At 44.6% G+C, this 72,089-nt stretch overlaps 3 protein-coding genes and 1 long non-coding RNA gene across 5 annotated transcripts in view; 3 read left to right on the forward strand and 1 right to left on the reverse strand.

Moving 5' to 3' along the window:
• The window catches only part of LOC141049265 (unconventional myosin-X-like), a 105,982-nt gene extending 102,523 nt beyond the window's left edge, over window positions 1–3,459 (forward strand). The window contains exons 40-41 of the mRNA XM_073545519.1: window positions 1,362–1,553; window positions 1,834–3,459. Coding sequence (XP_073401620.1) covers window positions 1,362–1,553; window positions 1,834–1,947 — 306 coding nt within the window. The 3' untranslated portion in view covers window positions 1,948–3,459. The remainder of the gene's footprint in view (window positions 1–1,361; window positions 1,554–1,833) is intronic.
• A 10,616-nt stretch (window positions 3,460–14,075) lies between these two features.
• LOC141049268 (uncharacterized) lies at window positions 14,076–19,116 on the reverse strand. Its single transcript, XR_012220306.1, has 2 exons — window positions 18,518–19,116; window positions 14,076–15,737 (listed from the first exon to the last, which is right to left on the reverse strand). It is a non-coding gene; the product is annotated as an uncharacterized lncRNA (long non-coding RNA).
• Window positions 19,117–22,708: 3,592 nt separating this feature from the next.
• LOC141049266 (uncharacterized) lies at window positions 22,709–27,781 on the forward strand. 2 transcript variants are annotated; one of them, XM_073545520.1, is made up of 2 exons: window positions 22,709–22,860; window positions 26,620–27,781. In XM_073545520.1, the coding sequence occupies exons 1-2, from the start codon at window positions 22,724–22,726 to the stop codon at window positions 27,641–27,643; spliced, it is 1,161 nt and encodes a 386-aa protein (XP_073401621.1). In that variant the 5' UTR covers window positions 22,709–22,723; the 3' UTR covers window positions 27,644–27,781. The 2 variants fall into 2 exon arrangements, with proteins under 2 accessions (XP_073401621.1, XP_073401622.1); XM_073545521.1 differs by lacking the exon at window positions 22,709–22,860 and adding an exon at window positions 24,394–24,488.
• Window positions 27,782–31,659: 3,878 nt separating this feature from the next.
• LOC141049267 (uncharacterized) lies at window positions 31,660–38,024 on the forward strand. Its single transcript, XM_073545522.1, has 2 exons — window positions 31,660–31,812; window positions 36,844–38,024. The coding sequence occupies exon 2, from the start codon at window positions 36,854–36,856 to the stop codon at window positions 37,886–37,888; it is 1,035 nt and encodes a 344-aa protein (XP_073401623.1). The 5' UTR covers window positions 31,660–31,812; window positions 36,844–36,853; the 3' UTR covers window positions 37,889–38,024.
• The last annotated feature ends 34,065 nt before the right edge of the window (window positions 38,025–72,089 follow it).

The following is a 72,089-nucleotide window of genomic DNA, read 5'->3' on the forward strand; positions in this document are numbered from 1 at the left end:
TGCTATATACAAGAATATAACTATTATAATACTGCTCCTATGTACAAGTCTATAACTACTATAATACTGCTCCTATATACAAGAATATAACTACTATAATACTGCTCCTATATACAAGAATATAACTACTATAATACTGCTCCTATGTACAAGAATATAACTACTATAATACTGCTCCTATGTACAAGAATATAACTACTATAATACTGCCCCTATGTACAAGAATATAACTACTATAATACTGCCCCCTATGTACAAGAATATAACTACTATAATACTGCCCCCTATGTACAAGAATATAACTACTGTAATACTGCCTCCTATGTACAAGAATATAACTACTATAATACTGCTGCTATATACAAGAATATAACTACTATAATACTGCCCCCTATGTACAAGAATATAACTACTATAATACTGCTCCTATGTACAAGAATATAACTACTATAATACTGCCCCTATGTACAAGAATATAACTACTATAATACTGCTGCTATATACAAGAATATAACTACTATAATACTGCTGCTATATACAAGAATATAACTACTATAATACTGCTGCTATATACAAGAATATAACTATTATAATACTGCTCCTATGTACAAGTCTATAACTACTATAATACTGCTCCTATATACAAGAATATAACTACTATAATACTGCTCCTATATACAAGAATATAACTACTATAATACTGCTCCTATGTACAAGAATATAACTACTATAATACTGCTCCTATGTACAAGAATATAACTACTATAATACTGCCCCTATGTACAAGAATATAACTACTATAATACTGCCCCCTATGTACAAGAATATAACTACTATAATACTGCCCCCTATGTACAAGAATATAACTACTGTAATACTGCCTCCTATGTACAAGAATATAACTACTATAATACTGCTGCTATATACAAGAATATAACTACTATAATACTGCCCCCTATGTACAAGAATATAACTACTATAATACTGCTCCTATGTACAAGAATATAACTACTATAATACTGCCCCTATGTACAAGAATATAACTACTATAATACTGCTGCTATATACAAGAATATAACTACTATAATACTGCTGCTATATACAAGAATATAACTACTATAATACTGCTGCTATATACAAGAATATAACTACTATAATACTGCTGCTATATACAAGAATATAACTATTATAATACTGCCCCTATGTACAAGTCTATAACTACTATAATACTGCTCCTATATACAAGAATATAACTACTATAATACTGCTCCTATATACAAGAATATAACTACTATAATACTGCCCCCTATGTACAAGAATATAACTACTATAATACTGGTGCCTCTGTCCTTGCTTTTCAGTATAAAGAAGGAGGATTTCCTAATGATTTGTGGCTCGGGGTCAGTGCAGAAAATGTGTCCGTTTACAAACGAGGAGAATCAAAGCCACTGGAGACATTTCAGTATGAACACATCATTTTCTTCGGAGCTCCGCAGCCCAACACCTTCAAGATTACAGTAGACGACCGAGAAATGTTCTTTGAAACTACCCAGGTCAGACCGTCCGTGTCTTCACCGATGCAAACATGGTCCTTCGTGTCATGAAAGAAAGTTTATTAGAAAAGTAAAGCAAAGTATAAATGAGTAGTAGTATTGTGCTAGTAGTATAGGACTCGCTGTAGTATAGCAGTACTTTCTTGTTTCTTCTTCGCTCTCTCTTTACTCCTTCTGGGGACTTGGATAGAGAGGAAACTGTGAGACTTGGCCTTTCTGTTTGCATTAGCCACTATTCTATGCGCTTAGTAAAACTCTTGTCTTGTCCTTATTCCTTCAGGTCGGAGAGATCACAAAGATCATGAGAGCCTATATCAACATGATCGTCAAGAAACGCTGCAGCGTCAAGTCAGTAACCAGTCAAGACAGTCAATTCAACAGCTGGGCCAGGTGACCAAGAGGCGCGCCCCCTAGTGGTGGGATTCCCGGACATCCCCTCCCCCCATGATGGTCCATTTCTATATGGAGACTTTTTAGTTCACGCGACGTCACCTGCACAAAACACGGAAACAATATGACCGAACCCTCGGAAGAACCACTGAAGTGAACTTTTTGTAGTTTTGCATCCACACTGGGAATAAGACGATAATCCGTCACAACCTCCTTGCGCCTCAGACTGGAGCTTTGGATCATCCAGGTCCAATTTTATTTCTGCAAAATTTAATGTGAAAAAAATATCAAACTTTCAATTTTTCTATAAATAAATCTGTCTTCCTGCTGAGGATTGTGCCGCCTCGGCCCCAGTTTAACTTCTGAATCCTTCTCAGGGATTTTCAAGATTTCCAGTGAGTGCATTTCTCCTGTCTGGAGACATTGATGGGGGCCCGGGACCATGACTGTATTAATATTCCCCCATTCTGGATGATCCTGGTGGGATAGGGTCCTTCCCCATGATCCAGTGTTGTGTGCTATGTAGCATTAGGTGGCAGGGGCTTCCTCAGGTACGACCCTCTTTATCAGGAGGGCACGTAATGTGACTGAGGCCCCCGTTCATCCTTGTATTATAGTTTCTGGATTGATTGACCGGTGCTAGACCATAGACTACTGATGTCATGGCATCAAATCTGGCATCTGTGATCTCCCGACAATCGAGCACAAGGATCGGAGCTGCCACATCATCTCCAGGGTCCTGCGTCTTACAGAATTAACCCTTTTATTAAAAAAAAAAACAAAAAACAAAAACAATAAAAACCTCCCTCTTTTAATTGACTCAAGCTATTTCTAAAGCTCTATAAAAAAAAAAAAAAAAAAAAAAAAAAAAAATGGCTCCTTGCTTCCAAACAGTGCCACACCTGTCTGCAGGTTGTGTCTGGTATTACAGGTATGAGCTGCAATACCAGACACGACTTATGTGCACATGGCACTCTTGAGGAAAGAAAGCAGCCATATTTTTCTAATTCTGGAGAACCCCTTTAAATTCCTTCAAAAGGGGAGCTGTTCTTTTAATTGTGCTCATCAGGACTGTAATATGACAACAGTGGGAGTCTAAATTCTGCCCCCCCCCCCCCCCAATAGACTTTAATTGAAGGAATGATGGTGCTCACTGACTTTCTTAGTGATGGCTTTCAGCATTGTAGTCCTAGAAGACCCCTTTAAGACCGACGTTCCTGGCCTCCATAGATGGTGGCAGTGCCAATCCCAACTCCCATCGCTGAGATGAATGCAGGATCCAGAGAACCAAACTGGGGGAAGTTTCTCTTAATGTTGTTTTTTTATTTTGCTGCTTTGCGCGTGGAGGCCGTGGGGTTGTCTGTCCGGCCTCCGCGGCCTCAGTGTTGGGCCGTGCTCCTGGGCTGCTGCAGGCGGCGGTGCCCAGGGCTGAATGTATCTAGCTGATGATAGATGGTGGAATTGACTGTTACCGCATTTACATTATATTGCTAATAAATTATTGAGTTTAAACACATCTCCGGGTATCTGTGTCATCTGAGGATCTCCTGTTCTTCACAGCTCAGGCTGCTACTCTCTGACCATGCTTTACACTGAAGCTTTGGTCGTGTCTAATTCCTACCTAAGGGGCCTTTGCTGCCTAAACATTAAACTGTCTTTGCTGGGAATTTGGTGGTGATCCTCCTAGGACTACGCTCCTGACTTCCCCACACAAATTGGACGACTGAAGTGTCAAATGTTTGCATTCGGAGAATAGAGAATATAAAACATGGTCTCTTTCTTGCAAAATCAGCGCCACTACTGCAAAGACGCTGAAAAACCAGACACAGCCCTTGTTCAAGGGTGGTGCTGGTGGTGTTTTTTTTTTTTTTTTTTTATTAAGCAACCATACAGAACCAGGAACATGATCAGTACATGTACACTGCCATTATTGGATGACCAGTTCACATTATGTCACTATGGACAGGTCACTAATAACTCAGTTCTGGACAATCCATTTAAGAGTGTGAACTCTCGTTATGTTTCCGTCTTAAATCGCAGATTAAAAATTTAATAGACAAAAAGAGCCTGGTCTTCACTAAATATCCTCCTGCTTCTTCTTTGCTGCTCTTACTTTTGGCTTCTATTTGTTTGTTTTTTACTCTCTTCTGTTTTTGAGCCGGTGGAATAATCTGAGGAAAGTGAGATTATTCCTATGAATGATACACCCATCGTGATAATTTAAAAATTCCTTCCCCGACTTGTAGACAGCAGAGGACAGAGACTGCAGGATCAGACTGCACACAGGCGAGAAGTTGAGGTCTGGTCAAGATTAGACTGCTGAGACCAAACACCTTTTAAGCAAACATGTGCCTCCCTCCCATTATAACCAATAACACTCCTTTAATGGACGGGGTCATCCACAGCTTTTTATTCCTTTTTTTTTCTCACAAATAACCATTCTTTTAAAACGTGTAACATCCAGGATCTGACACTGTGTATGCATCACCGGCACGTACGTCTCTGGCTCCATACTCTCCAAATCCATAATTTTTACCACCATGAAGGGGCTCCTGTAAACCTCTTGGATGAGACCGATGGTGAATCTAAAGGAGCTTCTTTATATGTACAAAATGGAAACATCCTCAGGTTAGTAAAATGAGGGGTCGAGAAAGGGCTCAAGGACACGGCTTTCGACATTATTTTTCTTTATGATGGCTGGGTTCTCGCCAGCTGATTTTTAAAGTGCCGGCAAAGAATGACTCGCTGGAATAAAAGAAAGGAATGAAATAAAACTAATGTTAAACTGATGCATAATTCTGCCGCTGCTGACATATTGGGGTACTGGCCTAGCCATGGAGAAATCTCAACTGCACTCACCAAAGTCTTTCCTTTTCGGGGAATGGAGGTCAGCTGGCTAGCTGGCTGCCTTACCCGGCTAGCTGGCTGCCTTACTTAGCTTGCTGGCTGCCTTACCTGGCTTGTTGGCTGCCTTACCTGGCTTGCTTCATCAAACTGCTGGGTTGTGACCTCCGCAGGCGACGCATTCGTGCTTGGACTTGCACAAGTTGTAGAACTTCAGATAAACCACAAAGAAATAAGTTTAAATTGCCAAAAGTATACAAATGTTATTAATTGCAATTGCTTACACAAAATATTCAACCATTACAAATAGTTCACAGATAAAACAGGGATACTGCAATCCAAACAGAGAGCCATATTGCACATTTCCCATCAATAGCGTACTGATTATATAATTCAAAACAGCTAAAATCTGTATACAATTGTAGAGATTAATCAGTATGCCACTAATGAGTACAAACACCACCCTTATTAACTAGCTCTATATTTACTAAGTAAGCACATTCAAATTAGAGAATTTCCATAGTTAAAGCAGGCATAGCCTAATTTCAAATACAGAGACTCTATTCTCAAATTTGTGCCACCTAACTGTGTATACCTAAGCGGTGATATAATAGAGTGCACTCAATTTACATGTGTGAAACAACGGGAAACTCCCGGAGAGGGCACTTACATGATTCAAGTATATGGCGCTGGCTTCCCCGTCGCCCCAACGCGCGTTTCGCTTATTCGTCAGGAGGCGTCTCTACAATTGTATACAGATTTTAGCTGTTTTGAATTATATAATCAGTACGCTATTTATGGGCAAATGTGCAATATGGCTCTGTTTGGATTGCAGTATCCCTGTTTTATCTGTGAACTATTTGTAATGGTTGGATATCTGGCTGCTTCCATGTTAAGCGCCTACGGAACTCATCATACTTGGTCCAAGTGGTACTATTGTGTGATTTTATAGGGTTCAGGGTGCTGCAGACCCATAACACAACCCAGCACTGCGAAGGCTTGGATCCAGTTACCAATAGTCCTTGGCACCTTAGGCCGCCTGCCAAAAGTTCTGTCTATATCTGGTCTCTGCTCTTTAGCAATCCTATGCTGGTCAACGGAGATAAAAGACCAAATATCTGCACATTGGTTAGACCAGTTTTTGCTTTGTCTCATCATCTAAGTGAGGCCCTAGAGGGCTGATACTGCAGGTTGAACCGATTGGGATGAGGGTTTCAATGGTTCTAGTTTTAACAGCAAAGTCCTAATGGCTGACGCTAATTCCCCTTCCTTACAACCGGAACCCCAAGAATTCCCCTTCCTTACAGCCATAATTTAAACTTGCGATAACGGAACTTGCGATGACCCTTGCAGCGATTTCAAGCTTAATTTTCCCCGTGACATAACCAACCGGCCAGAAGTAAAGGCTCTTGCCTCGTACGTTGGCTTCACCTGCCCGAACTGCAGGATCTGTCACACGATGAGAATGGCGAACACCAACAGGATGATCTGGAGTTGTGCGACGTCCGGCTGCTCCTGGAGGAATGTCTGTGTCCAACGGTTCTGCTGGGCCCACGCCCAGCAGAGCTTTGGAAACTGGATCGGGAGCGTGACTGTGAGGGAGCTGCCTGCATTACACGGCATCAGGAGTGACAGTACATGGAACTGTTTCTACTAGTGAGCTGTTAAGATTCATCAAAGAAACAGTTCTCAACTTCCTCACTAGCCTGGGGTTGTAGGAGAGATGCTGTAACCTTAATTAACCTGTGTAGCAGAAGGGGTTAAAGCTTCCTCAGCAGATGACGTGCTCCACTGATTGCTGGATGGCAGTAGAATGCTAGTGGTGTGTGAGCTGGAGAGTTCTTCAGTGTTCAGCAGCCTCCCTGCTGTTCCTGGACTCCACAAGCAGTGCACCCAGATTCCATCACCTCCTGCCTTTGAGCGTTTGAATCTGTTTTGCAGCTCCGCAGGCTTAGTGCGTCCAAGGGACCCGACAACCATCTCAAGGGTTCTATGGAAATCCACTGCCCCATGTAACAGGCTCATGTTGTCCCTAGCAGCCTATTGCCTATGACCACCGCTGTCACTTCACCACTAACTGAACTCACTTCTTCATGTTCCTGAAACGACCCAGAGATTCCCAAAGAGCCCTCCCACTATGGGCTGTCCTTACACTTAGCTCTCGCATATCGGTCTCTGTTCCACCGCTGCTTGCAAAAATTAACCTTTCACCTAGTTCTAGATAGTGACTTATTATGACTGTGAATTATTACTATAGCTTACAGGAAATGTTACAATTGTTATCACAAGTAAATATAACAGGAACAAAACGTTATTCACAGTCTATACCACAGCAGCGTTGATGTCATCAGGGGGGACACGGCAGCTGGTCCTTACAGACTAAAGGTACTGTCACACTTGGCGATCCCGACCAGCGATATGACCCGGTCAGGATCGCTGGTACATCGCTAAGTGGTCGCTAGTGAGCTGCCGCACAGGCAGATCTCACCAGCGACATCGCTGGGGTCGGGTGTCGCTACTTACCTGTCACACTAGGCGATCTTGACATCCTCCTGCCCGCGTCCACGCTCTTCGCGCGTCTCTCCACAGGAAGCCCAGCAGGAAGCTGACGACGAGAAACGGTCCAGCACGTTCTCGCGCGATCAGCGATAACCAGCGGGGGAGCGGTCGGAGGTAAGTATCAGACATTTAAGGGCCTGTCACACTAAGCGATATCGTAAGCTATATCGCTATAGCGTCACAAAAACCAGTGACGTTATAGCGATATTGCTAGCGATATCGCTTAGTGTGACAGGCCCATAAATGAATAGTCAGCTTCTGGGTAAAAGGGGCAGGTGAAGTCCAGAAGGTTGTCTAGGCCAAGGGAAAGTCTGGTGCTGATGGATACAATGGGGAAAAAAATATTTAGTCAGCCACCATTTGTGCAAGTTCTGCCACTTACAAAGATGAGATACCTGTAATTGACATCATAGGTAGACCACAACTATGAGAGTCAAAATGAGAAAACAAATCCAGAAAATCACCTTGTCTGATTTGGCAAGATTTATTTTTCAAACTATGGTAGAAAATAAGTATTTGGTCACCTAAAAACATGCAAGATTTCTGTCTCTCACAGACCTGTAACGTCTTTAAGAGGCTCCTCTGTAGTAATGGCACCTGTTTGAACTTGCATAAAAGACACCTGTCCACAACCTCAATCAGTCACACTCCAAACTCCACTATGGTAAAGACCAAAGAGCTGTCGAAGGAGACCAGAAACAAAATTAGCCCTGCACCAGGCTGGGAAGACTGAATCTGCAGTACGCAAGCAGCTAGGTGTGATGAAATCAACTGTGGGAGCAATAATAAGAAAATGGAAGACATGCAAGACCACTGATAATCTCCCTCGATCTGGGGCTCAGCGCAAAATCTCACCCCATGGGGTCAAAATGATCACAAGAACGTTGAGCAAAAATCCCAGAACTACACGGGGAACCTAGTGAATGACTACATAGAGCTGGGATCACCGTAACAAAGGCTACCATCAGTAACAGTACGCTGCCAGGGACTCAGATCCTGCAGTGCCAGACGTGTGCCCTTGATAAAGCCAGTACATGACCAGTCTCGTCTGAAGTTTGCTAGAGAGCATTTGGATTTTCCAGAAGAGTATTGAGAGAATGTCATATGGTCTGATGAAACCAAAGTAGAACTGTTTGGTAGAAACAAAACTCGTGTTTGGAGGAGACAATGTTGAGTTGCATCCAAAAAACACTATACCTACTGTGAAGCATGGGGGTGGCATCATCATGCTTTGAGGCTTTCTCTGCAAAAGGAACAGGATGACTGATCCATGTACATGAAAGAATGGGGCCATGTATCGTGAGATTTTGAGTGCAAACCTCCTTCCGTCAGCAAGGGCATTGAAGATGAAACATGGATGGGTCTTTCAGCATGATAATGATCCCAAGCACACTGCCAGGGCAACAAAGGAGTGGCTTCATAAGAAGCATATGAAGGTCCTGAAGTAGCCTAGCCAGTCTCCAGATCTCAACCCCATAGAAAACCTTTGGAGGGATTTGAAAGTCCATGTTGCCCAGCGACAGACCCAAAACATCAGTGCTCTAGAGGAGATCTGCATGGAGGAATGGGCCAACATACCACCAACAGTGTGTGCCAACCTTGTGAAGACTTACAGAAAGCGTTTCATAGAATAGAATCGTAGAGTTGGAAGGGACCTCCTGGGCCATCTGGTCCAACCCCCTGCTCAAAGCAGGATTCGCTAAATCATCCCAGTCAGATGTCTGTCCAGCCTCTGTTTGAAGACTTCCATTGAAGGAGAACTCACAACTTCTCGTGGAAGCCTGTTCCACTCATTGATCACTCTAACAGTCAAAAAGTTTTTTCTAATATCTAATCTGTGTCTCCTCCCATTCAGTTTCATCCCATTGCTTCATCTTTCCTTGTGCAAATGAGAATAAAGTTGATCCTTCTACAATGTGACAGCCCTTTAGATATTTGTAGACAGCTATTAAGTCTCCTCTCAGTCTTCTCTTTTGCAAACTAAACATTCCCAAATCCTGCAACCTTTCCTCATAAGACAGGGTTTGCAGACCGGTCACCATTCTGGTCGCTCTTTTCTGAACTTGCTCCAGTTTGTTGATGTCTTTTTTAAAATGTGGTGCCCAAAACTGGACACAATATTCCAGATGAGGTCTGACCAAAGAGGAGTAGAGGGAAATAATGACTTCACGTGATCTAGACTGTATGCTTCTGTTAATACATCCTAGAATTGCATTTGCCTTTTTTGCTGCTGCATCACACTGTTGACTCATATTCAGTCTGTGATCTATTAGTATACCCAAGTCTTTTTCACATGTGCTGTCACTTAGCCCTATTCCTCCCATTCTATATATGCTTTTTCCATTTTTATTGCCCAGATGTAGTACTTTGCATTTCTCCCTTTTAAAAAACATTCTGTTAGTTGCTGCCCACTTCTCCAGTTTATTTAAATCTTTTTGAATCCTCTCTCTCTCTTCTCTAGTATTAGCTATCCCTCCTAGCTTTGTGTCATCAGCAAATTTAATCAGTTTACCCTCAATTCCTTCATCTAAATCGTTGATAAAGATGTTGAACAATACAGGGCCCAGGACAGAGCCCTGAGGTACCCCACTTGAGACATTCTTCCAACTGGATGTGCAGCCATTTACGACCACTCTTTGGGTCCGATCACTAAGCCAGTTATGAATCCACCTAACAGTTGCCTTGTCCATTCCATACTTAATCATTTTTTCAATAAGGATTGTATGAGAGACTTTGTCAAATGCTTTGCTGAAGTCAAGATATACTATATCTACAGCATTTCCTTGATCCACCCAATCAGTGATACCGTCATAGAAGGAAATTAAGTTAGTCTGACATGACTTATTAGTTACAAACCCATGCTGACTCTGTTTAATCACTTCATTCTTATCCAGGTATTGACATACATGTTGTTTAATAATTTGTTCAAAGATCTTTCCTGGTATAGAAGTCAGACTCACCGGCCTATAGTTACCTGGGTCCACCTTCTTCCCCTTTTTGAAGATAGGAACAACATTTGCTCTTCTCCAGTCTTCTGGCACTTCTCCTGTTCTCCAAGAATTTTCAAAGATTATAGAGAGGGGTTCAAAAATTTCTTCTGCTATCTCCTTCAGTACTCTGGGGTGTAATTCATCTGGACCTGGAGACTTGAATTCATTTAGGTTAGCTAAGTGTTTCCTCACTATCTTTCTGTTTATAGATATCCTGGATTCTTCTATTCCCTTAATAGGACAGTGAATAACAGTTGATGTTACATTTCCTTTCTGAGAGAAAACAGATGCAAAATAGGAATTTAAAAGTTCAGCCTTCTCAACATCCTGTCTTACCATTTCATCATTTTCATCCTGTAAAAATCCTATAGCATCTTTGACTTTTCTTTTACTTTTGACATATCCCCAAAATCCTTTATTATTGCTTTTGACATCTCTTGCAAGCCTCAATTCATTTTCAGCTTTAGATAATCTGATTTGTGCCCTGCAGGTTCTGCAGACAGCATTATATTCTTCTTTAGATATGCCTCCCTCTTTCCATTTTATTAACATTTTTTTCTTCCTTTTTAGCATGTGCTTAAGTTCTGTGTTCATCCATCCTGGTTTCCTTAAATGCTTCCTATTCTTCCCTCTTTTCGGAATTGTTAACAACTGTGCTTTGAGAATTTCATTTTTCAAGATTTCCCATCCTTCCTGGACATTTTTGTCTTTAAGGATATCCAGCCATTGGATCCCTCCAATTCTCTTTCTGAATCCCTTAAAATCTGCCTTTCTGAAATCTAACCTTGATGTCTGAGTCTTCACAGGTCTTCCGCCTCTAGTTATCCAAAATTCTAAAATAGCATGGTCGCTACCTCCTAGGGTCCCAGCCACTTTTACCTCCTCAACCATTTCCTCCCTGTTTATAAGGATTAGATCCAAGGTAGCAGTTCCCCTTGTTTTCTCCCTTACCTTTTGGAAGATAAAGTTGTCAGCAAGAGAGGATAAGAATTTCCTTGACCTGTTAGTTTTGCCTGAGAGAGATTCCCAACAAATGTCTGGATAGTTGAAATCTCCCATGACAACTATGTCATATTTTTTGGAGAACTTGGCCATTTGATGCATAAAGAGTTCTTCCATATCTTCAGCTTGCACAGGCGGCCTGTAGTAAATGCCTACAATGGTGTCCTTTCCATTGTTCTGTCCTTGTATTCTTACCCAAACAGTTTCCACAGAACTCCCAGTCTCTGAAGCTTCAATCTCTGTGCAGATATACGCGTTTCGAACATACAATGCGACACCCCCTCCTCGTTTATCAAGTCTGTTTCTTGCAAATAAGTTGTATCCTTCTAGTCTTGTATTCCAATCATGTGTATTGTCCCACCAAGTTTCAGTGATTCCAATGACATCATATTTCTTTTCCTGTGTTAGTAGTTCCAATTCTCCTTGTTTGTTGCCCATGCTTTGTGCATTAGTATAGAAACATTTTAGTTTGTGATTGGTTTCTCTTTCTCCAATATTTTTATTAATTAGATTCTTTCGTCTTTGTTCTTCCTTTCCACTTCTAATAGCAGAGTTCTCAATAGCATTTGTCAGGTGTATGGCTTTTTCTGGTCTTTTGCTTCCCTTCCCATGTTGTTCTAGTTTAAAGCTCTCCTTACAAGTGTAGCAAGGCGACTTCCAAATACCTGCTTTCCAGTCTTCGTAAGGTGCACCCCATCTCTAGCAAGTAGTCCTTCGTATAAGTAGTTCACTCCGTGATCCAGAAATCCAAATCGTTGCTGACGGCACCATCGACGTAGCCAGTTGTTCACCTGCAGAATCTTATTCCACCTCCTTGTTCCATGGCCATCCACTGGGAGGATGGAAGAGAAGACCACCTGCGCTCCCAGTTCTTTCACTTTCTTGCCTAAGTCTTCAAAGTCTCTGCAGATGGTTTCCAGGTCGTTTCTTGCGGTGTCATTTGTCCCCACATGTAGTAGCAGGAATGGGTAGTCATCTGTAGGTCTGAAGAGTCCTGATATCCTGACAGACACATCTTTAATTTTTGCACCTGGAAGACAACACATTTCTCTTGAAGTTATATCCGGTCTGCAGATAGCGGCCTCAGTTCCTCTCAACAGGGAATCCCCCATGACCACCACTCTCCGTTTCTTCTTCACATTTTTCTTTCTCCATCCAGGAGGACTCTGAAGGCGTACAAGGTTGCTGCTTGTTGGCAAAGTCTTATCCTGATGTATTTCTTCATCGTTTTCCTGCGTGAGAGCCTGGTACTGGTTTCTGAGCAGTATGGGTGCTGACTGCCTCCTGATCCTCCTGCTTCTCTGGGTCACATGTCTCCATTCCTCTGTTTCTTCAGGTGCACTTCGAATTTCTTCTCTTTCTGTAACATGAAGAGATAATTCTGCTCTGTCCAAGAACTCTTCACCATCCTTAATGATCTTCAACGTAGCTAACCTCTCTTCGAGATTTTGCAACTTTTCCTCCAACAGGGACACAAGCTTGCATTTGTGGCATGTGAAGTTTGGCTTTTCCACTGGTAAATCTGTGAACATGTAGCAAGAAATGCAGCTCACCAAATGGCTCCTGGCCTCTTCCTCTGTCATTGCCAACCTCTGTCATTGCCAACAAAGGATATATATCAAAATATTCAGATGAACTTTTGTTAGAGCAAATACTTATTTTCCACCATAATTTGAAAAATAAATCTTGCTAAATCAGACAAGGTGACTTTCTGGATTTGTTTTCTCATTTTGGCTCTCATAGTTGTGGTCTACCTATTATGTCAAATACTGGCCTCTCTCATCTTTTTTAAGTGGAAGGACTGCACAATTGGTGGCTGACTAAATACTTTTTTTTTCCCCACGGTATATTCTGTACCACCATGCTGATATGAGGAAGAGTCCATAAAGGAGCAATGGGAGAGGCGGTGTAGGCCAGGACCCGCTCTCTCATACAAGCCAGAGCACATCCCGGCCACATCTACAGAGACATGCCGGCGCTAAGAAATACTAGCATCTTCCTTCCCTGGACCGACCGGGCCTGGGAATGACTTCTTTCTTCAACTGGTATGGCTGAAAGAGGTTCACCCGTCAGACAGGAAACCACCAGATGCATGGGAGAGCAAATGTGCCAACAAGGCTGAACCATTTTTACGGGACCTGAACTTGTGATCACAGGTTCTTCTATATTGTATATTCAGCAGTCTCCTATGAAGCCCTGCACCCTCAGCTGACATGTGAACCCAGTGACACCCTGTGATTGTCATCCTAATGCTCACATCACAGAGGGGGCCTTCTCTTATTAACCATTAGAAGCTGCAGGTACCTGTAGGAGGTTAGTTCCTTGACACTCGGTTCAAAGTATTTAAGCAAACTATTATGTCTGGCCTAGTTTGGGAGGGGGAACTGAGAGTTCGTGTCAAGGACAGTCAGCGCTGAGCAGTGACAGGACAGGGGCTGCTAGGGACAGCTCAAGCCCAGAACATCAGGGCAGTGGATTGCCAGAGAATCCAGCCGCACATGTACCCTTTCCCAGCCTGGGAACCTTGAAATAGATGTCAGGGCTTGGGACCATACTCCTTCTGCAAATTTGCAGGAGAAACTGGGCTCAAACCTTGAGAGGTGGAGTGAGAGAGAATCCAGATATACTGCTAGGAAAAAAAAATCCCCCTAGAACTAGAAAAAATAATAAAAAGGGATGGTCTACCTATATCGAGAACCAGGGTTGAAGTTGTGTTCATTTCCTGTGGGAAATACAATAACCTGTTGGGCTTTATCCTCAATACCTGCCTGTAAAAGCTGCCATTCACCAAGTAAAAGTTTGGTTGTTTTTATGAACCTTGTGTCTTCTGGATCAATTGCTGTCCTGGATCCAGAAGAGGGATTCCTGGAGTCAGAAGAGGCCTGCAGCCCTGAGGTTAGACGCCCCTCACACAGGGCAGTACACCGGGACTGGGTCACGAGTTGTCTTTAGGATGTCAAAGCGAGTGGGAACAGAAGCTCACCCACGACTACGTCTCCTGGCATCTTGCATATCTAAGACTTGAAACTCATAGCTGACTGCCACTGGTAATGACTGGGAAGCAGCTGGTGTATAACTCCCCATCACCCATAGTATGAAACAAGCTCTGCGTAGGAGCCGAGTAATGCCTTGTCGCATCCCTGCCACCAAGTGCCAGGGACAATGTTACCTCTGTACCCCCTGTTTGTATGCCCCTGGTTTTAGCTAAGTTGACATCTTTTACAGTATAGAAACAGTGGATCAAAGCATTTTTTATTGATTAACTAATTGACAGAAATTGTGACCGTGGCATAGTCTTACTGAGCAGGTTCATACCCAACAATGGCTGACAATTTTCTTGCTGTACACAAACAGTTATCAAATGGGGAACGGCTTAGCAGGGGGTTATGGAACATTAGTTGGGGGGGGGGGGTCTGAGTTATCTGATATTTTCATATCACAGCAGTAAAGAACTGGTTCTTTACCCAGACCAAGCTGGTAGGACCAGACATATATTTTCTTCTGAGGTTGCAGAGTGACAGCAATGGTCTCCTCAATTTCACTGGCTTCACTCCATGTTTCCTTCTCAGTGTTGACACAGGATCCACCATATTCAGCCATCAGGGAGAACTGACACTTGGCGATTTAACTTGTCAGATCACCGGTTTCTGCTGAGCATGTAGGGCACACCTTCCAGTTGTGCTCTATACTACACCTCTTCTTTTCATACCCAATCTTCTTGATGATGCCCTTTTTCACTCAATAGGGGTCTGTGAATCATTGTTGATGGTCTTGATGCATGACCATTCACCATAAGCCGACCCCTTGGAAACCCCTAAACCCCCTGGAAGGAAGGGGACGACGCTGGGATGGAGAAGGCCTCAGAGTTGTCATTTGTGTTGAAGTTAGTGCTTCGTAAGTATTGGATCCCCGACTTGTCATGAGGCTTCACAAAGTAATAGAAATCAGCAATACCGAAGTAGTAAAGTCCGTTCCTACAGTTGGGGTGCAGAGGAAATTCTGTGCTGTCTGTATCCTCACACATGTTCCTGGTTTTACAGTAGACGTCTCAGCCCAGATAGACGATATAGAAGTAATCAAAAGCCAACAGGTAGTAGTCTCCTCCTTGGCAGTTGGGGTGTAGGGGGTAGATGACGGCGTCTGCATCTGTGGTCAGGTTTGTCACACGACGATATTGATCTCCCTTTATTATGTAGAACAGGTCGTTTTTATAAACCAAGTAATGATCTCCCCTCTACAAGAAGGATGCAAGCTGAAGACCTCAAGATCTTCTCCACAGTGGAAGTTGGTCAATCATGTAGCAACCAAGATCTGAGCGGATAATAATATTTGTCCACACCACAGAAATCCACCCCCTTTGCCAGTTTCTTGGGGACAATTTTCCCACTCATGACTGATCCTGAAAGATAAAAGGAAAAAAAATAATGTAGGAGTTGTTAGTCTGCATGGAAAAAAAAACAAATCGAATAAACCTTCAATATATCAATAATTTTAGTAGAAAACTTCAAAACTGCTCGAGTTTACAAGCTCTGACAATAACCCTTTAAATGAAGGCTTTGTCTCAGGTCGAACAACCTCCGGTCTGGTGTCAATGCCAGAACTATAGATCACTTACTACCGTGCACCATATTCTTCCCTTTTCTGCATCTTGCTTCTACTACAAAGCTTCCTCCTCGGATCTCTGCTCCCAATACAATGTCACTTCTGTCGGATCTGCGGTTACATACAAAACTCCATCTTTGATATCATCCAGATGTTATCAGATGTGACCAGGTTCAGACCCCTCGAAAGATTGGGATTTTCACACCGACCACTGGGGCTTTTGTAGACCAAATATAAAGTCTTGCATCAATTGCGTTGATCCAGGGAGCTAGTCTGATTGCCGTATGTGGAGTCGGGAAGGAAATTTTTCCCCAATGTGAAGCTTACTGGGTTTTTTTTGCCTTCCTCTGGATCAACATGTTAGGGCAGGTTAGGATAGGATATGGGTTGAAGTAGATGGACTTAAAGTCTCCCTTCAACCTTAATAACTGTGTTACTATGTAATAACCTGCTGGCATCAAATGTAATAGCATAGAAAATAGGAGAGTCACTTGTAGAGAAGGATCTGGGTGTAGTCATAGATCAAATGTGCAGCTTTGCAACTTTACCATTGTCCCAATACCTACATTTAATATTATTGTGATGTAGCAGTAACAGCCATCTTTGGACACGGCCATCTCAGATACACCGGTTCAGCATCACTCCTGGTTGGCTTTTGGGCACACTAGCCAGGCAGCGTCAGATACCTGGGTGTAGCAGAACAATATCACAAATCTGTATCTGATGCCACCTAGGCCAATGTGCCCAGAAGTCAACCATGAGTGATGCTGACAGTACCTAAGGTTCTGATCTTGCAGTACCGCACACTGAGCCATTGTATCTAATCCATCATGGTGCCTTTGCCTTGTATGTAAGTGTTTGTAGGAGCCAAGTCATCAGGACTAGCGGTAATCAGTTTGATGAGGGAGCAATGATGTAAGATGTACCAAATCCATGACGCTGCATCGTACAGCCGCCATGTGCCACCACCAGAAAGGTCTCCAGTCAGATCGGCGGTCATTTCTGTTGTAGCTTACACCACTTGTGTATTAGGACTAATTTATCAGAGCGATCTCAACCTCCTGCCAAGCACCACCTCATCAGAAAAAAGACTGAAGCCATCAAGAGAATAAAGCTGCGTCCACACTGCAATGTTTAGTGGCCGCTGTCCGACAGCACACTTGTTAGTTGCCAGGCTGCCATTATTCTCCATGGCGCAGGTCCTGTTTATACATGATTATGTGCTGCCGAGGACGATGATCTGCAGCACAATATATCATTTCACCTGACGAGCGACCATTTTGCCTCTTCATCAGCAGGATGATCATCATGACACAGTCATTCCTAGGAACACTCGTCCCCTAAAACTGTAGAGGAAGTTTCTGCAACATTTCACTTGTAGGCCATGTTCACATGTTGTATTTTTTCAGTATGTAAAACCCGCTCTTGGCAGTAAGGCTGGGTTCACATTGCATTAGGTGCCATCCGTTTAACGGATCCATTACTATGTGACACTAACCCAATGTAACGGATCTGTTAACGCACCTATTGGCATCTATTATGGTAACAAATCCTAACATATGTCCAAATTGGCATGCGTTAGGCCGGTTTCACATTAGCGCTTTTTAAGCGCACGCACGGCCGGGGGTAGCTCCGCCCCCGAGCCGGCTCTCTGCCCGGCGTGCCCGCCCCTTGCTTGTAGCGCCGCCTACTAGCGGACAGCGGCGCCTGCGATCGGCGCACCCTATCTTTAGCATAGGGTGCGCAGATCGTGCGCAGGCCGTGCGCTAGTTGCGCTTTGACCTGCGCTGCGCACTTTTGACAGTGCGCCGTGCGCGCCAAAATCAAACTTTTCGGATTTTGGTGCGCACGGCGCACCGTCAAAAGTGCGCAGCGCAGGTCAAAGCGCAACTAGCGCACGGCCTGCGCACGATCTGCGCACCCTATGCTAAAGATAGGGTGCGCCGATCGCAGGCGCCGCTGTCCGCTAGTAGGCGGCGCTACAAGCAAGGGGCGGGCACGCCGGGCAGAGAGCCGGCTCGGGGGCGGAGCTACCCCCGGCCATGCGTGCGCTTAAAAAGCGCTAATGTGAAACCGGCCTTACCGATGATGCGTTACTTTGTGATGCACCTTCAAACACGGTCTACCGCGTTTTTGGGTGCGTTAGGTCTAACGCACAGTGAACGGACGCGTTTGCTGGGCAAAGACCTCTACTGCTAACGCATGTGTTAATTCAATTGGAGCGCCCCTAGGGCCGTGGGTTACTCGGAACCGGGCCAGTGTCTTGAAGGGATGTGTCCCGGCAGCAGGGACCCGGTCCATGGCCCTGAGTGTCCATGTAAAATAAGAGCTGATGGGTAATAAAGTCTATGTGTAGATAAGTTCGTGACGCCACCTGTGGTACTCGGAAATAAAGGTGTTAGCTGACGCTGCTTGTACAGACCGCTGGGGCTGGTGGTGATGCAGCAGAGTTGGTTCAGCTCTCCACAGTCAGAGCTTAACCCCAGGGCAGTGTAAGTGCAGGATAGTGGATAACTGTAGTGCAGGGCTGCGGGTGTGATCAATAACTGCAGACACAAGAGTTTCTGTTCCTTTTACCTTTTACTGAAGGCTTGAGATGCAGAGCGAAGCACTGGTACAGATGGAAATGGAGATCCAGCAGCCTGAAAGCAGATCAGGGTCCCCTGGACCAAGTGTTGTTGGAGGCCTCCTTTCTGCGCTAGTGTCTGAGGTCCCTGCAGCTTGAAGCTATACTCGGTCCTCTGTTCTCTACAGTCCTTAGTACTTGCCCTTATGGCAGGCAGATCGAGCCTCTTCCTCTGTGGCAGCTCCAGGCTCTCGTATGCTGCTGTGCCTCTGGGGTTTTGTGAGGCGAGGAGGCCTGCCAATCTCCTGCTCTCTGGATTTGGCTACTGAGACTGTCGTTCCCAGGCAGCCACGGACTCCAGTGTCCAGTATCCAGCGCACAGACCTGGGGTGAGCTTCCTCACAGCTCCACTTCCCCAGGCTTTCCTTAACTCTTTCTCCTTTCCTCTCTCTACTTTAGTCTGGGGAGCAGCTCCTTCATGCTTCCTGCTCCTTCTCACTCCCAGACTCAACTAACTAACTCCTCCCCCAGCCCAGAACTTGCTGGAAGCTCCCCTAAAACAGGGTTCAGAGCTCCCCCTTCTGGTCTGGAGTAGGGGAAGTGTTGTGTGTAGTGGTTACCTGATCAGGAACTCCTCTCTGCTTCCAGGCATATCATCACCCCCTCCAGGAGGGAGGCAATGCTACTGTGGCAACCGGACTCCTGGACTGCCACACAATCTGTCAAAAAAAGACAAAAAGGACATCAGCGTTAGCGCATACGTTAAACAGATGGCACTAACGCGATGTGAACCTAGCCTAAAGAAACTGCTGATGTGTCATTTGTGGTGGTATTTTTTTTAAATAAAAAAAACGTGAACATTGTCTTGAATTCAGACACAAACTGATAATTCAGCCCCTTAGTCTTCGGTAGCTGAGCTTTGATTGCTGCTGTTAACTCTTTAACTGCTGCTTTCAATTTCTACTTTGGACAATTGCAGCATTCAAATTGGTTGCCCTTTCTGTGAAGCTTACAGCTGTATACCGTAGTACTGATATATTGCACTATATAGAACCGAACAAGCTCAAGTATGTAAAGGGGACAAAAAAAAAACACTCAATGAAATGCTTAAACTACTCAGCATGGTTATAGACAAGCCTTAGGGTGTGTGCACACGTTGCGGAATCTGATGCAGAATTTTCCGCACCGATTTGTCTAAATCCGCAGGTCAAAAGACCTGCCATTTATCTGCGGATTTCCTGCGGATTAGCCTGCGGTTTTCCCCTGCGGTTTGACACCTGTCATGGAGTAGGTACCAAACCGCTGCGGAATCCACACAAAGAAGTGACATGCTGCGGATTTAAAACCGCAGAAAATCCGAGCGGAAAATTCCGCACCGTGGGCACTGCGGTTTTTATTTTACATAGAGTAAAAGGTTACTGTACAACGCAGCAGAAACTGCTGCGGATCCGCAGGGCCAATTCCGCAGCAGAATCCGCAACGTGTGCACACACCCTTAGACCACACGTCAGTCTCGTCTCCGTCATCTAAGATATTGTGTTGGCGTTCCGCTGCTCCTCATTGGCTGACCTCTGATTCGCTGTAAAGCTCATTTCAGGTCATTCCTAAACTCTGCGGCTGATTGGACGATCGGTGGGTGTGGTCTCGGTGCAGAAGTCTATTCTAATGAGATGTGGAGAGAAATGAGGGAGGAGCCTAGTGTGAAGACATTTGTTATATGCAAATGCAAACATCTGCAGAAAGCGATAAGCCCATGTGCACACGATCAGTATTTGGTCAGTATTTTACATCAATATTTGTAAGCCAAAACCAGGAGTGGGTGATAAATCCAGAAGTGGTGACGTGGTTTTATTCTACTTTTCCTCTGATTGTTCCTCTCCTGGTTTTGGCTTATAAATACTGATGTCAAAAACTGAACATGTGAGCGCGGCTTCGGTTCCTCCTCTCCTTTGACCTTGAACAATAACTTTTTTTTTTTCTTTTTCTCCTTACACAGCCGTATGATGACTTAATTTTCTGTGGGACGAGCTGTACTTTAGAGTTCATTTTACCGAACTATGTACTGAAAAACGAGGAAACAATTTCAATTCTGGTAAAATTGCAGATACAAAAAAACACAATTTCCCCATTGTTTTCAGGATTTTGTTTTTATAGGGTGCATTATGTTGTAAAAATGTCCTGGCAATAGGACTCTTCAAATCCGTATGATTACGACAATACCGAAAGTATATTTGTGTTTTTTTTTTTTTTATTTAAGCGTAAAAAAAAGTTTGAAAACAAGACTCTATATATATTTTAGTTCATTTTTTTTAAATTATTTTTATATATACATTATTTACACACACATATATATATATATATATATATATATATAATTTTTTTATTTTTTTTTTACATTTTCTGGGCCCCTTTTCACATTTTTTAAATTGCTGGAGCTTGTTTTTTGGTTTTTTTTCTGTGGTGAGCGAACATTTTTATGAATACCATTTTGTGGAGAATAAGACCAAGTTAGACCTGGTCCCTAATGGCTTAAGGTGGTCGCTCCATAAAACTGTATCTGTATTTCTCCCTCAATGGAGGATGGAAAAAAAAATGTAAATAAATAATGAGAATTACTGATTTTTTTTTTGTTCATCTGAACCTTCCACCTCCAAAAAATGACAATAAAGAGTGATCAAAAAAGCAAGACCCTGTTCACAATGAGTTTTTTTTCAGTAATTAAAAAATCATGAGTTTTGAAGTCAAAATCACTTCAGGAAATTCTACTTTTTTGAAGAGGTTTTTGGAGGAGTTTTTTTTTTTTTTTTTTGCTTTTCCTGAAGAAAGTTTGGAAGAATTTGTTTTCTGAAAAGTTTTTTTTTTTTTTTTTTTTTGCAGCTTCTCGATTTGACATTGCATAGTTTGGAGAGGTTTCCCTTCAGGATCCGTTTCAAAGAAGAGACATGCACTTCCTTTTATTTATTTTTTTCTTTAGCTGCAGGAGTTTTTAAAACCACTTTAGGAAAATAAACTAAACTCATCATATAAACAGCAAAGAGAATTTGCCATAAAAATAAATTGAAGCGATGTTGTATTTGTTTTCTTAGCAATTTTTCTGGAGGATTTTTATAGCATTTTCGATTACAAAAAAAGAACTCAGTGGGACATGATTAAAGCTCAGTGGAGCTCCCACGATGAGCTTTAATCATGTCTTACAGTTCCAGCAAAGTGAATCTTGCTTTGTAACAACATCACTATTATTTGTTAGCCATTAAAAGGTATCATACCCACAAGATTCCTATTTTGTTTCTCTCACTGAGAGCAAAGTGAATGTTACTTCTAGAAATCTCCTGCCGCTCTGCGTTTTTCCAATCTGCAACACATCAATTTCTCTTGCGATTCGCTGAGTTTTCTGCGCAGATTTTCCCCACAGACTCACATTAGATACGGAAAATCCATAGGTAAAAAACTCACATGTGTTTTTAGTGCATTTCCACAGCAGAAACAGATTAAAAAACGCATCTAATCCGCATCTAAGTATAGCAAAAAAGTTCAGTGAAATCAAAATACAAGAAAGTTTCAGAAACAAAGCAGCTATCTTTAAAGAATGACACAACAGACAAAAATAATAAAAACGCATGTTATAAAACTCAATGAAAAATGCAAGCAACCTAATTTAAATAATAAGTGGAGAAATTCTGCAACATCAAAAACTAAAAAAAAAAAAACCTCATTGTGGGAACGTAGCCTAGTAGATATCCGAAAATGAGAACAGTGAACGTTACATCTTGTCACTCAAAAACTAAAAAAAAAAAAAAAGTCTGACTCTCAGAATATGGTGACGCAAAGTCAATCGTTTTTTTCAGTGTATTTATTGTAAAAATAAAAACCAAGAATAAGGCACAGTTCACACATTCATTATTTGGTCAGTTTTTTTACATCAGTATTTGTAAGCCAAAGCCAAGAGTGGGGATAAATCCAGAAGTTGTGACGTGTTTCTATTATACTTTTCCACTGATTATTCCTCTCCTGATTTTGGGCTCCAAATACTGATCGTGTGCACATGGTCTTATCATTTTCTGCAGATGTAGCTGTTTGCATATAACAGATGTCTGCACACGAGGCTCCGCCCCTGATTTCCCTCCACATCTCACACAGACATCTGCACCGAGACCACACCCACCGAGACCACACCCACCGATCGTCCAATCAGCCGCAGAGTTTAGTACTGACCTGAGATGACCTTTAGCTCAGCCAATCAGATGTCAGCCAATAAGGAGCAGTATAAGAAGGGCGGAGCGGTGCAGGAGGTGATGGGACCTGCAGTCTGTGGTGTAGGAGGAAGGAGTGGGCTCTGCATTGTGTGGCAGGAAAGGTCAGTGAGTGGATTCTGTTGAGTTTTTACTTTTGCTGCTTGTAGTATTTTTCTTATGGTGGGAAAATGTCATCAGAAAATGATCTGTTTAATCAGGATTTGTATCTTTAGCAGTTTGTCTTCATATCATTAACCCCTAAATGGCCTCTGATGTGTTTGTTACAGGTTGTGGTATCTGTGTAACTGCAGTGGCTGGAGTGAGCTCTGATTGCTGCTGTTGACTGTTTACCTGCTGCTGCCATCAATCAGTGCAGCATCTAAATGACACCATTGCTTGTGCACTGGCTCCCAGCAACTGGCTGTGGTGTATATGTTATGATTTGCAGGTTGTAGTGTGCACTGATCAGGAATAGTAGTGGTTTTTGCTTTGTTTTAATTGCTGCACTTTTCAGTACATGTGGACTTACTATGTGTAATTTATTTGTTAATATCTGCAGTGGAAACTACTGTAGTTTCATCAGTACAGAAATGAACATGCTGTGGCTCATAAACCTGCACCATGGGTGAATGTACACAGCAATAAATGGCAGCACAGTGGGCAGGAGCTTCCTATGAATCCCATCCACTCTGCTTGTAATGTAGCTCACATTGTAAATTTGCTGCGTCCAAACTGCAGCTACTCCTGATTGTGGGAATGCAGCCTTAAACCACACATTACTCTTGGGGCAGCTGACAATTCAGCTGTTACTTCAGTGAGGTGTTACTACACCTCCGCTGCCCCAGGGAATGTGTGAGATCTCAGCTGGGGGAGAGGAGTGACTGGTCATCACACAGGTGGAGAAATGGGCTGTAACTGCAGTGCCAACTCCACTGCACTTGTGGCTTTTTGCATAAAAGAATAGATGTAATGACAGCAGCTTTACATACATATGTTGCTTTGGAGTGTGAAAATAAAAAAACTGGAGAAATTTGTTTTGTCCCTTGCATACTTAATTAATAAGTGTCACATAAATGCCAACCTGACAGCCAGCTTGAATGCTGCATTTGCCCTAAGCAGAAATTGATTGCTGCTGTTAACCCTTTAACTGCTGCTATCAGAGCTCAGCTGCAACTAAAGGCCTGAATCATAATTTAGTCTTACACTGGAGTTCAGATGATGTTCACACATTGAATCTTTCAGCAGGCAATACCTGCTCTAAAGAAGCTGTTTTTGGTTTTGTCTTTGTCTCTTGTGCATGTTGATAATGTTTAGTGACACCCCCCCCCCCCCAAGAGAGCCGGATTTAACTTAAGAAATTTTGCAGCAAAAACAGATGCCTCTATTTTTGCACTTGCCCATTGTTTCCTATGGATGAAAAAACACTGGAAATATGTTTAAAAGTCACATCCTGCAGTTCTTTAAAATCAGTGGAGGAAAATTAAAACCTACAGCTTTGTTCACATGTTGCATTTGTTTTTTTTTTTTAATACAACCCTCAGTATCAGCAATAGCTGAGATTTCAGTTCCCCCCCCCCCCCCCCCCCGAATTGTTAAAATGCATCTTTATTATTCTGCAGCTTGTCATCACTTTCAGAGACTCTGCTGCATTTTTTTTTTTTTTTTTTTTTTTCCTTAGACCAATGTGTGCAAACAAATGACACATCAGCTTCTTTACTGGCAAAAGCAGGTTCTATCTGCAGAAAAGAAGGTAATATGTGAACATGACCTACAATCAATTGACAGGCTTCTGCAGAGTTCAGTTATGAAGAAACTTGCTCTGCACAACTTTGGGGAATAAGTGTTCCTAGGAAGGAATTATCTTGTCATGATGATCATGCAGCTTAAACAGACTGCTGACAAACAAAATGCTCATTGTCAGGTGAAGTCTTCAGAGAGGGAGAGGACTACAGCTCTAGTACCACCAATCAATATCTACTCCTTTAACAAGTCTTGTCAGGTGACTTCGGATTAAAGCCAAAATCTCAATTTGCAGACTGTTTCAGGGTACTGCTCCCCATCAGTGAAAAGCATGAGATCTGGTTTGGCCAGGTGAGAGGCATCTGACTAGGATCCAATGGGTAACATTTTCTCCTTGTGAGGTTAGCATGTCAAGCCTGACATGCTGAGGTGTGTTTTTTTTTTTTTTTTTTTTTTTTTTTTTTTTTGGGGAGGAAATATGTAAAATGTCTCTTCACACCTCTCACTTTCCATTGACAAGGAGCAGTACCCTGAAACAGTCTGCAAATTGTGATTTTTGGCTTTTAGCCAAGTTATATGACAAGGCTCATTAAATGGTCAATATTGACTTTTTAAGACTGCTACTTCCTATAGGTGGTGCTAGTTTTCTAGTAGTCTTCCCCTCTGAAGAGACTATTTGTTATTTCCCAGAGTAGCATTGCAGCTTAAGTCTCCTCACTCTGGCATGTAAGGCTTGACATGTTGCTCTCTGCAAGGAGAAACCCCTTACATCCTGTCACGGGGTCCTTCTCTGGTATCACACAATCAACAGAGTAAGAGGAGAGTGAACAATTCCAAGACATTTATTTAAGCAAAAATATGAAAGGTCCATATTCAGTCCACCCCACAAAGGATATAGTCCAGAATCTGAATGCAGTTCAGTAACAGTATAACACGTCCAGGGAGATGAGAGTCCAAAATCCAGCTGACAGTGAAAACATGTTCCATATATTCTTCTTTCTCTCCGAAGTCCTGTCTTCAGACCATGCTCTGCACACAGCAACTGACTTGCCCAGCCCCTATCCTCCCCAGCCCCCTCACTATGTCCAGGGAGAGTCAAACAGGTTGGGGGTGGTTTTCAGGCCTCCCAGACTTGACAAAAGGTGCCTGGGGGATTATGACACTACAGGGGGTCATCAAGAGTCATAGATAAAAGTCAGGCTGCAGACATACAAGGCATCAAGATTAACACTATGCAAATCAGTGAAATAGCAATATACACAAAATGATATCCATATAGCATATCACACATCCCACTTGTCAGGGGAAACTATCTTTTCTGCTGCACAGGACCTGTGCCAAAGAACAATGGCAGCCTGGCAACTAACAAGCGTGCTGCCAGACAACAGTCATTAAACATTGCAGTAGAAGCAGCTGCAAGATCCAGATGTGAGTGGCAGAAAAGGGAAGAACATGTGGTGTAGTAAGTGACCTGTAGTTCTGGCCATAGTGGCACTTGCAACAACCTTGGGTCTTTACCAGAGACACAACCTCTTTTAAAGACAGCAATAACCCTTAATGAGAATTGTTGGATAGATTTTGTAAACTCGAGCAACTTCAGTCTTCTACTTGTTAAAATTCTCAGCTGTAAAAGTCATAACTCGTTTGTTTAAATGGAGACCGACCTCTGCTGCATAGAGCGCAGTGCTGGAAAGCTTTGTTCTACTGATCTTGTAAGTGCTGCTATGAAGCTGTATCCTGAACCTGGCCAGCTTCAGCGCAGTGCTTACAAGTGAGACAGCAGCAGTGGTCTGTCTCCTAGACATGTGAACAAGTGTTAATATCGCAAGAGCTGATACAATTTGTTGCTTAAGTGCTCGTTATTTAGAAGCCTGTCTAACAATGCCCATCTATGAAGCTGTGAATAACACTCCAGAACTTTATCACTTAATCCACAAACCCTTACTTTACTCTTTTCAAGCAGAAACTCTAAGACCTGAGATGTCAACACTTTTCCATAGGGGGGGGGGAAAAGTACCATGTGCACGATAGGCGTATATTCCTATTGATGTAGTAATGGCTTGTTCAAATGCTAGTTTTCCTGCATGTCAACACTAACATACACTTTTTTTTTTTTTTTTTTTTTTTTTTTTTTTTTCCAGGATCACAATCATGAGTGGAAAAATTGTCCCCAAGAACTTGGCCAAGGGGGTGGATTTCTGTGGTGTGAACAAATATTATTACATTGTCCGTTCAGATCTTGGTTGCTACATGAGATCGACCGACTTCCACCGTGGAGAAGATCTTGAGGTCTTCAGCTTGCATCCTTCTTGTAGAGGGGGAGATCATTACGTGGCTTATAAAAACGACCTGTTCTACATAATAAAGGGAGATCAATATCGTCGTGTGACAAACCTGACCACAGATGCAGACGCCGTCATCTACCCCCTACACCCCAACTGCCAAGGAGGAGACCACTACCTGTCGTCTTTTGAGGACTTCTATATCATCTTTCAGAGCCGAGGTGTCTACCGTAAAACCAGGAACATGTGTGAGGATACAGATGGCACAGAATTTCCTCTGCACCCCAACTGTAGGAACGGACTTTACTACTTTGGTATTGCTGATTCTTATTACTTTGTGAAGCCTCATGACAAGGGGATCCAATACTTGAGAAGCACTAACTTCAACACAAATGACAACTCTGAGGCCTTCTCCTTCCATCCCAGCGTCATCCCCTTCCTTCCAGGGGGTTTAGGGGTTTCCAAGGGGTCGGCTTACGGTGAATGGTCATGCATCCAGACCATCAGCAATGATTCACAGACCCCTATTGAGATGAAGAAAAACATCACCAAGAAAATTGGGTATGAAAAGGAGAAGATATGTAGTATAGAGCAAAACTGGAAGGTGTGCTCGGCAGAAACTGGTCTGGCATCTTTAATCGCCAAGTGTCAGTTCTCCCTGTCGGCTGAATATGGTGGATCCAGTGTCAACACTGAGAAGGAAACATGGAGTGAAGCCAGTGAAATTGAGGAGACCATTGCTGTGTCTCTGCAACCTCAGAAGAAAATGTACGTCTGGTCCTACCAGCTTGGCTTGGGTGAAGAGCCTGTGCTGCACTGCCGTGATATGAAAATATCATATAACGCAGACCCCCCAACTGATGTTCCATTACCCCCCTGCTAAGCATTAGTTATCAAATGGACAATGGTTTCTGTAGAGCAAGAATTGTCAGCCATTGTTGGGTATGAGCCTGCTAGAGGCTTTGTTTTGGTCACAACTTCTGTGAATTGGAAAAATCAATAAATAAAAGCTTTGATCCACTGTTGCTTTACTGTAATACAAGAGGTCAACTTGGCTAAAACCAGGGGCATAACTACAGGGGGTACAGTCAGAACACCCTCCCTTACGGGAGTTGGTGGCAGGGCTGGGACAAGACGTTGCCCTCTTCCTAGGCAGGGCTCACTTCATACTGTGGGTGGTGAGGCATTGTACACCAGCCGCTTCCCAGTCACCATCAGTGGAAGTCGGCTCTAAGTTTCAGGCCTTGGATACTATAGGTAACTGCAGCATCTAATGGTTAATCAGAGAAGGTCCCCTCTCTGGTGTGAGAACTAGGATGACAATCACAGGGTGTCGCTGGGTTCACATGTCAGCAGAGGGCCCAGAACTTCATAGACTGCTGAATATAAAATACAGAAGAACCTGTGACCAGGTGATCGTAAGTTCAGATCTCCTTTTAAATGGTTCGACTTTGTTGGCTCAATGGTTCTGTCCACCCTTTCCATTTAAAGTTTTAAAAATAAACCCAGTGTGCACCCCTAAATCTTCCCTTTTAAGGTAACAAAGCCTAGACAGGGCATAAGTACAGACACCCTGAATAACTGGATCCCCAAAAATAAGGGGTAGGGGAAGGGGCAACCTAGTGAAGCTAAAGGAACCCCCCCCCCCTTATAAAATGACTAATTTATTCAAATTAAAAATGCTCAATGGTGGGCCCCCCCCCCCCCCCCCATCCAAAGTCAAATGTATAGGGGACAAAACGGTATACGATGGGGAGTTAATTATAAGCTACAGGCTAAAAATGGTAGCTACCAGCTGTCTCTTGGATAGGCCACAACACATGTGAGGTGTGATATCCAATTATATATTTCTGTGGCTGTATAGGGACAGACTTCAATAAGAGAAGCCACCATTTATGGTCAAAACTTGGATGCCAGCCTCTGTAGCTAGGCAGGACCTGTGTAATCTCTCGGCACATGACCATGTATCTCACTAATAACACGAGAAAAATCAAATGTGTTCTTTTTAAAAGGGATGTCCACTAGTGTACAACTCTATGGTAAAGCCATGCATATATAGTTGGTCCCCTCCCTGTCTAGTGCCATATCGGGGGTGCCACTGGACATGACATTGGAGTTGATTATTCTTAGATGGAGCAATGGCTGAGAAGAAATAATGGGTCAGTTTGATCGCCACCTGGAGTCTTCAATTACTATACACTTCCCTTGCAGTTTTGTGTGTTCTAAGGGCCACAACCCCCCCCCCCCTCCTTATATACAACATATTTAAGTATATTTACAAGGATTTCCATAAATGGTCTACCACACTTCAGATCTTGTAATCACTCAGGCACCTTCTATGACACAACTTTTGAGTGTCCACTTTCTTCATCGCCAGCCCCCTTCCTAGGCTACTTGACCTTGTTTGGAAATATTGTCCCAAACTAGACCAAACATCTCGGGCCTACAGGGCAGCTAGACCTCACTGTAGCCAAGTCACTGACCCACTAAGACAGGAATCCTCCTATATCCCAAACTACAGACTTTCCCAAGGCTTCAGCACAAAACCAACTCTGGTCTGATACCAAGCTGACGATCAGCCTCACAGAGCTGAGTGTACACTTATGGTGGCTCACATGGGACACAAGTAAGCTTCCTGGTTCACAACATGATCCAATTGGGCCAATAGCGATAACTTACCAGCTCAGACGCCCTCATTCGGCAAAGCAGCTGCATTGCTCTTCTGTGAGGGATCATTCACGTTCTGCTGGTGACTTCCTTCACAGCTACACAACATGTCTCCTGACTTCTACCTCACAGCAGCCTGTCTCCAGGCGACCATTGGAGGGGCAAAAACTGCTTGTATTAGAAAGCAGGTCCTGGCCTACACATCTCACAATCCTCCTTTATGGACTCCCTCTTATTAGCGTGATGGTGGTGCGCAATACTTCCATCAGCACCCAACTTTTCCTTGGCCTGAACATCACCTGCCCCATCACCCGATTGACAGCCATTCCTTTAGTCTGTCATCTCGCCAAACAAGTGATGGCCCGAAGTCTGTCCTCCATAATAACTTGACCATACTCTATGCACAGATGAACACAACATCTACATGTGGATGAACAAAGAGACATCCAAGTGGTCACACCATAAAAGACGAACTCCAGGACCAACAGGGAGGCTGAAGAACTCTCCAGCTCACACGCCGCTAGCGTCCTACTGCCATCCAGCTGCTCCACAACTGCTGAGAGTTGTAGTGTTGAAGAACATCGATCTACTCAATACATATATATACAAAAATGTTGAAATGTTATAAATTATACACATCCGCCTTCGCATTGACTTATTTCCATTATTTCAATGCCTTTTGAATGAAAATAAGACCATCTTGTGATTAACCCTTTCCTGACCAGGCAGTTTTGCGCTTTCAATCTATCCCCCCCCCCCCCCCCCATATTCCAAGAGCCATAACATTGGTTTATTTTAACGCTGAAATAACCGTGTCAGGGCTTGTGTTTTGTTTTTATTGTGGGACGAGTCATACTTTTGAATTACATTTTCATCTTATGATATAACGGAAAAAAGTTAAAGAAAAAAAAAAAAATTCCAGGTGTGGCAAAATAGCAAAAATGAGCATTTTCTCAATTCTTTTTTTTTTTTCAGCGTTCATTTTGCAGTGAACATGACCTTGCAATATGATTCTCCAGTTCAGCACAATTAGGCTACATTCCCACTATGAGCTTTTATTGTGTTTTTTATTTTGCATATTTTTGCTGCAGCAAAAAAACAGATAGTGGGAACATAGCCTTACGGTGACACCCAACATGCATGGTTTTTTGCTTTAAGTAGTGAAAAAAAAAATTTGTAAAATTTTAAAAATAAGTTTCTCTTGTGGTTCCATTTTCCAAGAGCCGTAAAGTTTTTAATTGTCGTCCTATGGAGCTGCCTCATTTTTTTTTGTGTTGTAGGGGGCAGTGGAAAACCTGGAATTTTGATTTTTTTTTTTCCCCTCATTACACCATTTACCATTCACATTGATTTAGTTTATATTTTTATAGATTGTACCTTTGCAAATGCAGTGATTCCAAATACCGTATGTTTATTTTTTTATTACTTAATTTTGTAGCGGTAAATGGGGGGGGGGGGGTGATTTGACCTCTTTAAAAATTGAAATTTTTAATTTTTTTATTGTATTTGTTGGTTTTCTTAGGGGACTTGAACCTGTGGTCATCTGATCCCTTGTGCCATGTACAGCAATGCCGCGGTATCAATGAGTATTATAGAAATCATGGTCTCCTATGAACGTCAGCTAGAAGTTTTACAGCAGCACAGTCATCACACACACAAGAGTCTTCAGCAGACCCCTTGCCGTCAGGGAAACCCATCAGCGCCCCCGACAGTTTTTGTTTTTTTAAATGCTATGAGTTTTTTAACTACTTAAACTGGGAAAAAAGTTACAACTTTTGTACGGCCATAATCACACTGAGCTGAACGATCATACTACCAGGACATTTTTACAATTAACCCTGTAAAACCAAAACCCCAAAAATCTTGGGCAATTGTAGGCTTTTTTCACAATTTCACTGCATGTGCGGCTTGGTTAAATGAAAGGTGTCATTCAAAACTACAACTCGTCCCACAAAACAACAAAGTTCTCCTGCAGCTATGGGGACAAAGAGAATTAAAAAAAAACTGGTATGGCTCTTGGAAGAAGAAGAAGAAGAGGGGAAAAAAATAACGAAATGCGCAATACGAAAATATCCCGGTTAATGTCGACACCTCGCAGACGGTAACGCTTTCTGCAGATGTCGCCGGTTGCATATAACAAATGTATGCACACGAGGCTCCGCCCCTGATTTCCCTCCACATCCCATACAGATGTCTGCTTCAAGACCACACCCACCAGTAGACCAATCAGCTGCAGAGTTTACCAGTGACCTGAGATGAGCTTTAGCTCAGCCAATCAGATGTCAGCTAATGATGTGCAGCGGTATAAGAAGGGCGGAGCAGTGGAGTTGGTGATGTGTCCTGTAGTGCAGGAGGAAGGATTGTGGTGGCTGGAGCTGAAGGCCAGTGAGTGGATCCCATTGAGTCTTTACTTTTGCTGCTTGTAGCATTTTTCTTATGGTGTCATCAGAAAATGATCTGCTGTTTAATCAAGATTTGTATCTTTAGCAATTTGTCTTCATATCATTAACCCCCTAAATGGCCTGTAATATTTGATACAGGTTGTGGCATCTGTGTAACTGCAGTGGCCGGAGTGAACTCTGATTGCTGCTGTTGACTGTTTACCTGCTGCTGCCATCAATCAGTGCAGCATCTAAATGACACCATTGCTTGTGCATTGGCTCCTGTTAGGGGTGTATAGGATGAGTGATGTTTTGCAGATTGTAGGGCAATCCGATCAGGAATAGTCGTATTTTTGCTTTATTCGAATTACTGCACTTGTTTGTCAGTACACGTGGATTTACCACATATAACTTAGTGGTTAAAATCCACAGTGGAGACTTTCTCTGGTACAAAAACGAACCTGCTGCGGCTCATAAACCTGCACCATGGGTGAATTTGCACAGCAATAAATGGCAGCACAGTGGGCAGAAGATTCCTATAAATCCCATCCACTCTGCTTGTAATGCAGCATGCAGTGTAAATGTGCTGCATCCAAACTGCTGCTATTCCTGATTGTGGGAACGCAGCCTTAAACCACACATTGCTCTTGTCTCTGTTATTCCTTGCACAGATCTGATGATTCAGCTATTGCTGCTTCATTGAGGCTTTACTACATCTCTGCTGCCCCAGGGAATGTGTGAGCTCTCAGGTGGAGGAGACGAGTGACCGGTCATCACACAGGCAAAGAAATGGGGGAGATGCTGGAGAGCTGTGAATGCAGCGCCAACCCCACTGTACATGTGGAGTTTTTGCATTAAGTAATAGCTTTAATGACCATTACAGCGGCTTTTACATAGATATGTTGCTTTGAGATGTGAAAATCCAAACTTTTTCTGGTGGGTTTTTTTTTTTTTTTTTTTTTTGTCCCCTACATACTTGAGCTTGTTATTGCTCCTCAATCTACATAGAACAATAATCTGAATTACAGTAAATGGCTGTAAGCTTCACAGAAATACCAACATGACAACCAGTTTGAATGCTGCAATTGTCAGAAATTGATTGCTGCTGTTAACCCCTTAACTGCTGCTATCAGAGCTCAGCTACCTAAGACTAAGGGGCTGAATCCATCAGTTAGTCTTACAATGGAATTCAGACAATGTTCACACACACTATTTTTGTGCAGGCAAAACCTGCTCTAAAGAAGCTGTGGGTTTTTGTCTGTCGTGCATGTTGATAATGTTTAGTGGCCCCAAGAAAGCCTGATTTAATTACCTTCAGAATTTTGCAGCAAAAACTGATGCCTCTGTTTTTGTACTTACCCATTGTTTCCCATGGGTGAAAAAAACACTATAAATATGCTGCAGTTTATTTAAAATCTGTCAGGAGAATAAAACCTATGGCTATGTTCACATGTTGCATTTTTGTTTTTTAATGCAAATGGGAAAACTCCGTATCAGCAAAAGCTGAGACTTCAGAATTCTCATACTTTTTTTTTTTTTTTTTTTTTTTTTTTTTTTTTTTTAATCAAAGAGGGCAAAAAATGCAAATAAACACAAATGACAATTCAGCTTCTTTACTGCCAAGAGCAGGTTTTATCTGCAGAAAACAATGCAATATGTGAACATGATCTTACAACTGACATGTTGCACAGGCTTCTGCAGAGTTCAGTTATGTAGAGATTTGCTCTGCACAAATTTGGGGAACATGGGTTCCTGGGAATTCTGACCATGCAGATACAACATGCTCACTTGTCAGGTGCAAATTATGCCTTCAGAGAGGACTATAACTCTAGCGCCACCTATAGGAAGGGGCAGTACCTCAAAAACGTGCCTGCAAACTGAGATTTTTTTGCTTTTATCCTACATCATGTGGCAAGGCTCAGTTGATACTGACTTTTTTTTTTTTTTTAAGATTGCTATTTCCTATCGGTGGCGCTAGAGTTCTAGTCCTCTTCCTCTCTGAAGAAAGACTCTGTAATTTCCCAGAGGAGCATTGCAGTTTAAGTCTCCTCACCTTGACATGTTCTCCGCAAGGAGAAACTTTTGCCCCTTGGATCCCACTTGTCAGGTGACAGTCTCTGCAGCAGAAAACAATCACCGTCCTCGGCAGCACATCATCCTGTATAAACAGGACCTGCGCCATGAAGAACAATGGCAGCCTGGCGACTAACAAGCGTGCTGCCCGACAGCGGTCATTAAACATTGCAGTGTGGATGCAGCTTTATTCTTTTGATGGCTTCGGTATCTTTTCTGACAACATGGTGCTTGGCGGGAGGAGGCTGAGATCGGCCTGATAATGTATTTCACAGGTAGTGTAAAAAACTACAACAGAAGTGGCCGCCAGTCTGACTGGAGACCTTTCTGGGGGTGGCACATGGCGGCTGTACAATGCAGCATCATGAGTCTGGTCTCTTCCACCATTGCTCCCTCATCACTGATAACCGCTAGTCCTGATGAATTGGCTTTGTAGTAGAAGCATCCGCAAGATTCAGATGTGAGCGGCAGAAAAGGGAAGAACATGTGGTGTAATAAGAGATCTGTAGTGGTGGTGGCATTGCCATGTAAACACTCAGACAAAACCTTTTATAAAGCCAGCAATAAACCTTTATTAATGAGAGTTGTTGGATTGAAATTGTTTGACTTTACAAAATTTAAGTCTCCTACTTATTAAAATTCTCAGCTGTAAAGCTGGAGACCGACCTCTGCTGCATAGAGCCCAGTGCTGACAAGCTTTCTTCCTCTGAGCTTGTAAGCGCTGCTATGAAGCTGTAGCCTCCTGAACCTGGCCAGCTTCAGCGCAGTGCTTACAAGTGAGACAGCAGCAGTGGTCGGTCTCGTAGAGGTAGTGAACAAGTGTTAATATCGCAAGAGCTGATACAATTTGTTGCTTAAAGGGACTCTGTCGCCTCACTTTTGGCCTATGAGGTGCGGCCACTGACATCAGGGGCTTGGCTACAGCATTCTGTAATGCTGTAGATAAGAAAAATGAGTTATATCAGGGGCTTGTCTTTCAGTTTTCACTATGCTCGCCCAGGGGTCCAGTCGATGGGTGTCGCGGTCTGACTCCTCCCATCTTCTAGCGATTATGTCCTCTTGTCTTGCTTCTGACTCGCCCCCCAGAGGCCGTGGGGTACTCGGTGCCGGGCCCGTTGATTACAATGGGAGATGTGGCAGTGACCCGGTCCGTGGCCTCAGGCGGTCAATGTAAAAGGGGTAGAGTGATGGGGATAAAGTTGTTGAGGAGATTCGTGACGCCACCTGTGGTTTCTGGTCAGTTTGACCAGCGCTGCAAGGTTGCTACTCTGGGACAGATGGTGTGGTGCAGCAATGATGTTGAAGCTCCCCACAGGTGGAGCTGTAGTCCCAGGGCAGTGTAGATGAGGTTGGTAAGTGGGGAGATGGTGTAAAGAAGTAGATGTAGCAGTCGGGTGTAAGGTGCAAGAATAAGTGGAGGACACAAGGGCATGTAGTTCCAAAGGCTTTACTCAGTCTGGTACACACAGATGCCCGCTTCAGTGCCGTGTCCTCCAGGTCAGGGGCTCAGTCACCTCCCAGGCAAGGTAAAGTACACCTTTCCAGCACTCCTCCAACATGTGCTTTCTCTGAACATCTCCACACTAGCACCTAATCTGAAGTAATTGTAGTTGCGTATTAAACTCAAGTTCCTCCTTCTTGATGTTACTTAGAACTCTCCTTGTACTGCAGACAGCTGTAGCCTGCTTCGGGGACTCCTTGCTACCATGTCTGGCTTACCCACATTGCTGTGGTGACGACTTCTATTCCTCCGGTTTCTGCTGCAGGACCATTAGTATCCATACAACCTCGGGAATCGGACCCCGGCCATGCGCTTCAAACTTGAGGAAGGGCTCTGCTCTGACCCTAGTCCTTAGTTTAGTTCGGAACATAAGGAGAAGAGAACTATCTTCCTTCTGAAGAATCAGGCTTTCTATGGCTCTTTCCTGTGCCAGCAGCTCCAGGTCACAGGAGTCTGCTGCAGCACCTCCTTCACTCCATCCCTCTTGGGGGATCTTCTCTCACATTGACCTAGTCCTAACATTCTCCCACTCTTGTGCAGTCTAAGCTCCACCCACCTCCCAGCACTCTTAATGTTCCAAGCAGGGAGCCACAAAGGTTGCTCTGCTACACTACTGGTGTGGGATGTAAGTGTTGGAGTGTGGTCAGGTGTCTCCACCTTACCTGGATAGTGGGGTACCACACCTCAGGAGGAGGTGCAGTACCTCTGTGGCGACTGAACCCTCAGGGGCGCCGCACTTCTGCCGCGGCTCCTGCGCAGGCGTACTTTATCTTCCCTGTTGAGGGCAGAGTACTGCAGTGTGCCGGGCAAGATCAGAGGTCCAGCACCTGCGCACTGCAGTACTCTGCCCTCAACAGGGAAGATAAAGTACGCCTGCGCAGGAGCCGCGGCAGAAGTAAGGAGGAGGACGTCATCGCTAGAAGATGGGAGGCGCCAGACCGGACTGCAACACCCAATGGACCGGACCCCCGGGTGAGTATAATCTAACTTGTTTTTCTTATCTTTCAGGTTACATCAGGGGCTTATCTACAGCATTATAGAATGTTGTAGCTAAGCCCCTGATGGCGGTGGGCACATCTTATAGGCCAAAAATGAGGTGACAGATTCCCTTAAGCGCTCGTTATTTAGAAGCCTGTCTAGCAATGCTCATCTATGAAGCTGTGAATAACTATTCAAAACTTTATCACTTATTCCACAAACCCACCAAACATTACTGTTTTGTTTTTGGTCTAGCACCATGTAATCATAAGCTGAAAAGAAGTCTACTTTTTTTTTTCCAAGCAGAAACTCCAAGAACTGAGATGTCAACACTTTTCCATAGGGGAAAAGAGTACCATGTGCACTACAGGCGTGTTTTCCTATTGATGTAGTAATGGCTTGTTCAAATGCTAGGTTTTTTCTTCATGAAAACAAGACTAACTTATATTTATTTTTTTTTTTTTTTTTTTTTTTTTTTTCCAGGATCACAATCATGAGTGGAAAAATTGTCCCCAAGAACTTGGCCAAGGGGGTGGATTTCTGTGGTGTGAACAAATATTATTACATTGTCCGTTCAGATCTTGGTTGCTACATGAGATCGACCAACTTCCACCGTGGAGAAGATCTTGAGGTCTTCAGCTTGCATCCTTCTTGTAGAGGGGGAGATCATTACGTGGCTTATGAAGACGACCTGTTCTACATAATCAAAGGAGATCAATATCGTCGTGTGACAAACCTGACCACAGATGCAGACGCTATCATCTTCCCCCTACACCCCAACTGCCAAGGAGGAGACCACTACCTGTCATCTTTTGATGACTTCTATATCATCTTTCAGGGCCGAGGTGTCTACCGTAAAACCAGGAACATGTGTGAGGATTTAGACGGCACAGAATTTCCTCTGCACCCCAACTGTAGGAATGGACTTTACTATTTTGGCATTGCTGATTCTTTTTACTTTGTGAAGCCTCATGACAAGTGGGGGATCCAATACTTAAGAAGCACTAATTTCAACACAAATGACGACTCTGAGGCCTTCTCCTTCCATCCCAGTGTCATCCCCTTCCTTCCAGGAGGTTTAGGTGTTTCCAAGGGGTCGGCTTACGGTGCATGGTCATGCATCCAGACCATCAGCAATGATTCACAGACCCCTATTGAGATGAAGAAGAGCGTCACCAAGAAGATCGGGTATGAAAAGGAGAAGATATCTAATATAGAGCATAACTGGAAGGTGTACCCTTCATGCTCAGCAGAAACTGATGGTCTGTCATCTTTAATCACCAAGTGTCAGTTCTCCCTGTCGGCTGAATATGGTGGATCCAGTGTCAACACTGAGAAGGAAACATGGAGGGAAGCCACTGAAATTGAAGAGACCATTGCTGTCACTCTGCAACCTCAGAAGAAAATGTACATCTGGTCCTACCAGCTTGGCTTGGGTGAAGAGCCTGTGCTGCACTGCCGTGATACGATAATATCATATAAAGCAGACCCCCCAACTGATGTTCCATTACCCCCTGCTAATCATTAGTTATCAAATGGACAATGGCTTCCTGAGCTTCTGTAGAGCAATAAAATTGTTGGATATGAATCTGCTTGGTAAGAGGCTCTGCCTCAATCACAATTACTGTCAATTGGTAAAACAAATAAAAAATATTTTGCATCCATTGCTTTACTGTAATATGAGCTGTTAGCATGGCTAAAATCAGGGACCTGACTAAGGGAAGGTAACATTGTCTTCGGGCACTGGGACTTGGTGGCAGGGCTGCAACAAGACATTACTCTGCTCCTAGGCAGAGCTCACTTCATACTGTGGGTGATGGAGTTGTACACTCGCTGTGTTTACTGACTGTGGGAACATACTGGAGCAACCCAAGGGCAAGTGGAGGGGTTGGTTTCACACTTACTTGGTACCGGGCCGGTCTCTTAACCCCTTCACCCCCAAGGGTGGTTTGCACGTTCATGACCGGGCCAATTTTTACAATTCTGACCACTGTCCCTTTATAAGGTAATAACTCTGGAACGCTTCAACGGATCCCGGCGATTCTGAGACTGTTTTCTCGTGACATATTGTACTTCACTTTAGTGGTAAAAAATTTTCGCTATAACTTGCGTTTATTTATGAAAAAAACAGAAATATGGCAAATTTTGAAAATTTTGCAATTTTCAAACTTTGAATTTGTATGCCCTTAAAACAGAGAAATATGTGACACAAAATAATTACTAAATAACATTTCCCACATGTCTACTTTACATCAGCACAATTTGGGAAACAACATTTTTTTTTTGTTAGGAAGTTATAAGGATTAAAATTTGACCAGCGATTTCTAATTTTTACAACAAAACTTACAAAACCATTTTTTTTTTTAGGGACCACCTCACATTTGAAGTCACTTTGAGGGGTCTATATGGCAGAAAATACCCAAAAGTGACACTATTCTAAAAACTGCACCCCTGAAGCTACTCAAAACTACATTCAAGAAGATTATTAACCCTTCAGGTGCTTCACAGGAGCAGAAGCAACGTGGAAGGAAAAAATGAACATTTAACTTTTTAGTCACAAAAATAATATTTTAGCAACAATTTTTTTTTATTTTCCCAAGGGTAACAGGAGAAATTGGACCCTAAAGTTGTTGTCAAATTTGTCCTGAGTACGCTGATACCCAATATATGGGGGGGGAACCACTGTTTGGGCACATGGCAGGGCTCAGAAGAGAAGGAGCCCCGTTTGACGTTTTCAACCTAAAATTGGCTGGAATTGAGATCGGACGCCATGTCGCGTTTGACGAGCGTCTGATGGGCCTAAACAGTGGAAACCCCCCACAAGTGACCCCATTTTGGAAACTAGACCCCCTAAGGAACTTATCTAGATGTGTGGTGACCACTTTGAACCCCCAAGGGCTTCTCAGAAGTTTATAACACCCGGGCGTGAAAATAAAAAATCATATTTTTTCAACAAACATGATAATTTAGTCCCCAATATTTTGTTTTCCCAAGGGTAACAGGAGAAATTGGACTCCAAAGGTTGTTGTCAAATTTGTCCTGAGTATGCTGATACCCAATATGTGGGGGGGGGACCACTGTTTAGGCACATGGCAGGGCTCAGAAGGGAAGGAGCCCCGTTTGACTTTTTCAACCTAAAATTGGCTGGAATTGAGATCGGACGCCATGTCACGTTTGACGAGCGTCTGATGTGCCTAAACAGTGGAAACCCCCACAAGTGACCCCATTTTGGAAACTAGACCCCCTAAGGAACTTATCTAGATGTGTGGTGACCACTTTGAACCCCCCCAAGTGTTTCACTAAACATTATAATGCCCAGGCGTGAAAATATAAAATCCTGTTTTGTTCCCACATAAATGATCATTTAGTCCCCAATTTTTAATTTTCCCAAGAGTAACAGGAGAAATTGGACCCCAAAAGTTGTTGTCCAATTTGTCCTGAGTACCCTGATATCCCACATGTGGTAGAAAACTACTGTTTGGGCACACGTCAGGGCTCGAAAGGGAAGTAGTGTTGTTTTGGAATGCAGACTTTGATGGTCTGCTGGCGTCATGTTCCATTTGCAGAGTCCCTGATGTGCCTAAACAGGAAAAAAAAACACATGACATCATTTTGGATACTAGACCCCCAAAGAACAAATCTAGATGTGCCCCCCAACTAATCTAATGTAAATTAGTAGTGCATGGAGGTGTGGTACAATTTGAAGCAATCCTTCATGCACAAGCCAGGTTTTTCGGGGCAGGTGTCGCATTGATAAGTGGTGTCCCTGCGTATTCCTTTTTTGTAACACACTCGACACCTTTTTTGCGGCTTACCTTTTCTTGGGGTTGGCGGGACCACCCCCGGAAAATGCTGACCTGGGACAATACGAGCACCTTCAGTTCCTGAAGTACTGGGGCCCGCTCCTTCCTGAGCGCCAAACATCAGGGCCTTAACCACTACCTCCTGGAACTGAAGGTACGTCGTATCGCTGGGGCATGCACATTGTGACAGCAGGAATGCGTTGAGCATTGCCATTTGGACGATGTGCACGGCCAGCTTCTTGTACCACACCTTGGCCTTCCTCAATGCATTGTACGTTTGGAGGAGTTGATCGGAGAGATCAACTCCCCCCCCCCCCCCCCATGTTTTTGTTGTACCCCACTACACATGTCGGTTTGCGGACCTGTGTAGAGGTACCCCGTACAGTGCAGAGGGTACTGCCATCACCGTGTATGGTGGTCAAGAGATGGACATCTCTCTTGTCCTTGTACTTGACCACCAGCAGGTGGTCGCTACATTGGGCTCTGCTCTCACCTTTTCGGAGCATCTGCCCAAGTAGCGTCTTCGGGAGGCATCTGATTTTTGCGGACAGTACCGCAGGCTGCGGTACGTCGCTCAGAGAGGGATTTGTAGAGTGGGATGCTGGTATAAAAGTTATCAGTGTAGAGGTGATAACCTTTATCCAGCAGTGGGTGCACCAAATCCCACACAATTTTCCCACTCACTCCCAGGAAAGGAGGACACTCAGGGGGTTCAATCCGGGTGTCCTTCCCTTCGTAAACTCTAAACTTGTGGGTGTACCCTGAGGTACTCTCACACAACTTATAGAGTTTGATTCCGTACCTGGCCCTCTTACTGGGCAGGTATTGACGGAATCGCAGCCTTCCCTTGAAGTGAACCAAGGACTCATCCACGCAGATGTCCCATTGGGGCACGTACACTTCAGCAAACTTTTTGGTGGCGCAAAAGTGGGGTGGAGGGGGGTAAAAATAGGGGGATGGGGGGATTGGGTTGGATGAAGAGAGATTGGGCAGGGATCAACAGTTAGGGTTGTAGTTAGGTGGCACAAAGGGGGGTGAAAAAAATGAAAAACGGCAGGCACAAGCTTGGATAAGTGACGTGTGTCACTTATCCAACTTTTGCGGCTGCGGGATGTGTGTACGGAAGTGGCGCAAAAGGGGCTAAGGGAAAAAAAGCGAGCTCGAGTGTTGATCGGTGAACTGCGTCACCGATCAACGCTCGCCGGCTGCGCACAGAGGTGGCGCAAAAGTGGGGTGGAGGGGGGATGGGGGATGAAGATAGATTGGGCAGGGGATCAGGGATCAATTAACACTTACAGTTGAAGTTTTCTTTCTTCTGCAGGGATTGTGATGCTACAAACTGTGGCACCACAATACCCAGCACAGGAGCTCTTGCTGCGTCCGACCTCTCTGCAGGAATCCTCAGCTAGAGTGAGGACCCCTGCAGACAGGTCAGAGGCAGGTCACAGAGCGGTCACATCGCTGCTGTGACCTGTCATTGGTGGGATCGAATGATTACATCGATCCCACCAATCCCTGATCTGCCTGGTGACCATGGCAGCTGCCTAGAATCGGATCTCACAGCTCCGATTACTAGGCAGGTCATGCCCAGGTCACCAGCAGGGCACAGAGCGGTCACATGGTGACCGCAGCTGTGCCCTGTGGTTGGCGCGATCGCCGATCTAATCGATCGCGCCAGCCAACTCCTGCTGGGCCTGCATCAGGCTCCAGCCTATGATCGGTGCTAATATAGCACCGATCCTGGCCGGTACTGGCAGGGCACAGCGGCGATATAGCGCCGCTGTGCACTGCGATTGGCGCGATCGATCAGATCGGCGATCGCGCCAATCCGGGTGCTTTTTGCCGGTGCCTGGCGTTGCCAGGCACCGGCTCTAGGATCGAGTACATCGGTACTCGATCCCAGCCTAGGACCTCATTGTTTCAGCCAAGCTGATTGTTTCAGCCAATGAGAAACGCTGCGATTGGCTGTTCAGAATTGAACAGCCAATCACAGCGATCTGGATGCCGGGGGGGCGGGATCGCAGCCCGGGATGCCGACGCCATCTTTTCTAAGGTGAGATGGCGTCGGAATTTTAATGCGATCACCGCGACTTTAGTCGCAGTACCGCATTAAAGGGCCCGACGTACTATCCCGTCCACGGTCATACGGGCCCGGGTACCGTGGACGGGATAGTACGTCGGATGTCAGGAAGGGGTTAAAGGGAATGTGGCGGTGACCTGGTCCATGGCCCTGGGTGTCCATGTAAAATAGGTGGAATAAAGTTTATGTATGGATAAGTTTGTAATGCCACCTCTGGTATCTGGTCAGAAGGGGACCAGCGCTGCGGTGCAGATCCTCTGGGACAGATGGTGTGGTGCAGCAAAGATGGAATAGCTCTCCACCGGCAGAGCTGTAGTCCCAGGGCAGCAGTAGTAGATGGTGTAGTGTTAGGGTGTGTCTGCACACGCTGAGGAATGGTCTGCGGATTTTCCCGCATGGATTTAGTAAAATCTGCATGTCAGAATACCTGCGGATTAGCGTGCAGTTTATCACCTCTACAATGGAGCAGATGGTAAACCGCAGAGGAATCCGCAGAAAGAATTGACATGTCATTCATTTAAATGGTACAGTACAACGTAGCTGATTCTGCTGCGGATCCGCAGCAGAATCCGCAGGGTGTGCACACACCCTAAGGCACAGATGTCGCAGTGCTGAGTAGGTTGGCGCAGAAAGAAGGCAATGACACAGCTGAGTGCAGTGCCAATGCTTTACTCACACTTCTGGCATAGACAGGTGCCTGCTTCAGTGCCATGGTCTTCAAGTGAGGGGCTCAGCCAACTCCCAGACAGATGGAATACTCCCTTCCATGTGCCTTTCCTGGACGTCTCCTTTCTAGCGCTAATCTAAAGTATTTGTAGTTCTGAAGTTCCTCTTTCTTGCTGTTACTTATAACTCTACTTGCATGACAGGCAGCAGTAGCCTGTTTCAGGGACTCCATACAATCATGTCCTGGCTCACACATGTTGCTGCTGTGTTGTCGAGTCTTGGGTGGGAATAAAGTGGTCACAACTTCTATTCCTCCAGTTTCCGCTGTAGGATCACTAGTATCACACACAGCTTCAGATACCAGCACCTGGCCTTTGGCACTTAAACTTAGAAAAGGGCTCTGCTCTAGCCCTTGTCCCCAGTCTCTCTCCTCCTCACCTTCCATTCTGATCTATCTTCTCCATCCCCCTCTGGGGATCCTCTGTCTCTTTCTCCTCTCTCAGGGGATTCTGACAGCTTTCCCCTCTTAGTGCAACCTAAGCTCCATCCAGCAACTTTCATGAACCAAAGCAGCTGCCATAAAGGGTGCTCTGCTGTTCTAAGGTGTCTGTGCTGGAGTCTGGTCAGGTGTTACCATCTTACCTGAGGAGTGGGATACTACACCTCAGGAGGAGGTGCAGTACCTCTGTGGTGACTGAACCCTCAGGGGTGCCACTATACCCTTTAGAGCTCTTCAGGTAACACATAGCTAGCATTCATAGCACTGACACTGCGTATGTGGTAAAAAGCTGGAGGATCGGGTGAGCGTGTCAACCCTTGCATAGAACCAAGTTTGATGGTACCTGTACCCCACAGTATTATGAGCACTAAATCTCACAAAATCAACTTTATTCTCAATCCAGCCACCGCAGTTGCAGCTTCCTGTTATATCATATCTTGCAATGCAGTGATATCATTGCACTTGACGTCGCCTGGCATCCAGTAGGCCGAAAGTAAGGACACTGATTCTATTAACAGAACTTCAATTGATGCTGCTCTGGCATTTGCCAGAATTTCCACAGACGACGAGTAGGATGGGGATATGGCCATTCCAAACCACTTATTTATGGAGACTTTCACAGCCACAACTTCTTTAAGGAGATCTCTAAGGCATTAAGAACAACTCACCCCTGAGACTTTGAATGGTCCTCCGGGTTCTATGAATTCTATTAGCCACTTTGAGAACACAACTAGAGTCAGGACTTAAAATAACCGTATCTGAAATAAATATCATAAAGGTGGAGGGGTTGCGAGAGATGACCAATAGTTTGCAAACCCTTATGACTGAAAGTTGACAATGCTGAGGGCCTTAAGGCCATGTTCAGCATTTGGTCAGTATTTCACATCAATATTTGTAAGCCAAAATCAGAAGAGGTACAATGAGTGGATAGTGAGCTGGCAAGTGACCATTCAAATGGCCTGATAGGATTGTGTTGTGAAGCAGGAAGACAAAGAAATTTGGGGGTAAGTTTAGGACATAAGGTCCTCACCGAGGTGAGAGCATAACTACGCTTAGATCTTGAATACAAATTTAGAACTTCCAAGCCAAGTTCTAAAACGGCTCAGGAAAGTCATGTAAATGCCCAATTTTGCTAAACTTTGCCCGTTTGCAATCCCAGCAAAATCAGAAAGGATGTAGTGCTCTAAATCAATTCTTCACAGGATTTGGGACCTGAAAATGGGTCCAAGTCAAGAGGAGAAAACAGTAATATATGTTTTGTATTGCACAAAGACATCAATAATGGTGATCAGAGCGGCCTAGTCTTTCTTCCTACCCCATAATCACTTTATATTCCCCCTATTCTGAGCCTCCTCCTCTCTAATTGGCCAATATGAGAACACATCTGTAAATTCATCATTTGCTTTCAACTTTTCCAAGTCACAGCTCTAAAAATACACATGAAATTTGGGGGGGGGAATGATTTGATTTTTTTTTTTTTGTAGGTGTCATAATTTCTAAAGCCCCATGTAGGATTGGAGTGTTCCTTTATGTCATCATTTATTCTAGAAACATTAATGCAGGGCGAGGATTACTGTATTACTGTTAATTGCAAATGTTCTCATCACGAAGACAAACAGCTGGAGAAAGCACATAAATCACAAATCCTCAGTATTCTCCAGAAGATAAAAGATGGAGGCTTATCCATATATCAGTGAAATGATGGAAATATTGTCTGACATAATTATTACAACTTTGTCATAAAAACTTAGGAGAAGATGGCATATATTATATTGTTATACATAGGAGCAGTATTATAGTAGTTATATTCTTGTACATAGGAGCAGTGTTATAGTACTTATATTCTTGTATATAGGGGAGCAGTATTATAGTAGTTACCGTAAATACTCGAGTATAAGCCGAGGCCCCTAAATTTGCCACAAAAAACTGGGAAAACTTATTGACTCGAGTATAAGCCTAGGGTGGAAAATGCAGCAGCTACTGGTAAATTTCAAAAATAAAATTAGATACCAATAAAAGTAAAATTAATTGAGACATCAGTAGGTTAAATGTTTTTGAATATCTATATTGAATCACGAGCCCCAAATAATGTTCCATACAGTTCATGATGGCCCCATAAGATGCTCCATACAAAATACACCCCATATAATGCTGCACAAAGGTTAATAATGGCCCCATAAGATGCTCCATAGAATAATATGCCCCATATGGTGTTCCATAAAGGTTATGGCCCCATAAGATGCTCGATAAAGGTTATGACCCCATAAGATTCTCCATAGAATATGCCCCCCATATGGTGTTCCATAAAGGTTATGGCCCCATATGCTGCTCCATGAAGGCTATGGCCCCATATGCTGCTCCATAAAGGTTATGGCGCCATATGCTGCTCCATAAAGGTTATGGGCCCCATAAGATGCTCCATAGAATAGGCCCCATATTCTGCTGCTTGCTCAGGGCCCCGGCACCTGCAATATTCATCTGTCCACGTTCCACCGCCATGCGCCACTCTGTCCTCCGCATCCTCTGGCTGTGACTGTTCAGGCAGAGGGAGCGCACTAACCACGTCATCGCGCCTTCTGACCTGAACGTCACAGTCATAAGGGTTGCAACTTTATTTTTTTCTGTCATGGATCAGTCAGTGTGGTTTTGAAATGATACACGCACACAGGATTGTGATTGATTGACATGACTGGCCCGATGTCACGGCAACCATGCAGCAAATCCTGCCCATACACACTGCCCATCCGCTTACCGGGCCAGAGCCGCTCTGAGTCAGTGACTACGTGATGCTTGAGCGCACATGTCATCTGCGCCGCTGTGTCCCCACTACTCAGCGCTCCGCACGTTGCATCACTACCAACACACAGGGGCCAGTTAAATAACTAAAAATGAGGTGACAGGTTCCCTTTAATCCTATTCCTAATCTGGAGAAATGGGCATCGACGGAAGTCTAGATCCGCTTGCCGAAAGCCCGAAACTGCATGAATCAGGGATTGTCCTGCTGATCACTCACTCTCCCTTTAAAGTGGGCATAACGCTACTCAGACAACACAGGGTGAGGGTAAAACAGCATGGCAATGCTTTATTGAACCACAAAACAGACAGAAAACAAGTCTCACACTTCCGCTGACTCGCCAGGATAATGGCAGCTGTTACTTCAGAGCTCCAAGGGTCGACTACCCCACCTGTGACATGCACACAGAGAGGAGGTAACGACAGGCTTAGGAAGATGACAGTCCATTCAGGTACAAGGCCAGTTGACCCGAGGGTCACCACTTGACTTCTTTGAACATCTCCATGAAGCCAAGCAACCGGTGGGTCCCAATCCTGGTTTTCTACAAATGTATCCATCGTTCAGCGATGGTCAATTTTGCAGATCTGTATTCTTCCAACTGGGGCCGAGGTCCGCTAGGTTGTTTCCTGTAGAATGATACTGCTGTTCCTGTCTCTGGTCCTTTTGATGTATGACTTTCTGTCTGTCTCTCTATACAGAGGCAAGTAACCTCTTTTTATACTTAACAAGTGTCCTTCATTCAGTATTGACACAAAGAGTAAGAATGGAGATGAGATCAAGTAGCATTAGCATAGCTTTTCCTCCTCTGTTTTTTAAGTCACCAAACTATCTGGCCTAACACAATGCATAATTAGCATATCAGTAAACCTCACTAATCATCAAGGATAAGAGCACAATAATGTGTCTGTTTTCTTGTCCAACACATAAATTCAAAAGTCAACATACAGATACCAGTCTATTCTTCTTGGTTTGCTAAAAATAGTCATCTTGTTAAAGCACATTGTTGTGTCTCCACACTTGATCATCCAGAAAGTCCTGTAGTCTGCAATCCTGTTGCACAGTATTTCCTATCACATGTATGATGTACAGTGTAGGAGCTGCCAGCATTTTATGCTGCCTCATTTTGTTTAGGAGTATCCTTCCCTTCCCAAAGGCAATACATATTGGGAGAGGAGGAGAAGGATAAACATTCAGACATTTCCAGCTGTGCACCAAACTCGAAGGAAGGCTCAAAAGTTTACCTTCTTTAGGAAAACACTTTGGGCTCTTTTTTTAATTTTTTTAAAAAATTTTTGTCACTTTTCTTTTTTTTGACCTGTAGTATGTGCTAATGTTTTTTTTTTTACAAAAAAATTATCAAAATGGTGCATGTAGTTTATAAATTGTTTAAAAAAATATAGTCTTTGACCTGGTTTGTGTCCTTTTAGTGCTAAAAAAAAATCACACATTCTGCTTATTGATGTTAAAATTGAGCCCAAATATATTGGGCCGTGCATAAAATGACTGAGGGGTGGAGAAGGACTGGAATGCACGTGTGTCCTATTCTGAGACTTTTAAATAGATGCATTTGATAAATTGGCTCAAAATATTTGGAAAATCCAAACCATGCCCATAATAGCGAACATAAAAAAAGGCAAAAATATAAGTTGAGGTGTAAATTAAAAATAAGCAAAAAAAAAACAACAAAAACTGGACCAAAGAAAGGAGCAAACACAATAATGAATAGGGCCTTTTGAATGAAGGTATATCTATTTACTTACATCTATAATGTAAAGATAAATTCTTGAGTCGCTCTTGTTCTATCATTTTTCTATGTCTGAAAAAATCTTTAGGACAAACTGTTAAGAAATTATTGCTTTTTGTGCTTTTAGTGGAATTCTGAATGTCGGATATATAAATATGCCAACTGTCCTGGACTTTTGGAAACAATCCTCGCAAATACGGGTGGGTCACCCCCCGTCCCAGGGCTGTGGGGTACTCGGTACCAGGCCGGTGTCAGGGGGAAAGTATCAAGGCAGCTGTGACCCGGTCCGTGGCCCTGGGCGCCCAATATCAATGGTGGTTTGTAATATAGTTTATTGAATAGTTCGTGACGCCACCTGTGGTGTTTGGCAAGCAAGATGTTAAGCCAACGCTGCGTGCAGGTCCTCTGGGGCTGATGGTGTGTTGCAGCATAGATGGTATAGCTCCCCACAGGTGAAGCTGTAGCCCCAGGGCAGTGTGTAGGCACAGGTAGTGTAAAGGATGATACCCAGATGTAGCGGTGCTGACGGTGTGGGCGCACAATGACTGGAAGACACCAGGGCTTGTAGTTCCAAAGCTTTACTCACTGTTTGTGGTACACACTGGTGCCTGCCTCTGTGCCGTGTCCTCCGGGGCAGAGACTCAATCAACCTCCCCGGCAAGTCAGGCTTCTCCTCTTCAACACTCCGCCAACATGTACCTGTCCTGAACGACTCCTCTATTGCGCCTATTAGTGTGAAGAGCTCCAGTACCGTGGTGACTCTGAAGTTCCTCCTGTCAGATGTTCCTAACAACTCTAATTGTATGACAGACAGCTGTAGCCTGATCAGGGACCTCCTGGATCCCGGCTCTCTATCCGTGTTGCTGTTGTGTCCCAAGTCTTGGATGGGAGTAGTGCATTTACAGCCAATTACTCCACCGGTGTCTGCTGCAGAACCATAAGGCTAAGTGCACACGTACCGGAACTCTTGCGGAAATTACCGCGAGAATTCCGGAATTCCAGTCCGCGGGAAAATCGCATTTTAAATTCCCGCGATTTTCCCGCGGAAAAACTAGCATTTTGCAAGCGTAATTAGCTTGCAAAATGCTAGCGTTTTCCAGGCGATCTGTAGCATCGCTTGGAGAACTGATTGACAGGTTGGTCACACTCGTCAAACATAGTGTTTGACGAGTGTGATCAACTTTTTACTACTGAGGCCGCCTATGCAGCATCAGTAGTAAAAGATAGAATGTAAAAAAAAAAAATTAAAAAATGGTGTTATTCTTACCCTCCGACGTCCCGCGCATCCGTTCCCAGTAATCCTTTGCGAAAATGCCCGCGATGACATCCGTTCTCGCGGTAATTCGCGTTGACGTCGCGCGAATGACCGCGAGACTTCGCGATCCCGCGAGAACGGACGCCATCGCGGGCATTTTCGCAAAGGATTACTGGGAACGGGAGCGTGGAGAGAGGCGGGAAGGCTGCGCGGGACGCCGGAAGGTAAGAATAAAGACGAAAGACGAAAGAATCTAATTAATAAAAATATTGGAGAAAGAGAAACCAATCACAAACTAAAATGTTTCTATACTAATGCACAAAGCATGGGCAACAAACAAGGAGAATTGGAACTACTAACACAGGAAAAGAAATATGATGTCATTGGAATCACTGAAACTTGGTGGGACAATACACATGATTGGAATACAAGACTAGAAGGATACAACTTATTTGCAAGAAACAGACTTGATAAACGAGGAGGGGGTGTTGCATTGTATGTTAGAAACGCGTATATCTGCACAGAGATTGAAGCTTCAGAGACTGGGAGTTCTGTGGAAACTGTTTGGGTAAGAATACAAGGACAGAACAATGGAAAGGACACCATTGTAGGCATTTACTACAGGCCGCCTGTGCAAGCTGAAGATATGGATGAACTCTTTATGCATCAAATGGCCAAGTTCTCCAAAAAATATGACATTGTTGTCATGGGAGATTTCAACTATCCAGACATTTGTTGGGAATCTCTCTCAGGCAAAACTAACAGGTCAAGGAAATTCTTATCCTCTCTTGCTGACAACTTCATCTTCCAAAAGGTAGGGGAGAAAACAAGGGGAACTGCTACCTTGGATCTAATCCTTATAAACAGGGAGGAAATGGTTGAGGAGGTAAAAGTGGCTGGAACCCTAGGAAGGAGCGACCATGCTATTTTAGAATTTTGGATAACTAGAGGAGGAAGACCTGTGAAGACTCAGACGTCAAGGTTAGATTTCAGAAAGGCAGATTTTAAGGGATTCAGAAAGATAATTGGAGGGATCCAATGGCTGGATATCCTTAAAGACAAAAATGTCCAGGAAGGATGGGAAATCTTGAAAAATGAAATTCTCAAAGCACAGTTGTTAACAATTCCGAAAAGAGGGAAAAATAGGAAGCATTTAAGGAAACCAGGATGGGTGAACACAGAACTTAAGCACATGCTAAAAAGGAAGAAAAAAATGTTTATAAAATGGAAAGAGGGAGGCATATCTAAAGAAGAATATAATGCTGTCTGCAGAACCTGCAGGGCACAAATCAGATTATCTAAAGCTGACAATGAATTGAGGCTTGCAAGAGATGTCAAAAGCAATAATAAAGGATTTTGGGGATATGTCAAAAGTAAAAGAAAAGTCAAAGATGCTATAGGATTTTTACAGGATGAAAATGATGAAATGGTTAGACAGGATGTTGAGAAGGCTGAACTTTTAAATTCCTATTTTGCATCTGTTTTCTCTCAGAAAGGAAATGTAACACCAACTGTTATTCACTGTCCTATTAAGGGAATAGAAGAATCCAGGATATCTATAAACAGAAAGATAGTGAGGATACACTTAGCTAACCTAAATGAATTCAAGTCTCCAGGTCCAGATGAATTACACCCCAGAGTACTGAAGGAGATAGCAGAAGAAATTTTTGAACCCCTCTCCATAATCTTTGAAAATTCTTGGAGAACAGGAAAAGTGCCAGAAGACTGGAGAAGAGCAAATGTTGTTCCTATCTTCAAAAAGGGGAAGAAGGTGAACCCAGGCAACTATAGGCCGGTGAGTCTGACTTCTATACCAGGAAAGATCTTTGAACAAATTATTAAACAACATGTATGTCAATACCTGGATAAGAATGAAGTGATTAAACAGAGTCAGCATGGGTTTGTAACTAATAAGTCATGTCAGACTAACTTAATTTCCTTCTATGACGGTATCACTGATTGGGTGGATCAAGGAAATGCTGTAGATATAGTATATCTTGACTTCAGCAAAGCATTTGACAAAGTCTCTCATACAATCCTTATTGAAAAAATGACTAAGTATGGAATGGACAAGGCAACTGTTAGGTGGATTCATAACTGGCTTAGTGATCGGACCCAAAGAGTGGTCGTAAATGGCTGCACATCCAGTTGGAAGAATGTCTCAAGTGGGGTACCACAGGGCTCTGTCCTGGGCCCTGTATTGTTCAACATCTTTATCAACGATTTAGATGAAGGAATTGAGGGTAAACTGATTAAATTTGCTGATGACACAAAGCTAGGAGGGATAGCTAATACTAGAGAAGAGAGAGAGAGGATTCAAAAAGATTTAAATAAACTGGAGAAGTGGGCAGCAACTAACAGAATGGTTTTTAACAGGGAGAAATGCAAAGTACTACATCTGGGCAATAAAAATGAAAAAAGCATATATAGAATGGGAGGAATAGGGCTAAGTGACAGCACATGTGAAAAAGACTTGGGTATACTAATAGATCACAGACTGAATATGAGTCAACAGTGTGATGCAGCAGCAAAAAAGGCAAATGCAATTCTAGGATGTATTAACAGAAGCATACAGTCTAGATCACGTGAAGTCATTATTTCCCTCTACTCCTCTTTGGTCAGACCTCATCTGGAATATTGTGTCCAGTTTTGGGCACCACATTTTAAAAAAGACATCAACAAACTGGAGCAAGTTCAGAAAAGAGCGACCAGAATGGTGACCGGTCTGCAAACCCTGTCTTATGAGGAAAGGTTGCAGGATTTGGGAATGTTTAGTTTGCAAAAGAGAAGACTGAGAGGAGACTTAATAGCTGTCTACAAATATCTAAAGGGCTGTCACATTGTAGAAGGATCAACTTTATTCTCATTTGCACAAGGAAAGACTAGAAGCAATGGGATGAAACTGAATGGGAGGAGACACAGATTAGATATTAGAAAAAACTTTTTGACAGTTAGAGTGATCAATGAGTGGAACAGGCTGCCACGAGAAGTTGTGAGTTCTCCTTCAATGGAAGTCTTCAAACAGAGGCTGGACAGACATCTGACTGGGATGATTTAGCGAATCCTGCTTTGAGCAGGGGGTTGGACCAGATGGCCCAGGAGGTCCCTTCCAACTCTACGATTCTATGATTTCTATGAATAACAATATTTTTTATTTTTAAATTCTTTTTTTTACAGGGATATGGTACCCAAAGCCCGGAGGACAGTCTCCTCTCCTCCAGACCGTGGGTACCATCCGCAATTGTTCTGCTTACTTTCCGCATGGTGTGCACAGCCACATGCGGAAAGTAAGCAGAACAATGCATTCCTATGGGTGCGGGATCGCCGCGATTCCGCAAATTAATGAGGATGCTGCGGTTTTTACCGCGAAGCGATTCCGCCGCGGTAAAAACCGCAGCATTAGCACAGCATTGCGGAATCCCATAGGAATGCATGGGATGCTTATTTTTCACGTTTTCGCGGCAAAATCGCGCGGTTAAAACCGCCGCGGAAACGCGAAAAAAACGCCACGTGTGAACTCAGCCTAAGTGTCCATACAACCTCAGGGACCGGGCCCCGGCTTTGCGCTGAGAACCTATAGACAGGGTTCCTCTTCCAACCCACAACTCCTCTTTTCTCCTACTCCTTCGTTCCGCGCTGTTCCTTCTCTCTCTTATGGAAGCTTAGGTGCAGTTTTAAGTCTTTCTCCTTCTGTTCCTTTCCCGTGCCAGCTGACTCAGATCACTGAGGCAGCTGCAGCACTCCTTCCTCTCTCTCTCTCTCTCTCTCTCTCTCTCTCGGACCGTCCTAGGTCTCTCCTGACTGACTGTCCTTCTCCCGCCTGACCTCCCGTCAGACTGACCTACAATTCTAAACCTTCCCAACCTTTTATATGAATCTCAACTCCACCCACCTCCCAGCACATCTCGTGTTACGAAGCAAGGACCCACGAAAGGTGCTCTGCTACCCTCTAAGCATGGAGCCACAATCTGGTCCATTGCTGAACTATCCTGTTTGTGGGTGCAGGTGTTGGAGTGTGGAAAGGAGTTCCCCACTTACCTAGTTGGTGGGGCACTACACCTTAGGAGAAGGTGCAGTACCTCTGTGGCTACCGAGCCTCAGGGGCGCCACACGGGCATGTCTTGGTACAAAAAAAATAAAGGATTTATTTAAAGCGTGACCTATATTTGGTAGTCCTATCCTGCAATGTGTCTTCTTTATACAAGTTAGAATGGGATACATGTAATTGAGATCCTGAGATAATGATCGAGGTCATTCCGTCAATAATCCTTCGTAGTTCACCTGCTTTTTGCTTCAAGTTTCCAGGCTAAGGAAACCTAAAACTAGTTGAGAGCACAATCACTGAGGGCGGCAGGAGCTGGTAAACCTGACACGTGCTCCTGTTTGTGCCCTGGAGCTATAGCAGGTGCCTCATTGTCCTGTTGGATAAACAAGTGCTACTGAGGCCCCATGAGTACCGTAATTCTTCTCAATGCCAACAAACGCAAGAAGCCTGACCAGTAAGATTGAAGATCGGGAGTTGGTAATGTATGAGGAAAAATACGACCTAGTAGGAATAACTGAGACATGGTTAGACGACAGCTATGACTGGGCGGCTCACTTGCAAGGATATGATTTGTTTAGGAGGGATCGTAAAAAAAGGAAAGGGGCTGGAGTCTGTCTATATATAAAGTCCACTTTAAAGCCCACACTGAGAGAAGATATACAAGAGGGAAATGAAGTGGAGTCTCTATGGGTGGAGATACAAGGAGGGAAAAGTAATAAAATCCTCATAGGGGTTTGTTATAAGCCACCAAATATAACAGAAACCCCTGAGAATGTATTATTGAAGCAAAGAGACAAAGCAGCAAATCCCAATGAGGTGATTATTATGGGGGACTTCAACTACCCCGACATAGACTGGGAAACTGAAACCTGCGGATCTCAGAATGGAAACCAATTTCTGTCAGTGACCAAGGATAATTATCTGTCACCACTTGTGCAGGGCCCAACTAGAGGGACGGCCCTTCTGGACTTAATGTTAAGCCACAGGCCAGATAGAATGACAGAAGTGCGAGGCGATGGCACCGAGGGAACAGTGTCCACAATATAACACAATTCCACTTGTCCTTCAGTAAGGTGCCCTGGAAGGGGGTTACGAAAACGCAGAATTTCAGGAAAGCAGAGTTTGATCAGCTTAGAGAGGACCTTCGCCGAATTGATTGGGACAATGTCCTCAAAAATAGGAGCACAGAAAATAAATGGGAAATATTTAAATCAGTTTTACACCCCCCACTGCGAGCTAGCCATACTGTACAGATATAAAAGGGCTAGGAACTGGAGAACACCAATGTGGCTAAATAAGGATGTAAAAAGGGCAATAAATAACAAGAACAAGGAATTTAGGAAGCTAAAACAAGAAGGCAATGAAGAAGCATTAAAAAGTGATAGAGAAAAAAATAAAATGTGTAAAAAAACAAATACATTTAGCAAAAGTGGAAACTGAGAGACTCATTGCTAAGGAAAATAAAACAAACCCCATGTTAGGAGTGGCGGAAAGCACTAAAAAAAATAAATAATTAAAGTGCCTTCGCCACTCGGGGTCCACCGTGCGGCAGGTGATATGACCGCTGCTAGAGAGGCAGAGCACTATGGTATTAATGTGCATGGGGTTAAACTGCACCCGGAGTGCACTGAAGCAAGCTCTGTTAAAGACACAGAGCCGCAACCTTAAAGCACACAAAAACGCTGTGTCTGTTTAAGCCACAGAACAACAGCGACACGGTAAGAAAGGGTCACAGGAGCAGTCTTAAATGTCAGAACTACTCAGAACAAGACCTACCGTGAAAAAGAGGTGCGAGACGTCGCAACTGCGAACACTCGAGGAACTGCAATCGCAGCACGGTGTGAACGGAGCCTCAGCGGAGACAACGCGATATCGCTGGCGCGATGCAGGACGCTAGCTACTGAGACAGAAATAGCTGGAGCGCGCTGGCGCTGCTACTGGAGGCTGCCCAATCACTCACACAATCATATTATCAGAGGGAAGGGGTTTCTTAATAAGTCAGTCACCAGTCCAAGCATCCGTCACCATACATACAGCAGCAGTATGAAAATACTAGCACATGGCATAGCGGCCATGTGCACTTTTTATAGCGTACGGGACCTGCCCGAAATCTCCAGAGCCCTGAGCTAAGCCAATGGAATCAGGAGCAGGACCTGAGCACCTGACTCCTGAACTCCAATGGGAGCTCATTCCAGGAGCATGCTCAGAAGCTGGCTGAAAGGACAGCCTCTGGAGACAAATGTGAGGATGTGGATCTCTGCATAAGTATGGCAGGACACAGATTCCTAACATTACCCCCCCTCCTAAGGCACCCTCCTCCCCGAGCCCTCCGGGCGAATACCCTGTGCCCTACGGTGGCATAGGGCTCAAACTCGTCCGAGGGCGAGCTTGGTGTCCAGGTAGGGGTTACAGTAACCCGAGACACCTGGAAGGCATCAGAGGAACCGAGGTCACCAGGTTTCAAGAGGGACACTTGGGAGATAGTAGGAGCGGAAGTGACAGAAGCACGCTGCCGTGTGTCGGCAGATGTCGCCACCCTCTGTCTAGGAGGGTTAGGCTGAGCACATAAGGTGCAAGCCTGAATAAATTTTTTTTATGTCCCAAGCTCTATGGGGCCACCAATACGCATCAGCCAACAGTTTTGAGACCTGCATATAGCCCCGATGGTGGTGCGTGTTAGATGCATGCACCCAGGCGAGCACCTGAGCCTTAAGATGCGGAGGGACAAAGGTCTTGATAGCCGGTTCAGACTCCAACCTTTGCGGGGAACCGGCTTCCGGAGAAACCACACAGACATAGTGACAACCGCAGATGGATTCCTGGTCAGAGTCTGTATTAAAGTTGGTGCGAGTTTCTTTGGGGCGTGGCCTAGCACCTGATGTGAGCGGTCGGCTTCTGGAGCTCCTCCGCTGAGACCGGCAATTATCCTGACGATAGGACCCCTCTGGAGGCTGGTGAATCTCTGGGCGGCTGAGAAGAGACTCAGGAGGTCGGCCCCGACGGGTCAAGTGGTGCGGAGCTGCAGCGATGGTCCGGAGAAGGGAACAGGACGCCAAGGCAGGAGCGGGGATCCGCACCCAAGATGGCGCCGACAGCGTGGAGGCGGCTGAGAGAGCGGACGCTGCAAATACCTCTTATGCAAAGAGGCTAGAAGTGGCAGCCAAGCTGGAGAAATATGCCTGGGTGGAGGGAGCACGGCAGGAGATGGCTGAAGAGAAGGAGGAACAGGCTGGAGAACGGAGGAATGAGCAAGGAGAAGGCTCTGAGGATGATACGGTACAGGGGGGGCCGGAGGGGGAAGAAGATGGAAGGGGGAATGATGGTGTGGAACAAGAGAATGTGGAGGAGCTGGTTATAGGGGAGCCCACTTTGCGGGACATTTATGAGCTGATCAGATCATGCAAAATTGCGATAACAACGTTAACTCACAGAGTGGATGGAACTATAGCAGAAGTTACTACAATAAAGGCAGACATGGGCAAAATGGATAAGAGAGTGGGAGAGGTGGAGGAGAGAGTGAGTGTGTTGGAAGACCATATCTCTAAAATGCAAAAGGCCCACACTCAGTGTTTGCAAAAATGTGCTGCTCTGATTAATAAGACTGATGATCTGGAGAATCGTTCACGGAGGAACAATGTAAGATTAGTGGGTATCCCTGAGAAGACTGAAGGAAATGACCCTACAAAATTTATTGAAAAATGGCTCCAGGACAAGATAGGCGTTGATAACCTGTCTAAGATGTTTGTGGTGGAAAGGGCTCATCGAGTTCCTATGAAACCCCTTCCGATGGGATCCCCCCCTCGTACGGTCCTTGCCAGGATCCTGAACTATAGAGATAGAGATGCCATATTGAGGTGTGCTCGTACGGCTGAAGACATGTGTATTAATGGCCAGAAGATCTCTATTTACCCAGACTATTCGGCTGAGGTACAAAAACAGAGGATGAGCTATGGAGAGGTTAAAAGGAGACTGAGAGATTTGAAGTTGGTGTATTCTACTCTCTACCCAGCGAAATTGAGAGTTGTAGCACTGGGGACGGTTCATTTTTTTCCAACACCAGAAGACGCCACTAAGTGGCTGGACTTAAATCAGCAGAAGCTCTCGGCTAATAAAGAAAGAGGGAAGTGAAGGGATGAGGCCGGAAGTGAAGAAGTTACTGCCATATCGCTGCCTTTGGACTTTGAGTTCACAGTTTATTGTGGTTTCCGGAGGACTTATTGTCAAAATGCTGTTTTATATGCGGAGGGGCTGGGGAGGTGTTTTAGTAACAGCGGATTAAGGGTACTGTGGAAGAGGTAGCTAGACGCTGGACTACCTACTCTCTGATAAGAGAGGTGAACGACAACAGCGGATTGTTATGGGTTACTGTGAATATGGGGGGGGAGATGGGAGGGTAGGGTTGGGGATTGTTGCGGGGAAGTGAGACTTACAATTTGCTGGGAACAGTGTCCTATCTTAAGGGGTCAGGAATTGGTACTTGGGAGGTATCATGGTGAGAGACACAATTAAAGTCGTTAGCTGGAATATAAGAGGACTGTCGGAGGGGAACCGGAGAACGGCAATAATGGAGTATGTGAGAAAACGGGGCCCGGATGTCATTTGTCTCCAAGAGACACATTTGCTTGCAGAAAAAGTAGATGTGCTAAAAAGAAGGTGGATAGGGAGGTCTTACCATTCTACGTATTCCTCGTATGCTAGGGGGGTATCGGTGTTGATTGGGGCGTCCACGCCCTTTGAAGAAATTGAGTGCCATGTAGATAGGGATGGGCAATATGTTCTATTATTCTGTAAACTCTATGGGCAGCCACTATGTCTTGCAGCTGTTTACTTCCCACCCCCATACTCGGGGAAAAAGGTACAAGAAATATTTGAATTGTATAAACGGGGTATGGGGTTTCCCATGTTAATCATTGGAGATGTCAATAATGTGTTGGATGAAGGGTGGGATAGACATAAGAAAGATTCAAGCAAAGGTATTAAAAAACTGTCAAAGTTTGGGAATTATATGACGGAGATGGGGATGGTGGACTTCTGGAGGGTGAGGAATGAGAGCGTAGTTTGCTACTCCTGCTATTCGGCAACTTATGGCTCCCTCTCCAGGATTGACCTGGCACTGGGAAATGATTTAATGACGCGTATGGTCTGTGGAATTGAATATCTGCCGAGGGTGATTTCAGACCATAGGCCTATAGAGCTCTTGATTAGTCGGGCAGGTGGGAGGCATGGACGGGGAGTGGGATGGAAATTGCACCCCTTGTGGCTTGAACATATTGATATGGATATCATTAAGAAGGAAATCACAGAGTACTGGCAGTTTAATGAGGAAAGTGTGGAGGGGCGGGTGGTGTGGGACGCAATGAAAGCTTTTCTGAGGGGTCTTCTTTTTAGTGAAATTTCTAGATGTAAATCCAGGACTAGGTTGGAAGATAAGGAGATCATAGAGGATTTGGAAAGAGCAGAAAGGGATATGGTGTCAGACCCATCAGAGATAACTAAATGTAGTCTAAAAGAAGCTCAGGAAGCGGTTAATAAGCTATATATAAAAAAGGCGGAGAGAAGAAGAGCTTTTCAGAAAGTACAGTTTTTTGAGGATGGGGAAAGAGTGGGACACTTACTTTCGGTGGTAGCTGCTGCACAGAGGGAATCGGGGTACGTATACAAACTAAGAACGGGAGAGGGGACTGTATTGACGGAAGTAGAGGATATTTTAGGGGAGTTTAAAAGTTTTTATGAGCAGCTGTATACGTCAGGGGTGGGAGATATAATGGGGAATATTGAAAGTTTCCTGGGTGAGGCGAAACTGCCTAGGATTGGGGACGATGATAGGGGAAGGTTGGAGGAACCTATAACGGAGGAGGAGATTAGATCTGCTATTATGTCAATGGCTAACAACAAGGCTCCTGGGGCTGATGGACTCCCGGTTGAGATATATAAGAATTTAATGGACATCTCAGTGGCCAAATTAAAAAAAGTCTTTGAGGAGGCGTTAAGGGTGGGAGAGCTGCCGGTGTCCATGAGAGAGGCGATAATAGTAGTCATTTTAAAGGAAGGAAAGGACCCGGAATTGGTGGAATCGTATAGGCCAGTTTCATTGTTGTCGGCGGACGTTAAGATTTTGGCTAAAGTTTTGGCTGGCCGGCCGGCCGGCTGGCAAGTGTGGTTCAGGGTTTGGTACATTCGGATCAGTCTGGCTTTATGCCAAATAAGTCTACAGCGATAAATCTACGTAGATTATTCTTGAACTTGCAGGTGCCGTCGGATAATGAAGGGAATAGAATTGTAGTCTCCTTGGATGCGCGTAAGGCGTTTGATAGTGTTGAATGGTGCTATCTTTGGGAAGTGTTGAGATCTTTTGGTTTTGGACCAATTTTTGTCTCGTGGGTGAGGTTATTGTATTTTTCTCCGACTGCTAGGGTGAGAGTTAATGGGGAGGTTTCTGGAAGTTTTGGTTTACATAGGGGGACTAGGCAGGGGTGTCCGCTGTCGCCGCTGCTTTTTGCGTTGGCAGTGGAGCCCCTGGCGCAGACAATCAGGAACTCGACTTTGGTTAAGGGGTTCCGGTATGGTATGATAGAGGAGAAAATAGCCTTATACGCAGATGACATACTATTATTTTTAGAAAATTCTGGAGGGGCCTTGGAGGGGGCGATGAACATTCTTGGGGCATTTGGGGAGGTTTCGGGTCTGGAGATCAATTGGGCAAAGTCAAATATTTTGCTGGTAGATGAGGGGGGCGGGGAGATTCCGATGGCACTGGAGGGTAGTAGGTTGCCGGTGGTTCAGCGGTTCAAATATCTGGGAGTTCAGGTGTCCCTTCCTCTTTCGAGTTATATTGATTTAAATCTGTCCCCATTACTGGACAAATTTAGGAAGAAAGTAGGGGTGTGGTGCAGGTTGTGCCTCTCTGTGGTGGGTAGGATAAACCTGGCTAAAATGATTCTTATGCCCCAATTGTTATATATATTGCATAACTCCCCTGTTTGGCTGCCCCGAAGGTGGTTTCGTACCATTAACTCTATATTTTGAGACCTGGTATGGGGGAAAAAACAGCCAAGAATCAGGCTGGAACTCATGCAGAGGCTTAAAGATGGGGGGGGATTGGCTCTTCCGAATCCCTGGATTTATTTTTTTGCGGCACAGGGTCAGCAGTTAAGAGGATGGAGTGAGGAGAAAGGACTGGGTTCGGTTCAAAGGATTATGGTTTGGTTGGTGGGAAGGGACCCATTGGTTCAAGGTCTGGAGGCAGGGAATTTTGGGAAGCTGGGTGGGACCTATCCTACTTTGATGCTAATCCACAGAGTTTTGGAGGCAATTAAAAGGACAAGAGAAGTGGGAGCATTAACAAATCTCTCCCCAATTTGGAACAATGAAGTACTGCCTGAATTTGTTAAAATGGGGGAATTTAAAAATTGGATATCACTAGGTATACTATATGTGGATCAGATACAGGACGAACGGGGGTTATTGTCCTTTGAGACACTGCAGGGGAGGTATGGGTTGCGGGAGACCAGTAGGTTTCAATATGGACAGCTGAGACATGCCTATCAGGCGCAGAGTAAAATGGTTGATATGAAAATTTGTAGAGATATTCTGGTGGACTATGTATGTGCGGTGGGTGGAACGAAGGGGGTAGTTTCAAATATTTACAGGGATTTGTTACATACCTTTCTTAATAGATTTCCCATTAAAGCAAAAGAGAAATGGGAGGAAGAGGTGGGAAGGATAGAGGAGGATATATGGGAAGATATCATGGCATATATTCCTCAGTTATCATTAAGTGAGCCGGGTAGACTTTCACAATATTATGTACTTCACAGAGTATATAGAACTCCAGATAGGCTTTATAGGGCAGGGTTGAGACAGACTTCCAATGGCGGATCTTAATAGGGGCGGATGGGGCGGTCGCCCCGGGCCCAAGGTTTCTTGGAGGACCAGGGGCAGGGGCGGGCTGGGCCGGTGGCAGAGAGGCAAATGCCCCCCGGACCGCTCCCCCAGCACCTGTACAGGGCCGGCCGTGCCCTGTGCTGTGACGCCGCCGGCAGTAGACAGCCGCCCGCGTCACATTCTATGAGGGGCCGGGAGCTGTGCACGGCCGTCACCTTGACGGCTGCTCAGCTCCGGCTCCCTCCGGCTGTACTTCCGGGTCAGATGTCGGGCGTGCGCGATGACATCATCGTGCACGTGCCGACATGTCCCGGAGGATGCTGAAAGCAGAGGCGCTGCTGGGGAGCGAGCCGGCTGTGAGGTAAGTATGGGGAACTTTATTTATTTTTTTTTATTTATAAAATGAATTAAATGTGGGAGGGGGTGAGTGGGGGCTGTACATGATGAAGGGGGGGTGACTGGGGCCTGTATATGATGAAGGGGGGGTGACTGGGGGCTGTACACAATGAAGGGGGGTGACTGGGGCCTGTATATGATGAAGGGGGGTGACTGGGGGCTGTATATGATGAAGGGGGGGTGACTGGAGGCTGTATATGATGAAGGGGGGTGACTGGGGCCTGTATATGATGAAGGGGGTGACTGGGGGCTGTATATGATGAAGGGGGGTGACTGGGGGCTGTATATGATGAAGGGGGGTGACTGGGGGCTGTATATGATGACGGGGGGTGACTGGGGGCTGTATATGATGAAGGGGGGGTGACTGGGGCCTGTATATGATGACAGGGGGTTGACTGGGGGCTGTATATGATGAAGGGGGGTGACTGGGGGCTGTACACAATGAAGGGGGGTGACTGGGGCCTGTATATGATGAAGGGGGGTGACTGGGGCCTGTATATGATGAAGGGGGGTGACTGGGGGCTGTACACAATGAAGGGGGGGTGACTGGGGCCTGTATATGATGAAGGGGGGTGACTGGGGCCTGTATATGATGAAGGGGGTGACTGGGGGCTGTATATGATGAAGGGGGGTGACTGGGGGCTGTATATGATGATGGGGGGTGACTGGGGGCTGTATATGATGAAGGGGGGGTGACTGGGGCCTGTATATGATGACAGGGGGTTGACTGGGGGCTGTATATGATGAAGGGGGGTGACTGGGGGCTGTACACAATGAAGGGGGGTGACTGGGGCCTGTATATGATGAAGGGGGGTGACTGGGGCCTGTATATGATGAAGGGGGGTGACTGGGGGCTGTACACAATGAAGGGGGGTGACTGGGGCCTGTATATGATGAAGGGGGGGTGACTGGGGCCTGTATATGATGAAGGGGGGTGACTGGGGCCTGTATATGATGAAGGGGGTGAGTGGGGGCTTCACATGATGAAGGGGGTGAGTGGGGTTGTACAGGATGAAGGGGGGTGACTGGGGTTGTACAGGATGAAGGGGGTGAGTGGGGGCTTCACAGAATGAAGGGGGGATGAGTGGGGGCTTCACATGATGAAGGGGGGTGAGTGGGGCTGCACATGATGAAGGGGGGTGAGTGGGGCTGCATATGATGAAGGGGGGGTGAGTGGGGCTGCATATGATGAAGGGGGGGTGAGTGGGGCTGCATATGATGAAGGGGGGGTGAGTGGGGCTGAACATGATGAAGTGGGGGATAAGTGGGGCTGCACATGATGAATTAAGGGGTAAGTGGGACTGCACATGATGAATTAAGGGGTAAGTGGGACTGCACATGATGAATTGGGGGTAAGGGGAACTGCACATGATGAATTAAGGGGTAAGAGGGACTGAACATGATGAATTGGGGGTAAGAGGGACTGCACATGATGAATTGGGGGTAAGGGGGACTGCACATGATGAATTGGGGGTAAGGGGAACTGCACATGATGAATTAAGGGGTAAGAGGGACTGCACATGATGAATTGGGGGTAAGGGGAACTGCACATGATGAATTAAGGGGTAAGAGGGACTGAACATGATGAATTGGGGGTAAGAGGGACTGCACATGATGAATTGGGGTAATGGGGACTGCACATGATGAAGTGGGGATAAGGGGGACTGCACATGATGTGGGGGTAAAATTAACTGCACATGATGATGGGGGAGTGGGGCTGCACATGAAGTTGGGGGGGAAGGGGACTGCACATGATGAAATGGAAGGGGGGATAAGGGGCTGCAAATGATGAAGCGGCACTGCAGATGAAGTGAGTGGGTGATAGGGGACTGCAATGGATGAAGTAAGGGGACTTCATATTAAAGTGGGGACATTAAAGTGGATCCCCTATGGCCAGGATCACGTTGGGCGATTTTGTGCGTATTGGCCGTAGGCTTACAGCTTATGTGCAACGTCTTTTTAGGCCATGTCCACACGTGGTGGAATGGTGGCGGGTTTTCCGTATGGACCCGCAGCAAACCAAGTGCTGCGGTCCGTACGGCTGTCAATTCCCGCACGGGGACCGCAGCACTCAGGTGGGAAGGGGGGTACAGGGGCCCAGGTTTTATGAACAGCCCCGGGCCCATAGTCCACTTAATCCGCCACTGCAGACTTCTGAATGTCCTAGGTGTCGGTCTGAGGGAGCGGGGATTCTGCATATGTTATGGCAATGTACGAGACTGAATGCATACTGGTTGGAGGTGGGAGAAGCAATTGGGAAATCGTATGGATGTACAATCACATGGGACCCTGTGGTATGCATTTTGGGTTATGTAGAGGAGATCCAAGTTCAAAATCATCATAAACTGGCCATAGCTAGATTATTGTATGTTGCACGTAAATTGATTGCCAGACACTGGTTGAGTGGAGAGCCGCCGACTCTGCGGGAATTTTATAGACAGTCTGATGTAGTTGTTAAAATGGAAAAGGATATTTACAAGAAAAGGAAAAGTGTGAAATCTTTTGAATCACTTTGGAAACCATGGGTGGAGAGAAACTGATTCCGGAGGGATGCTGTTTAAACGTGCAAGCAATGGATGCTAATGTCTCATTATTGGCTATTGAGGATTTAAGGGAGGGGGGGTGGAGGGAGGGAAATGGGGGATTGGTTTTATAATGTTTGTAAATATGTCTATGCTCCTTTTTTGGACACAATTGTGTGCAATGTCATTTTGAATCTTGTTAATAAAAATTATCTGATTTAAAAAAGAGTTGGTGCGAGACACCTCCATGGGCTCAGGGGGTAGAACCTCCGGCTCGTCTAGCTCAAGGGGTACAAAAATTTTTGGAGCCGAAACAGATTTGCGCTTGGAGTGAACACGCTCCATACCGCGCTCCGAAAAATGGAGATCGATACGTGAGGAGACTGAGATTAGCTCTTCCAAGCTAGTGGGAATCTCTCTAGTAGAGAGAGCATCCTTCACATGCTCCGCAAGACCTCGCCAAAAAACGGGGATTAGGGCCTTGTCGGACCATTCCAACTCGGACGCCAGTGTCCGAAAACGGACGGCAAACTGGTTAACCGAGAGTGACCCCTTAGTAAGGGCAAGTAACTGCAGGGATGTATCATGCGTGACTCGAGGACCGAGAAAAACTTGCCTGATGGCAGTTAGCAAGTTAGCCGCGGACCGAATCTCGGGGTCACCACGCTCCCACAGAGGCATAGCCCATTCCAGCGCCTTGCCTGACAGTAGGGAGATAACAAAAGCCACCTTAGCCCGCTTCGTAGGGAATTGCGCAGCCAGCAGCTCCAGGTGAATCGAGCACTGGCTGATAAAACCCCTACAGGAGGCGCCATCCCCAGCATATTTATCGGGCAACGGGAGGCGGGTAACTGTCGGTGCAAGGGCGGATATGGACATACGTCCTACCGCATCTGTGAGTGCCTGGACGGCAGCATCTGTAGCCTGCGCAGCTGCGAGAGACCTCTCAAGGGTAGCAAGACGAGCCTCAAGCTGACGCACAAGCTGTAACAGCTGCTGCTGATCTGCCATCTCTAGCCAGACCCTGGCGCTAGTATTATGTTAGGAGTGGCGGAAGGCACTAAAAAAAAAAAAAAAATAATTAAAGTGCCTTCGCCACTCGGGGTCCACCGTGCGGCAGGTGATATGACCGCTGCTAGAGAGGCAGAGCACTATGGTATTAATGTGCATGGGGTTAAACTGCACCCGGAGTGCACTGAAGCAAGCTCTGTTAAAGACACAGAGCCGCAACCTTAAAGCACACAAAAACGCTGTGTCTGTTTAAGCCACAGAACAACAGCGACACGGTAAGAAAGGGTCACAGGAGCAGTCTTAAATGTCAGAACAAGACCTACCGTGAAAAAGAGGTGCGAGACGTCGCAACTGCGAACACTCGAGGAACTGCAATCGCAGCGCGGTGTGAACGGAGCCTCAGGGGAGACACCGCGATATCGCTGGTGCGATGCAGGACGCTAGCTGCTGAGACAGGAATAGCTGGAGCGCGCTGGCGCTGCTACTGGAGGCTGCCCAATCACTCACACAATCGTATTATCAGAGGGAAGGGGTTTCTTAATAAGTCAGTCACCAGTCCAAGCATCCGTCACCATACATACAGCAGCAGTATGAAAATACTAGCGCATGGCATAGCGGCCATGCGCACTTTTTATAGCGTACGGGACCTGCCCGAAATCTCCAGAGCCCTGAGCTAAGCCAATGTAATCAGGAGCAGGACCTGAGCACCTGACTCCTGAACTCCAATGGGAGCTCATTCCAGGAGCATGCTCAGAAGCTGGCTGAAAGGACAGCCTCTGGAGACAAATGTGAGGATCTGGATCTCTGCATAAGTATGGCAGGACACAGATTCCTAACACCCCAAACGATTCTTTAATTATATAAACAGTAAAAAGATTAAAATTGAAGGTGTCGGCCCTTTAAAGAACAATGAGGGTGAAATCATAGAGAGCGATGTGGGAAAAGCAAATGTTTTAAATACTTTTTTCTCAACATTGTTCACACAGGAAAAGGATTTGCCAGGGGAAATGCAGAGTGATAATGTAAACTCCCCATTAAGTATTACCTGCCTAACCCAGGAAGAAGTGCAGAACCGCCTTAGTAAGATTAAAATTGACAAATCACCAGGCCCTGATGGCATTCACCCTCGGGTATTAAGGGAGTTAAGTAATGTGATAGACAGGCCTCTATTCCTTATATTTAAAGACTCTATAGAAACAGGGTCTGTTCCTTTTGATTGGCGGCAAGCAAATGTGGTACCAATATTCAAAAAGGGGTGTAAAAGGGAACCTGGAAACTATAGGCCGGTAAGCTTAACATCTGTTGTGGGTAACATTTTTGAAGGGTTTCTAATGGATACCATTATGGAATATCTCAATGTTAATAAATGTTTAACTCCATATCAACATGGATTTATGAAGGATCGCTCCTGTCAAACTAACCTGATCAGCTTCTATGAGGATGTAAGCTCTCAAATGGACCAAGGAGAATCATTGGATGTCATTTATCTCGACTTCTCTAAAGCATTTGACACTGTCCCACATAAAAGATTGGTAAGTAAGATGAGAAAGCTTGGGCTAGGGGAAAATGTGTGTAGATGGGTAGGGAGCTGGCTTAGTGATAGAAAACAAAGAGTGGTTATTAATGGGGCATCCTCAGATTGGGCCAGGGTTACTAGTGGGGGACCACAGGGGTCTGTATTGGGCCCCCTACTATTTAATATATTTATTAATGATCTAGTGGATGGCTTACACAGTAAAATATCAGTATTTGCAGATGATACAAAACTCTGTAAGGTAGTTAACACAAAGGAGGACAGTTTGCAACTACAGACAGATTTGAGTAAATTGGAGAATTGGGCTGAAAAATGGCAAATGAGGTTTAACACAGATACGTGTAAGGTTATGCACATGGGAAGGATAAACAGATGCTACAATTACTTACTAAATGGGAAACTGCTGGGGAAATCAGACATGGAAAAAGACTTAGGCATCTTAGTCAATAAGAAGCTAAATTGGAGTGCCCAGTGTCAGGCAGCTGCCACCAAAGCAAATAGGGTCATGGGGTGCATTAGAAGAGGTCTGGGGACACGAGATGAAAACATAATTCTCCCTCTGTACAAATCACTCGTCAGACCACACTTGGAGGACTGTGTGCAATTTTGGACGCCGGTGCTCAAGAAAGACATTACTGAACTTGAAAGGGTCCAACGGCGGGCTGCTAAAATGATAAATGGAGTTGGTTCACTACAATACCCAGAAAGGTTATCAAAATTAGGTCTATTTACTCTAGAAAAGAGAAGACTTAGGGAAGACTTAATATATATGTACAAGTTTATCAGAGGGCAATACAGAGATCTCTCCAATGAACTGTTTGTACCAAGGACTGTGACAAGAACAAGGGGGCATTCTCTTCGTTTGGAGGAAAGACAATTTCTGCACCAGCATAGAAGAGGGTTCTTCACGGTAAGAGCAGTGAGGCTCTGGAATTCTCTTCCTGAGGAAGTGGTGATGGCCAACTCACTGAATGAATGTAAGAAAGGAATGGAGGCTTTTCTTGTGAGTAACAGTATAGAAGGTTACGAATAACAGAATATTATAGGTAGATGGTTGACCCAGGTTAGGGGAAGGAATTTTTTTCCCTATGGAGAAAATTGGCTTCTACTCTGTGGGTTTTTTGCCTTCCCCAGGATCAACAATGCAGAACAGCTGCACTAAAAATAGGCTGAACTAGATGGACATAAGGTCTTCCTTCAGCCTTCAAAACTATGTTACTATGTTACTATGTTAAATGGTGTCAAGCACAGATTGAGAATTTTAAGGTTGGTCTTAGCTTTTGGCTAAATGCTCATTCAGCCACTGGTGATCCTCCCGACTGCCCCTCATACACATGCATGCTAACCCTGGAGATGATTATACATCCCAACCCCATAAATATAAATGCATCCTAGACCTGGAGACAGCTTTTCCTCCTAATGACCCCTCTTATACATACATGCTCAGTTCAGTTGAACATACATGTGTTCCCAATGAGGACAAGGCAGTAAGCTACTCTGTTATCTGACAGTCCCTTACATATTGGATGACTACCTAAATTGGTGGGTTTGAGCAACATTCATCAGGTATATATTTCTGCCTTTATACATCTTGTAATGTGTTTAAAATAAATATACTAAAACGAGGTTACATGCTTTTTAGAATCAATGACAAAAGTAAGTAACATTTTGGGCCTCAAGTTCTTCATTTAGAAGTTTACAAAAAACACATTTAAGAAGTAATTTTTCACAATTTTAGGACTTTCTATGGTAAACGTACCAAGAGGCTCACTAAGCAAGAACCACAATACTGAAATCACCAGGAAAAACACATGAATGGAAACGTCAACAGCACAGCAAAAGTGGTACCACCAAGAAAACCACAAGGCTGAAACCACTAGAAGAATCACAAGACTACACCTTCAGCAAGAAAAACATAAGGTTGGCTGTACCCGTGGTACAAGACTGAAACCATCAGGAGAACCTAAAGGCTAGAGGATCCATAAGGAGAACCACAAGACTGGAACCATCAGGAGAAACAAAGTGCTGGAAGGTCAAAGAGAACCATATCACTGTAACCATTAAAAGAACATTATCAGCAGTGACACAAAGCTTGAACCCCCATGATAATCATTAGGTTACATGTCTTGGAGAACCACAATGTTGGAAGCACCTTAAGAACTGAACTAACCAGAACAAAGCACCAGGAGGTCTATCACGCTGGAGTTATCCAAAGAGTCTCAATGCTGAAATTGCCTGAAGAACCAATCATTAGGAGAATCACAGGGTTCGAACTACCAGATGAATCTGATATATTAAGGCTGAAAACATCACCATGGGACCCACAAGGACAATCACAGCCTGAATCCACCAAAAGGTTGAAACGACCAGCTGAACCCCACAAGGTTGGGACCACCCACAGAACCACAGGACTGGAACCATCAGAAGAAACAAAATGCAGGAAAGTCAAAGAGAACCGAATGAATGTAATCACCAGAAGAACATCAGCAGTGACACAAAGCTGGAACCCCCATGACAATGATAAGTTAAGAAGGTAATTCTTGGAGAACCACAATGTTGGAAGTATCATTAGAACTACAAGTCAGAAATTAACAAAAGAGTCTCAAGGCTAGAACCACCAGAAGAACAGAGCACAAGGAGCTATATCAGGTTAGAGTTATCCAAAGAGCCTCAATGCTGGAATTGCCTGGGGAATATATAGCACTGGTAAATCCACCCCTTTATATATTGCAGCAATTGGATTAGGGATTAGAATATAACTTTTATTCCACAATATTAAAATTCTAAAGTGCAAGGTGCTCAAAACAAACAACACACAAAAAGAAAAAGCTGGTGTGCTAACAATAAGAATTACTGGCCAGAGATGTCTGTTTTAAAATCTCTCTGTAACAGGCCCTCTGCTTTAACTCAGAATATACTATTGTCAGTCTTTCAATCATTGGGTTCAATAACAACTACACCATTGGTGCCCCAATATAAATAATTGCAACTTGCCGACCAGTAATTCTTATTGTTAGCACACCAGCTTTTTGTTTTTGTGTGTTGTTTGTTTTGAGCACCTTGCACTTTAGAATTTTAATATTGTGGAACAAAAGTTATATTTTAATTGCCTGGTGAACCAACCATTAGGATAACCACAAGGCTGAATCTACCAGATGAATCAGAAGGCTGAAAATACCAAAAGATCACAAGGGGACCCACAAGGTGGACACCAACAGGACAACCACAAACCTGGGTCCACCAGAAGGTTGAAATGACCAGGAGAGCCACAAGGTTGGGACCACCCAGAGAACCACAAAGCTGTAACTACCAAGTTACAAGTAGCTTTCAGGCTGGAAGCACCAGAAGAACAAAGCACCAGGAGCTCTGTCAGGCTGAAGTTATCCAAAGAGCCTCAAAGCTGGAATCACCAAGCTAGAACTACCAGAAAAGCAGGAAGGCTGGAATTATCAGGAAAACAAAAACCCCAAGTTGGGAATATCTGATGAGCGTCAAGACTGTAAAGTCCAGGAGAACTGAACCACCAGCAGACTCCCTGACATCAGTGGGAATCTACGGCTTTTTGCTACATCTAGTAAAGGTAGTGTGTCTTGATTAGGGGAACATAACCCCATTGAAGGTCTGTTTAAAAAAAAATTCTTGTCAAAAGGGGTTGGGACCCAGACAACACACATAAACGACTGACCACAGCTATTAAGAATCCAGTAATTGTTAAAAATACAAGAGCTGAAAACAGGTTGTGTCTTGTGAACGGGGAATCACTTTTTGGATCACTATGGGACTTTCCTGTTATCCGGTTTGGAATCATACATTAATAATCAGTTGGCTAAGATAACCATCACTAAGCAACATTGCACCCAAGTATTTCCACACAGACGCTAATTAGTTGGATTAACCTGTTCATCTAATGTATAAGCAATGCTCCTGGCGGCCATGTGACTCCTTCATGTCTTTCCAGTCGCAACCAAGTTTTAACATAAAAGTAGAGAGGATGTGACAATTCAGAGTAACTTCCTTGGATTCAGCCTGACATAAGATTCCCATCCTATTTTGTCTGTGGCTTTTCTCCAAGAAGGAGCCGCACCCTGGGAGAGAGGTTTTATTGTCCAAGTCAATGACCACGACTATTCTGTCTGTGTCTCCACCACAGTAAAGGCAGCGCGAAACCTGTTGTTGCTGCGGAAAGTCATTAGGTTCATAATTGCACTTCTCAACCTTGAAATTGCGACACTAAGAAGGAAAAGTCATGGAGTTATGGAAATCATAGGATGCAAACATGTTACTGATCTGTAAATGATGTAAAATTGAAACTAAATGTTCAAAACATCTGAGCCACGTGCAGAAATCCCGGCACCCCCAGCCTCGACTGCTATCACTGAGGTTATCAATGGTTGTCTGAGGAAGGTTCTGCCACTGCATGCACTTGGGCAAATCATCAAGATCCTCTGCTGGCAGCTCCTGTGCAACTGGAAACCAATATGCTAGATGGAGATAAATCTGGGCGCACTACAGCTCATAGTAGTAGGAGCAACATTGGCCTAGGGTTTTCGTGTTGAAAATGACTACTGAAACACTTTGGAGGAATGGCCGCACCACTGGTTTTTCACCACAAAATCAATGTAACGCAGAGCTGTTAGTGCACCTGCAATACAGACTAGAGGGGTCCGGCTACCATTACACTATGCCACCCCCACACTATAATTCCGGAGTAGGATTGATGTGACATTCCTTTGTGAAGGCCTCTTCGTGGTGCAATGGAACTCCGCAATCTCAATGTGGCACAACACATGTTGCTTTGCAGCCCTAACCTTTTATAATTTATCCTCTTGGGAGACATCTATTTCACTTCAGGTGCAGTACAGTATTTAACCACTAGATGTCAGACAACCTATACTGGATCAATACAAGCAAAAACAGGCAGCTCCCTATCCCCAGACCTAAAAGGCAGGTGGACATCCTGTTCTTCTGGGAGTAGTTTAGTAGCAATCAGTGGTATTGGGTGATTGACAGAAAACCCAGAAGTGATCTCTGATTCCTTGCTCTTCTTTTCCAATTCCAGGAAGCTCCAGTCATGGCCGCTTGTCCAATAGCGATGCCTACTGTAAGATAACATTTCTGACTTAGATGTAGTGTTTCTTTAATTGCATTCTTCTTATATACAATTAAAAATCTGATCAATAAAGAGTAAAAGATAGAGATAAGCCAGGTGTGAGCACTACTCCACCTCCTCACCCTCGTCTGTCGATTCAGCCTTGATCTGAATGTTTCCCACGTATGATCTTCACCGCGGACCTCCGGCAGCAGAGATACCACAGCCATATCAGTTGTGCCATTTACCGCTGCGGATGTGGTTGCATAGAAGAATTTCACTCTTTGCATTGTGAAAGGTGAAATTTGCAACTGAATGCGAAGAAAAAAGGCAGAGGACTTTCTGCAAGCGAATATGAAGCTGTGGGAACTTTAGGGCAGGTGCCGATGACCGTGTATTGTCTCACC

The sequence above is a fragment of the Dendrobates tinctorius genome, unplaced genomic scaffold (genome assembly GCF_039654945.1).
Source record: "Dendrobates tinctorius isolate UK_male_01 unplaced genomic scaffold, ASM3965494v1 ptg000143l, whole genome shotgun sequence".
Classification (NCBI taxonomy): Eukaryota; Metazoa; Chordata; class Amphibia; order Anura; family Dendrobatidae; genus Dendrobates; species Dendrobates tinctorius.

Excerpts from the sequence above, each read along its gene's own strand:
- LOC141049267 (XM_073545522.1), top strand. The coding sequence starts at position 36,854 with ATGAGTGGAAAAATTGTCCCCAAGAACTTGGCCAAGGGGGTGGATTTC.
- LOC141049266 (XM_073545520.1), top strand. The coding sequence starts at position 22,724 with ATGACCTTTAGCTCAGCCAATCAGATGTCAGCCAATAAGGAGCAGTAT. Across the intron at positions 22,861-26,619 it reads TGCATTGTGTGGCAGGAAAG|GATCACAATCATGAGTGGAA; the intron begins GTCAGTGAGTGG and ends TTTTTTTTCCAG.